At 34.6% G+C, this 72,089-nt stretch overlaps 1 protein-coding gene and 1 long non-coding RNA gene across 2 annotated transcripts; one reads left to right on the forward strand and one right to left on the reverse strand.

The window, feature by feature from the left end:
• Positions 1-12,818: 12,818 nt before the first annotated feature.
• On the forward strand, positions 12,819-23,085 carry LOC120355215 (upstream stimulatory factor 2-like). Its single transcript, XM_039443548.1, has 4 exons — positions 12,819-12,955; positions 14,108-14,220; positions 16,065-16,199; positions 19,926-23,085. Exons 1-4 carry the CDS (start codon positions 12,856-12,858, stop codon positions 20,139-20,141), a joined length of 564 nt encoding a protein of 187 aa, XP_039299482.1. The 5' UTR covers positions 12,819-12,855; the 3' UTR covers positions 20,142-23,085.
• A 9,462-nt stretch (positions 23,086-32,547) lies between these two features.
• LOC120355216 lies at positions 32,548-40,023 on the reverse strand. The gene is made up of 3 exons (XR_005573455.1): positions 39,995-40,023; positions 36,061-36,138; positions 32,548-32,816 (listed from the first exon to the last, which is right to left on the reverse strand). It is a non-coding gene; the product is annotated as an uncharacterized LOC120355216 (long non-coding RNA).
• Between the last annotated feature and the right edge of the window lie 32,066 nt (positions 40,024-72,089).

A 72,089-nucleotide genomic window follows, 5' to 3' on the forward strand; every position in this document is an offset into this window, starting at 1 on the left:
ACCAGATTGCAGTTTTTTTCTCCACGAGGCAGAAGAACACGCTGTACTGTGCACAATTCTTATATTCTGAAACGCAATAATCTATTTCTCACACTAGAGAAAATTGAAATACCCTTACGTCTAGAAAAAAAAATGAACATTAGAAAATTCAGTCCGATCACGCCATCGAGTCCAAAGTTCAATGATTTTAGATTGGCGTATCATGAGAAATAAAAAAATTAAATTAATTCACCTCCTCTCAATAATTCTACCCATTTACAACAGATTAAAGTGAATTGAGAAATTCCCTATCTCTCTCTACATCTAATGCTACTCTCTCTCTCTCTCTCTCTTTCTCTCTCTCTCTCTCTCTCTCTCTACATCTATACTGACAGATTAAAGTGAATCCTTCTCTCTACATCTAATGTTATACTGACAGATTGAAGTGAATTGAGAAATTCCCCATCTCTCTCTACATCTATACTGTCATATTAAAGTGAATTGAGAAATTCCCTATCACTCTCTACATCTATACTGACAGATTAAAGTGAATCCTTCTCTCTACATCTATTGCTATACTGACAGATTAAACTGAATCCATATCTCTACAAAGAGGTCAATGATCTAAGTTCTTTTACATTTTTTATCTGCAATATCGTCTACATCTATTGCTATACTGACAGATTAAAGTGAATTGAGAAATTCCCTATCACTCTACATCCAATGCTATACTGACAGATTAAAGTGAATCCTTATCTCTACAATAATCTAAGTTCTATAATATCCATATTATGCTTGGTTTCCAACTGACAGTCAAGAGTTCAATCAAACTGATTATGAATGTGTAAAAAATTGAGCTCTTTTGCTGTACAAACATCCCAGTCGTTATTGTTAAAGTGTTTTCTCCGACAATATGTAAGTATAATTGGAATGAGCTAGCATATCTAAAAATACTTACATATTCTCAGACCTATTTCACTTGGAGGGAAATAATACTCAACGCCTATAGTTACCGTGAAACTGTCTTAAGAAGATACGATTCCCGCTCACATTCAATTCCCATGAACGAGAATTTAAACTTCTGATGTTATCCTCATTCAAAACCACCGAATATTCTTTCGGCAACTTAATAGTGTGTTTAAAGTCACCTTCACTATCAATATCAATAATTTCAAGGTGAATTTCGCCATTATTGGTAAATGTTACCTTTGTTACTACGAACCAATCATAAGGATAAAATTCAAAACCCCAATCGGCTAGTGGATTTGCTTCTACAGAGAACTCATTGAAACTTCTCTAATCGAAATAGTTAGACATCATGTGTGAACTTGTCGGCTCAAGTGTTTAGACTGAAGTGACGCGTGTGCGCGAGCGCGCGTGCTACACTCCCCCTTGTTGAATGTTTCTCCAGACAAATGACACGTGCGCTATGCTGCTCCCTGTGAGGTGGATGTTTCCCCTTCCCAAATTCTGTAGATAAGAGCGAGTTCATAATAACTCCTACATCGAAAAAACTGTTATATTCAATCATAGACACATGAAAAAATATATAGACTGATTTATCATCTTGAAGCGGCATGTGTTAGCAAGAAAACCGTTAAAGTTCACTATGCTTCAAATTTCTCTCTCTCTCTCACATGCCAAGTGTTATCCTTTCACAAGATTTTATGATTTCGGAGACAATACAACCTCTTTATACTGTGCTAAACCCATTTTGGTAGTGATAATTACGGCTACCTGATTTTCTGGAAGGTTATGTTGCTTACCTTCTATCCAATTCATATTGAAGCTCACACATGCATATCTGGACACAATATCGTAAGCTACCCTATGGATGAATAAATTAAGATAATCTATGAATGCAGCCGAACATTGCAGTCTTATAACAGAGCCCTCTTCCGAATTTTTAATTGCCTCAGCTATTTCATCACGAACGCTTTTCACAGCGACTTCCATCTCGTTTTTCTTAATAAAATCTCCTATATCATTTTTAGTTGCATACTTTTCTGCAATTTGATTAATCAGAATAGCAATAGCATCTTTTGTAATGAATTGTTCAATATCATCCATAATATTAGCTTTTATTGCACTCGCCATTTCAGATAATCGTTTTTCAAACTCTTCCTCTGTTAATGAAGAACTAGTCAATTTCTGCAAAGTAGATTCTAAATATTGCTTATCAATTGGCGATGGGTGTGTTTCATTTACTTTAGAAAAAATTTCTGTACTAAGCTGTTTTAATTTAGTATTGAGGTAGTTTCTGTCCAGCACCTCCAAATTCTTAATTTTATCTGATATGGCTTTTAATTTCTCATCTAGATAACCTTTATCAACTTTATCGTTATTAATACTGTCCAACTGGGATGAAAAGAGTTTGGTTATTTGCGAATCTAAATAAAATTTCACAGCTTCGCTGATTCCTTGTCGATTTATCGATTCAATTATTTTCTGTGTTATCAAGTCAATATCGCACGTAAGATTAGTGTTAGTAGGTGTATCAATCCGACCGAATTGATGCAGAGTCATCGTAACACTAAACAATTAGTTTTGCTTCTTTTAGCTCTTCAATTATAGACGCAATCTCAACATCATGTCCAGTGTTGCCAGAAGCTTTTGAGGAATAGAGTAAATTTAATCTTTCCACTAATTCGTCAAAATTATCGAAGTATTGATAAATTCTATCATGAGAATTATTTTTTGCAAATTTCAATAAACCCCACCCAATCTTTGTACTAATTTTTTTACTGGGAAATAACTTCTGAATCATTTGCAATTTAATTCCCTGATTTTGTTTAACATAGCCTCTTTGATCTAAATGTATGCCTGTAAGTGTTAAGATTTTTTTATACTTATCCAGATCTCTCTGATTATAAAGATTCGAATTCGGTCTTGAACTGAATAATAACTCAAGTAGACCATGTGTTAAATGAAATCTTTCATTATAAATATCTATATAACCGTTATCGAATATTACTTGGTGATTTCCAATATAATACACATCATCTTTAGAATTGTATGAAATTCCATAACTCATTGAATTATTCAATTTTTCCGCATGAAACGTTTTTAGATATTGACCCAACAGTTCATTGTTTTTACTAGAACCAAGTAAACTGTTTTCAAATTTAGTTGAGCTTAAAAGATTGCCTGTTGAACTCCCATAGCTTTTATCATAACTCGACTCCTCATCATCAATCTCCATACTCTCTTCTTCCTCTTTTAATTCTTCCTTTTTTGGTTTTACACCATGATTAGAGTGAAAACTAGATTTGTTTTTTCCCAGTTCAATTATGGGCTCTATCAACGGTGAGAGCGTTTTCCTATTGTATTCCTCCAATCGTTTTTCAAAATTAACTAAGCTTTTATGCTTGTCGCTGATTACTTTTCTCAATTTCTTAATCTTATCGATTAAACCAACATTCTTTCTATTCAGTTTTCTGCTGTGTGTTTTAGACAACATGACTGCACAAAGAATTAATCTCTACTGAACGGTAAGAAACGTATCGAGCGAATCTAGGTACTTGCCGCTATTAATTCCACACTCGCTCATAATAGTTACAAAATTATGAGGTTTACGATTCCAAACTTTATGACAAAGTTTACTGAAATCTTTATAAGAAATATCTCCTCCAACATGATCTCTGTGAATTAATTTGAGACTCATTAAATCTATCTTCAAGATTATAATCATATTTGCATTGTCCCTAGTGAAATGTTTCTGTGTAGCTCCATAACTCTGAATTAAATATGCCGTGTCAATATTATGATGTCGGCCCATAGTAAAATATTCTCTTATTTGAGGTACATGATTAAGTTGTAAATCGTCAAATATAACTAAAGAATATTCTGATATTTTGTTTGGATGAGGTATAGATTCAGAATTGTTGTTTATATGAAATTCAATATCCTTCATTTTTGAAAAGACTTTTCTCAAAAACAAGTACTTATCTTGATACACGCTTTTAGTATGCAAGTATATAGTTTTAAATCTCAACCCATTCTTTGAAAAAATTAAATTAAATAGAGTTTTGGCATATGTGTGAAGTAGTGTGTGAGGTATAACATATTACTGTCTCAGTCCTGAAAGTGAGCGGAGGAGATATATTTTGACACAAATAGTTTTTGATCAACTGGTTTAGTTTTATTGGAATGTCGCCACCTAAAACTCGTGCTACAGCCGGCTCGAAAGATAACAACTCCACAGTACAGTCACCAGCCGGACAGCAGCAGCAGCGTAAGCAGAGCCAGCAGCAGCAACAACTGAATCAACAACAGAGAGCGCTGAGCAGCCGGTCTCACTCGGCATCGTCTTGTTCATCCTTGACTGACAGCGTCCTTCCCGTTGCCATGGAGACTCAGGGTCGTATGCGACAGGCATTGGAGGAACTGTTACTAAGTGATGATTTTCTTGATCGATTTGCGGCGCAACTCGAAGATCGTCTGCGGGAGGGCCTGTGTGCGTCGGTTTGCGCTGCTTTGGGGGGCAGGCTGGAGGCGGCTGAAAAGAAAGTGGACGAGCTCACACGTGATATCGAATTGCTGAACAACCGAATGATGCAGCTGCAGCGCGGCTTCGATAATCGTTTGGATGGCATCGAACAGTACCAGAGAAGAAATAGCATAAGGATATCTGGTATACCTGAGATCGAGAATGAACAGTTGACGAGAACTACAGTCGTATCCCTGATAAATGAAAAACTTTCACTGAATCTGGTGGACGCTGATATCGACCGGTGTCACCGAGTGGGTCGAGCGCCGCCCGCGTCTAGAGCTGATGGTGCACGGCCGCGACCGCGGCAAGTCATCGTTAAAATGGTCAGCTATCAGTGTCGCGAACTGATCATGAAAAATCGGCGAAGCCTCAAGAACACTGGAATTGCAATACATGAGGATTTAACTAGGATGAGACGTCAGTTTCTTAAGAGAATGGGTGATAGAGTGGGATGGAGGCAGGTCTGGTCTAGTGATGGTCGAGTCTTTTGGAAGCAGGATGGACAGATTCACTCACAAACTTTCGATAATCCTATTTATGAAGAAGGTAATTATTAATGGTAAATAGTAAAGCTTTACTTGAAACAATATATTGGAAAAATATTTTTCATGTATTAACTATTGTTTGAACATTTAAATCTGATTCAGCTGTCTCATGGCATTGATTTTTCTGTTTGGTTTTGTTTCGTATAGCATCTCATAAATTATTTTTCTATAATTCTCATTGCTATTTTTCATCTCAGTTTTGATTATATCTTCCTGAGTCGAGTAGAATAGTGGAACATTGATTATAATTTTAAATTTACTCTTATTCAGACTTTCTATTCCTCTTCTCAAATTGGTTTGTGTTCTGAATTTGATAGATAATGGATTATGACAATTGTAGGAGAGCTTTTACATTATTGAGACTTGCTATTTCTTATTATTGATTTTCTCATTGAAGTTTATTATTGTTTTAGTTTTTGCTTTTCATAAGCTCTATCATTATCTTTTCAAGTCAAGGTATATGGAGCTTCCTTCCTAACAAGTAGCCTAATGTTTCTTTATTATTTAAATATTCGATTTCATTTACATTTCAAATTCGTTAATGAATTTATTTTTATTTATATTTATTTCCTCTTAACAAGGAAGATTGTTTTTTTTCATTTTAGCTTTCTTCCTTATCATAATGTAACTTACTGTACTATTCTTTTTCCAATTGATTATTTCCTGCTACTGTTTTCTTGAGGATGACTGATTCTAATGTGTGAAGACGTATATGTAGTTTCATACTAAATTTCGATTACTTGCTCTTTCTGGCACTTCAATTCACATAATATTATCACACAGAAAAGTTTTCCTTATATGCATACACGCTACACTGTAGTCTGTTTGTGCTGATGACTGGATTTCATTAGTTATATCCCCATCAAAGGAATTATCATATTATATTTATTGGGGAGTTCCATCTTGCGTTGGATCTGACTGTGTTTCGAAGGGTTATATTCTACTACGGCTTTCCACACATCGTGGCTTTTCTTCTTATTTTGATATCATAATTAAAAAAATTTTTCTTACGTCTTCACTATAAATAACCATAAAAATATTAACACTTTTTCACTAAACTTTCCATATGTCAGCTTTACATGAAGATGATGAACTTGTGGGATATTATAACACTGTTGAAATAGATGATTTTTTTTCCATTGAACCTCTTGAGCGAAATCATTATGAAGGGGGCTTAAATATTTTTCACACGAATATAAGGAGCATTAACAAGAATTTCGATGAATTAGTGCATTATATTGGTAATGTCAGTATTAAATTTCAGGTTGTTGCATTGTCGGAGACATGGATTTCGGAGGACTCACAGTTTCATTACAGTTTGCAAGGTTATAATGTAATACAAAAAAAAAGTAAATTCTCTAAATGTGATGGGATATGTTTGTTCATTGACGAAAACATTAAAACAGAATTAATTGACTTAGTAATCGAAAAAGCAAACTACATCTGCATTTCATGTTTAATAAATAATGTTAAATATATTATAATTTCAATTTATCGATCACCATCTCTGAATCTAAACGAATTTATTACAAGCTTAGATACTTGCCTGAATCAAATGAAAGATTTACATAATATAATTATAATAGGTGACATAAATCTCAATATCCTCGCAAATAATCATTTCGCTAACGAATACCTAAGTACACTACACATGAATGGTTTTAAATCTTATATTAACAAACCAACCAGAAGTATCAATGGAGCCGTATCCTGCATTGATCACATTTTTTTCAAAGAAGATAATAAAACTAAAAATGTTGTGACAGGTGTAATTTCAAAAACCAATATAACAGACCATTTCAGTATTTCTTTACATTTGAACGAAGTTAATGATAAGGAAACGAAACACGGTGAGCCATGGACTAGAGTCAAAATAGATTTTGATGGTCTTATGAAGGACTTACAGGGAGAAAACTGGGAAGATATATACAGAGCCGATGATATTGATATTATGGTGAATCTTTTAGTTGACAAATTAAACTCTTTAACACAAAATAGAACAAAAACAATTCGCATGAGTAAAGATAAAAGACCTCTTAAAAAATGGATTACACCCGGTTTAGTAAACTGTATACGTGTTAGAGACAAAATGCATAAAATTATTAGAAAGCAACCAAATAATATCCAACTAAATAATAAATATAAGTCATATCGAAATATTCTAAATAATTTGATAAAACAAGCAAAAATCAATTACTTTAACAGAAAATTTGACGAATACAAAAATGATTCCAAGAAAACCTGGGAATGTATAAACGAACTTTTAGATACTAAAAAGAATACCAAAACAATCAATCTGGATGCCGAAGTACTTAATAAATACTTTGCCGATGTAGGAAAAACTTTCGCTGGGAAAATTTCTGATGATATAAATAATATACCTATACCTAAATCCCAAAACAACTCATGTGAGAGAAGTATCTTTCTCCGCCCCACAAACACAATAGAGATACAAAAGATAATTGATAAATTGAAAAACAAAGCAACACCTGGAGCCGATAATTTCTCAGGATCGTATCTAAAACGAATATCAAGTTTTATTACCGAACCCCTGGAATTTATATTCAATAAATGTTTGAGCAATGGATACTTTCCTAGTAAATTTAAAGAAGCAAAAATTATTCCTATACCTAAAACCGGCGATCCAAAAAAACCTGAAAATTACAGACCAATCAGCCTACTAAGTAATTTATCCAAAATTCTAGAAAAGATTCTAAAATTGAGGTTAATGAGTTTTCTTGATAAGGAGAATATAATTAGTGATAACCAATATGGTTTCCAAGCCAAAAAGTCTACTAAAGATGCAGTAATTCACCTTAATAAAATTGTGTGCAACAACTTCAATAAAAATAAAAAAACTTTAGCTGTCTTTATGGACTTATCTAAGGCTTTTGACACTATCCCACACAAATTACTACTAGATAAGCTGAATAAATCTGGAATTAGAGGGTCCGTAAACAATTTATTTGCAAGCTACTTATCAAATAGGAAACAATATCTAACTTTAAATAGCCGAACTGACATTAAATTCACATCCGATTTTGGACTGCCTCAAGGATCAGTTCTATCACCGATTTTATTTCTAATCTATGTTAATGATATGCTCAACCTAAACCTTGGAAATTGTACTACATTGTCATTTGCTGATGATACAACACTCATTTTTAGTGGGAGTAGCTGGGAGGAAACGTTCAGTAACGCGAACAATAATTTAAAAATAGTTCAGAAATGGCTTAAGGATCATGTTCTCACCCTCAATACTGAAAAAACAAAATACATAACCTTTTCACCTAATATTACCGGACAACCACCAATAACTATGAATTTGAATATGAATGCAAACTGTATAAACATGGTAAATGAGGGACAGGAGATAAAAACACTGGAAAGAGTACAAACTATGAAATACTTAGGAATAGTAGTTGACCAGCACCTTAAGTGGAACAAACACATAGAATATTTATGCTCGAAGTTAAAGTATTTGATCCATATCTTCTACAAAATAAATAGAATAAGAAATATAGATATCACTAGGAAAATTTATTTCGCATATGCACATTCATTATTCCAATATATTATAGAGGTGTGGGGTGCTGCTTTCGATTCTCATGTAAAAAAGCTTTTTATCTTACAAAAGCACATGATTAGAGCGGCCCTGGGAAGACCTCGAATTTACTCAAGTAGAGAAATTTTCCTAGAATTAAAGGTTCCAACTCTAAGACAGACTTACATTAAAAGTGTAATTCTGTACTTGAATAAACATAACCATTTATTTACCACTCACACAACTCCCTACAAAATTCGAGCAAATAACACAAATAGATTTAATATACACTTCACAAAACTCACTATATGCAGACATCAACTTCCGTACTATTGTAATTACTTAATCAACAAAATACCAATAGGCTTTGTTTACAGAAATATAACCAAATCATTACTCTCAGATATACAGATTTGGGTTGATAGGAACATTTTCTTTAGGCTGACTTAGACCTGCAAACTAAGTTTTGTTTCAGTTGGACGACCGTTACCATGTCTCTGATTTTGCTTTTTTGTCATATTCATAATGATCGAATAGCTTGGATCTTCATCATCTCTTTTCTTGCCTTTCTCAGTACCGAGAAATCTTTTGTCACTATTTATTTCCATCTAACAATCTTTCACATCTGCATCTATTGCTGATTTTCCCCCTTTTCATTTTTTCTTCTTTCGTTCGCCTTTTCTTTTAATCTATTAAGCGTTAGCCTACATGAAAAGTTATAGTTTTCTTTCTCTTCAATATCTTTCTTCTCTGGCCTTGCTTACTGATAGGATTTTTCTTTCGTATTATTATTATTATCTTTCATATATATAAATAGATATATTATACGTATTATTATTTTATTTTAGGCTACTTCTTGTACTGTTACTCATTCCCCACACACAGATCCGTCTATGTGGGGAAAATATTCACAAATCTGTTTTTAGATATGTTGTCTATGTATCTTGTGCTTTGTATTGTGAAATTGAATAAATTGATGTTTTTATCGTTAAAAACATGGTAATGTTTAATACTGTATCTATCTAATAGCGCTTTAACTTTTGAATTAAAGAATTCTGTTCCCTGATCTGATTGAAACAACTTAACTCCCTCATTTTTAGAAATAATTGGTTCGAGTGCATCAAATACAGATTGACTTGACTTGTCTTTTAATGGTACACAATATGCGAATTTTGAAAAACAATTAATAACAGCTAAGATATACCTATAACCTTTATTAAAACGTGATAAACTTCTCATCTCAATGAGATCGGCTTGAAGCAAGTCTTTTTCACTTTTCAACTCATATTTGCGAGTGGGATAGTTGACACGCGGTACACTATGAAGTTCTAACGCTATCTTAGATCTAATAATATTCATATTTACAACACGAAATCAAAATTAGTGGTGATGGATGATTGTTGCAGGACATACTGAGCAATCAGTTCAGAGCATTGTTGGCACTCTATAATGTCCAAAAGGTAAAGTGTCCACACCGTTCTCTGCAATATATCTCTTATCATCATAAGGACTCAAACAGATTTTTGCACATTCAATCTGATACATGGTGTGATTATAGGACCTCATCATATTAAATTTTTCAATGTGTTCACAACGTTAAATTAGCGATTTCTTATATAAATTAAAATTAAGTTTTCTACATTTCACTCTGGTCTGTACACCCTTTGCTACACATTTATTTACAGGTTCTTCATTCTTGTTACATACTAAATACGAGTAAAGTTTTGATCAAAGCCCTACAAATTTATGGACGGGTTTTGAGGCTGTCTCATCCTTGAACTTTCCTACAACTTTATTTCTCTCCATGGAAAAGCATGGGTGGTAAGGAGGGTAATTACTAGTGTTGAAAAGGTTCAAATTTTCTTTAATCAACTGATACACGTCTTCCACTTTTACATTTAAAAGAAAACTATCGGTATCGGTCATTCAGAGTTCTATGCTATCAAACGGTATAATTTTTTGTAATTTACAATAGAAAAAATCGTACATATGGAATTTACTCAACTCCAGTACGGAAAACCCTGAATAGACAGGCTTGTACATTTTTAGTTCCAACTTACGAGAGAAAACCGCGATCACGTTCGGACTAATTATTTGCCAGCATTCGCATAACGGATTTGAAATGTACTTATCCAACCGTTTTTCATCTGTGATAATTTTAACATAGATATGCTTGCGAACAGATTGAATAGTCTTACCAAAAATCAAACTACAACAGGCCTTAAAGAAGGATATTTCAAATTTATTTTTCGCGTTCTGTCTATTCCGGATATTGAAGTCAATGTAGCTTTTCAGACAGGGAGATTGGGAAAAGCTAATGACGCAATGTACTTTTGATAATTGCAATTCGAGCTGAAGGTAGAGCTTTAAATTGAGGTAGTGAACAATGTACTTTTCACGGTCAAAAAGTGTGTTCATGAGCTTTTTGGTTCCAGTTTGACCATTCTCATTTGTTCGATAGTTTGACAGCAATTTGTGCAGGGGTGTTTGGTGTTATATTATTATTATTATAATAATATTATTATTATATTGTTATATTAATATTATTATTATTAATAATAATAATAATTATTATTATCATTATTATCATTATTATTATATATTGCTACACAATAAAATCAAATGAATTATTATCAATGTATCAATTTTTTTTCTACTCAAGATTGACAATTATTTCTTCTTTTGATATGAAAATTATTATTTTGAGATCACTGATTGATTATATTAATGTACTATTTCTATGTTTTTTTTTAATATAATGTAAAACTTTACTCCTCCAGTCAAACCTTCTTTAGAAGGGTTTGGAGAATTTATATTTCGTTTGGTTTATAATTTTTGAAATTTTCCACTGAAAAGGAATTTTTCTTATCTTCTGTCATTCTTGCTTTTTCTATTATTCTTCATTTGTTTTGTTTGTAAGATTTCTTTTTATAAGTGTATTTTTCATTTTTGTTTGTTATATTTTCTATATTAAACTCCCTTCTTCTGGGGGTACCAGGACGAAGGAAAAAGGAAAGGAAAGGATTATTATTCTTATTATTAAACATATATCAATTATCAAAGCAATATTATTGAGATTGAGTGGAGTCAGGTAGAAAGCAATAATGGAACAGATGTCCTTTTTTTAAGTTCTATCATATGATTTGTTGAATTCGCCGTGCGCTTCGCTGAACGGCGCGATGTTCGGAGGAATTCACGCATCGCTGCGCGGTTCGAGGTTCGGTTTGGCATGTGTGGACGCACCTTTAGGCCTTGCGCTTAAACTTACTGGCAAATTAGCCAGATAGTATTTGAGACACGTCTTCATTGAAAAATTCCTGCACATCAGCCTCTCAATTCACTTACCTTAATATAAATTCGACTCTTGACAATTTACTAAAAATTCGACTCTTGACAACTTCTTACAGGAAACAGTACAGTAATGTATGATGTATGAACTGTGTTTTTGATCGATATGAAATCTAATGAGTTTACGAAAGTTCTACGGAAGATCTCGAGTTTTACGGAATCCTTGAGAAAGGATCCATTGTGAACCAGCAAATACTAAATATTGATTAGAATGCTTTAAAACTCTTCAACACTAAGTAAATCGAAGATTAAGGGTTTGATCACATTAGATGCATATATGTGCAAGTGCAGTGAGATCATGCATGAGCAGAAAACCAAAATATGATAAGAGCCATTGAAGCACGTTGTGATTTTTCTGTAGCTGCTCACACTAAACGTCACCAGCAAGTGCACGCGTTCATTGCTTGTGTTCGTATTGCTCTTTCCAGGATTTGTTTGTCATAGCTGCGCGCTTGGTCATGCACGACAACGCGTGCATTTGCTAATATACTCCTCCAATCTGATCATACTCAAAGCAACCACTGTAGTAGGCAAAATAAAATCCATTTTAATAATACTGTAATTGCAGGAACCATTAAACTTGTTGTTTTATCTGCACTCTTGCAGTCAGATTTTAAACAAAATATGTAACTCTGTTAGATACTTGATACTTTAACATCTTCTTTTCCTCTCTGATCAGTAATTAGAGAAATTTATTTTATATCTTGATATTTCTTCAGCTGAAATTTGTTGTTCGAATGTGAAAACAAACAAAATTATCAAGATTTTTCTTTGGTGCTTATGTATTTTCTGGCTAGTTGTGTTCAACACTCTTGAAATGAATAAAATTATATTTTGACTGGATTTATAGTTTCAAACAGCAACATGTTCAAAGTTTAGTGTTTTATTCTTCTCAGTTGTTTTCAGCAGTTACTTATCGTGTGGTCCACGTTCAAGGAAATGATTCAATGGAATCGGTACCTCAGATTGTATCAACTTCAAGTCCTACTTATTCAAATGCTTCCCAACAAACTAATGTACAAGCATTGTTGTCCAGTCAACTCAATGGTAAGGCTTTCATAGACGAAATTCAAGGATTGCTAGTATTTTAGTATTTAGTATTCAATTAATTAGGTTCATAAAAGGGAACACTAAACTGAAGCCCACTGGGACACGTCAAGAAAATGTTAGAAAAACAGCTCCCTAAGGCAGAAATCGAATGAGAAAATAAACACTCACCACACTGCTCTCCAACATACTATAGAACCCACGGAGCGAGTACAGAGGGTCATCCGTCAGCAGGCTCTTCAGAGCCCCTTGAAACCGCACAGCTGGCAGATCCCTGGCCAACAGAGGCAGCCTGTTATAGAGGCTGATAGACATAGTCCCAGTCCAGGTTCTACTCAGCCTCTGGTAGGGTACATCCAGCCTGAGTCTATCCCTAGTCTCATACGGGTGGGAGCTCTGTCGGGTCACTTGCAACCCACGTCTGCATTTGTTCTGCAAAGAGTATGGAGAATATAGAGGGATAGGAGAAGTCAGTGAGGATCCTCTCTTTAATAAAGAGCGGGCGACAGTGGGCTAATCTACTAGCCCCATAAATAATCCTCAAGGCCCTCTTCTGGAGACGAAGGACTCGGACGACATCTGTGGCTGCACCCCAGAGTGGGAGGCCATACAAAATCACGCTCTGAAAAAAGCCAAAATAACAAAGTTGATAAGATAATAAGGTGGCACACTGTATTTAAGACCTCTCAGCAGGAAAACCACCCTGCTCAACCTGGAGCAGACTGCCTCAATGTGCTCGCCCCATGAAAGCTTGCTGTCATACTGTAAAAAATAAACTTATCACTTTTCTATCTCTGATAATTTATTTATTCATAAAAAGTTGAATAAAAATAAATTGGTTCAATAGTAAATCAAATAGAAGTATTTCAAGAGTAGAGTGAATGCAAATGAATAGAAATTTGAAACTATTTTTATATGAAACTTGTATCGCGTATCACATGAAGAAGAGAAGTTAATAGTAAAGCATGGTGCTGTGATAAAACACTTGGATAAGTTTGTTCTGTACATTTTGATACCAACATTCATATTTCTGATACACATTTGAGGCTACTGTTTATCAACTTTATTCACTACCTACGACCATTAAAATCAGTTAATGCTTCTTTTTTCGACTTTATAGCATGAATTAATGTATTATTTTCTAACTGACAGGTCAGTTCTATGTAATAGGATCTCCTCAAGATGTATTTTCTCCAACAAATCAAAGGCCTCTTTCTCCAAGAGCGACAAGGAATGAGAATGGGATAACCAGGACTACATCAACTGTGAGTGTTAGCTCTTCAATTTTTGTACTTTTACGTTTCTTAATATATTTTATTTACTATTGAGTTTTTGGCTTGATCGTGTTGATCATTCTTATATTCCTCATAGGCATAACAAATCTACATTATATTTTTGTTCTGCAAACGCCTTGGTTGATTGATAGGCCTATGTGATAAATAAAACTCTAGCATTGAAGTCTCAAAGTTCTGTTTGAGATTTATGACTGTCTTAATCAACTCAGCTTAGCAATGTAACTTCATGAGATTTGAGAAAAACGAAAGTAGTTTTGAAGCGCTTTTTTGGAGTTTTTTCTGCTTATTTTCAATTAATTCAAATTCAACACTGACAATTGGAATATCACAACCCATGTGGATTTATCTCTTTTCTGTATAGGGCTACTTTTATAGAAATAGAAAGAAAAATAAAAATCTTAGTACCCTTTTTGAAATATTTAATCACAACATATTTCGGACATTGATGCCATTTTCAAGTGATATAAATTAAATAAATTTACTCCATATCACTTGAAAATGGCATCAATATCCGAAACATGTTGTGATTAAATATTTCAAAAAGGGTACTAAGATTTTTATTTTTCTTTCTATTTCCATGTGGATTTTTATGACGGGCTGTATATCCGATCCATCATTAAATAGATGCAATCTCATAGACCAATCTCATGAGTTACTTTCACGAATCTATCTGGGATCTATTCATTAATATCAAAATTGAATCTATCTATTCCTGTAAAGCATAATTTATTATATCATTGAACATCTTGTAATCGAGTATGCTACAACTACTACGGCTAAAAATACGTTGTTCTTCCACGATGCAATTCTCGAGTGGACTTGTCATTGTAAACTGAATGAAATTGCGCTTATAGGCTACTTAGAAAATATGATTGAACAACATCAGATGTCATTGTAAGATTCCAGATCAAATTTATTTCCAATAAAGTTGCATGAAAAATGGGAGTTACATTTAAAAATCAGGTAGGTTAGGTTATAATATCAGGATTATAAGACTCCCTGCATCGTTCATTAAAACGATGCATTTACCGCGAAGCGTGGCCCAGGCAATCCCCACACCAAGCATAAAATATAGGAGAAAAATAGAAATGAATAATTTTAAATAGGGTAAAAATACAATTTATTCATTTTTATAGTTCTATCTTTAATGCTTGGTGTGTCTGGGGAATACCCGAGTTATCAGCTTCATGGCCTAAAAGTTTTCTGATGATCAATTCGGCCGTTTTTTGAGAAGAATTGATTTGTCTCATACTTATTGATCCTCGTACATTATACAAAACTAGCAGATTGAGATTCAGAAATTTTAAAAAGTGTAATGTTTTACAAGAATGGTCGAAGCTAGTATAGGAGGTCGTAATAATTTGGTTTATTGGTTATACATTTCAAGAGCTATGTTGATACAAAACTTGGGTTTTGCGACGCCGCATGTGGCATGGAGTGGAGCTGAGGACACCTTTTTATTTTACTCAAATGGTCTATCGTAATTTGCCTGCTGAGATAAGAGCTGATATGGATGAATGCAGTGTGGCTGCATTAAAGCGTAAGGTGGAGGGGTGGCTATACAGCCAGGGCTGGGAGACGTCAGAAAGCCTGCTTCAGTCTGTTTATTGGCACAAAGATCGTCTCTATTAATTTGATAGCTTTTCTTATACATAGGTTTTAGGTATAATCCTACATAGTTTTTTTCATTTTTGATATTCCAGTAACATGGTCTGCATTTCAATGTAATCTTTGGTTTTTTATGGAATAAAGAATATTTGATTTGTGAATTAAATTTGTTGTACAAGTTCAAGGTTTTCAATCTATTTTTTCAGAGAGTTGATAAGAGACGAGCAACTCACAATGAAGTGGAAAGGCGGCGTAGGGATAAAATCAATAACTGGATAATGAACCTCAGTAAGATAATTCCTGATTGCGCTCAGGACACTTCTAAGGGCTTCGAAACACAGGTGAGGGCACTAACGTTGATTATTATAAGCTGTATTATACGACAACCAGCTATAAAATTGGGTTGCTTTGAGATAATGACTTGAACCTCGCCAGGTCGCAACCTATAATACGAGTATGTTGAGTATGTTCAGTCAGTTAAGAATTTTGCACAAACTATTTAATTTATATTTTTATTCAATGACTCATTTCTGTTGTAGTCACGGCATTTGTTTCCAAGTAAATATTCAGATATTATTATTATTTATTGAAACAATTACAAATCATATTGTAGTTATGACTGAGAGAGAAAGAAACAGACTGAGCCCGAAACTGCTCTTCTCCTAAATTGTATAAACAGTAACATTTCATAAAGATAAGTTAGTTACATTTCACTTTCAATAATTCTAGTCTAATTTTATTCAAATTAATATAATATTAGACTGTATATAATACATTTATTCATATTATAGGTAATACATATTATTAGTAGTTCAGTGAACACTAGACCTCGCGCAGTTATAAACCACAGCCTCCTCCAATACTGTCCATCAGAGTAAATTCTGTCCTTTCGTGTCGTGTTGACGAGATATCGGTCTGAAAACGAGCAATGGCTGATTGGGTTGACGTATCAACAATACTAATCATCTGTTGTAAGCAAATGTCCTACAAGTCATACTGTCAACTAGTCAGACCGATTGCATGCAATTAACAATACACTCTGTTTGTATATCATGTGATGTTACTTAATCACATGATAACTGTTTGATGAAATAATAAGTTGTTTACTGAGTTATGTTCAATTAATAATGTTTTGAACCAAGCCTTTTCATTGACAGTGTTAACTAGATATACTGAATCAATAAACGTGAGCTTCTTCTATTGCTGTTGGATTTTCCACAACATTATGTAATGGTTGAGGTAGCCTTTGCTCACTCACTCTGAAATTATTTCTTCTAGCTTTATTCAGGCACATTTTGCTAAAATGATTCATCTTACCACATTTATTACAGCTTTTACCAGACGCTGGGCAGCTCCTACCTTCTACATGCTGCATTCCGCAATAGCCGCATACAATCTTCTGATATGAGTTTGTTTTCCTTTTATCATACTTGGAAACTGGGTGCACTTCCTTTCGAGACTTTTCTCCATTTATTGACTTCTCATGTTTTTCACCTATTTCAACACTGCGACAATAATCAATTATTTTCTCCAACAAGGCGTTGTCTCGCAACACACGTTGTTGCATTTCTTTCGACCTTAAGCCCAATGCACAATCATAGCTTTCAATAACTTATTCTCTTGTTCCCCAAATTCGCATCTTGTCACTAGCCCCTTCAAAGTTGCATAGAATGAATTAAATGATTGACCTTCCTTTTGTTGCAAGCTATAAAATTGTATACATTCATGATCTCATTCTTTTTTGGTAAACAATAGCTCTCTAATATTTTTAATATTGATTCTACCGTTTCTGGCTCATCCACATCTTGTAACGATTCATATAAAATCAAAGCTTCATTGCCTAACAAGTTTTTAAATCTTGCAACTTGAATTTGGTTGGATTTTTTATTTGTCTCAGTCGCTATTAAATAATTTATGATATTTTTCCTGAATGATTCGAAATTTTGTGAAACATTTTCCCCGTTGCATAGTAACGGTTCTGGCTTGTTGAAATCCATGTTCGTCTTTTAAGAAAAAATATAATAATACGATAATTACCCAATCTTATTACTCACTCAATCCTGTCGTTATCATTTTCCTTTCTGTTCAATTCCTTGACTGCGCCATGTTTAAATATCTTAATAAATTCTTAGCCATTTGAAGCAACCATCTTTATTTACGTAGATAACAAACTAAACTCAGTAAACAACTTATTATTTTATCAAACAGTTATCATGTGATTAAGTAACATCACATGATATACAAACATCAACCATTGTTGATGGAGGAGAACTAAGGCATTTTTTCAAAATAAGAAATGAAATACAATTTAGCAAGGGTCTATTGTATTATAATTCAAGAATTATTATACCCAAGAATTTGAGAGATTTTATCTTGAATAGGCTCCATGAAACGCACTTAGGAGAAACAAAAATGAACAGCATTGCCTCAAAATTTTATTATTGGCCAGGAATAAGAGCAAACATAAAGAATCTGGCTGAATCCTGCTCGCTTTGCCAAAAATATAGAAGGTCCAATGTAAGAAGTCCAATGTTTTCTCATGAAATACCCGATTTTCCATTTTTAAAATTGGAGTGGATATAGCTGAAGTAAAAGGAATAGCTTATCTCATAGTTGTGGATTATTATTCAAGGTGGCTTGAAATAACAAAAATGAACAGTAAGACAAGTTCGGCTGTTAAATCTATTTTATCCCAGTTATTTGGCAGGTTTGGAATTCCGCAGATTATAATAGCTGATAATAATCCGTTTGGCTCCCAAGAAATGATACAGTTCGCAAAGGAGTGGGATTTTAAAATTATTACAATAAGTCCTCGTTATTCTCAGTCTAACGGCTTAGCTGAAAAGGGGGTGAACATAGCAAAGACTATGATAAGAAAGTGTGCTGAAAGCAAAACCGATTTAAACTTGAGTTTGCTTAACTATCGGAATAGTTGTGTTGCGGGTCTCAATTATTCTCCTGCTCAGTTAATGTTTGGTCGAATGATAAGAACAAAGTTCCCTTATCCTCAAGATAGTTTGAAACTTCATCAACTTCCTCGGGAAGAAATAGCAGTGCAAATGAAGAACCATAAATTTCAACAGAAAGAAACATACGATAAGCAGTCACGGAAACATGTATCTTATTTCAAAGAAAATCAGCCCATTTATATCCAAGATTGGAGAACAAAATTATGGGAGCCTGGAGTAGTTATTAATGAAGCTGATGCCCCACGGTCCTATGTGGTGAAGTCCAATAGTGGAAGAATATTAAGAAGAAATGAGAGGTTTTTAAGAATACGATGAAATCAAAGGAAAGGTTGAAAAAGGAAATGTTTGAGAAAGTAAAAGGGGAAGATGTTTGTATATCATGTGATGTTACTTAATCACATGATAACTGTTTGATAAAATAATAAGTTGTTTACTGAGTTTAGTTTGTTATCTACGTAAATAAAGATGGTTGCTTCAAATGGCTAAGAATTTATTAAGATATTTAAACAGACTCCATTGCTGATTAATCTTCTATAATATAATAAAGGAAAGAATTGTCATGTAGGCTACATGTAGCTACGGAATAGGAAATACACGAATGACGCATCATCACGTCTGAACTACTGAACTGATTAACTTGAAATTTTGCATAAAGATTCTGAATTTACCTAGTATAAACATAGGTTTATTTTTATTACTGTACTATTAATCAATTAATTTTCATTTAATAATCAAAACAATTTAATTCAATTTGTGATTAAAAGTTTATGTAACTATAGAAGCCCAACCAAACAGGGCTTTCTCCAAGTGGCTTCGTAGCTTAGTTGGTAGCGAGTGTGGTTAATGAATCAAAGGTTGCGGGTTCGAGACATATCAAATCCATTTTTTGCTGGACATTTTCAACTCTTATGAAGATAATACACATAATTTTAAACAAATAATAAATTAATTATTCTATATTCTATGTTTCCTGGACATAAGGAGATTGCATTTTACAACACCAAATTTTCCACAGTGCGAAGCACTGGTTACATACTAGCATTAAATAATATCTCTTATATTACAGTATTTAGAAAGTTATTTTTTTGCGGATTTCAGAGTAAGGGTGGCATTCTTGCAAAGGCGTGTGACTACATAACCGAACTGAAGCAGTCGAACACGCGTCTCCACGAGTACATGAAGGAGAACGAACAGCTGATTGCTGAACTGGAAATGGTTTCCAGGCAAATGGACTCGCTGAAACTGGAGAACCACCAACTAAGGGAGCAGCTAGTACAGCATGGCATCATACCCAATTCAGATCCTCTTTCATAGCCTTCATCTCTGTCTACACTGTTTGATTTAGATTGAATAGAAGTACGGTTGGTAGAGAGTGCATATTTTCTCTCCACCATTCCTAGGTGCTCTTACCTACCTGGTGACGCGAAACCCTAAGTCCTAGCGGAGTAATGGTTTAGCTCCTTCAAAATCACGGTTATAGAAGAAGTTGGTAGTAATCATGCGTTTATTTCGACTAAATTTTAGGTCTTCCCGATGTCTTTCCATATTCAATTGTCTGTTTCTCATTAGAATTTCAGTAGATTGGCGAATATGAGTTTGAAACCTTGGTTAGTGGAGGCATAGAGAAAATATAGCATAAGATACCCATGGTATAGGGCGAATTGTTCCAATTTTAAATTTCAACTCTAGCCGATAGTCCTAGTAGTTATTTTTGGAGAAGCTATGTGACCCTGGTAGTCTCTCATACTGTGTCGTTCTTACACTCTTCACACCAACAAAACTTAATAATAGACAGTAATTGGCTTGAGTTAACAAAATATCGGCTTGAAAATTTGAACATAAATTACCTATATCATGGTATATCTTCTTATGTTATCTTTTCTTTATGGTGGTGGTGACTGTACTTAGTTTCCTAGTTTTTTAAGTACACTACCGTCTACTTCTACAAACCGTACGTAGCATGACTAATGCAATGGGTTCTTTCAATTTGTCTTCCACTGCGAAAGAGCAAGTTCTGCAAAACATATTTGTCCGCCTGGGTGATACTTCCAATTAGCTCTTGATCCAATAATGATTCACTCTTCAGTGGAGGAATGAGCTAGAGTTTTGCGTCACCAGGGAAAAGTACCTTAAACGAACCAGTCAGCTAGGAACGAGCCGAATTTCTTTTATCAACTTGATAAGACATTGGTTTTGAACTGATACTTTATTTTGTTTTTGCTTTTTTATGATGCCCTAATATGCTTTTGAATTGTGTGTGTGTAATTAGGTCTATTCAACTCTGAAATGAAGTTTGCACCTGTTTATTGGATTATTAATATGATTGGGGATTATATACACAGGAAAGGCCTTCACATGGTGTTCAGGCTAAATTTGGATAGAAGGAATTTGTTGTCATTTATAAATTGTTTACCCAGCTTCGGGGAGATCAGCATTGCATTTTTACTGTTGGTGTTTCCAAGTTGGACACCAAAGTCGTATAGGCTGCAGTCTAGACAGGGCTATCACTCTGATGAGATACACTTTATGCTGCATCCACACTCTCATCAAGTGCGTATAATTGACACCGAGTGCGAGAGTGTTGATGACTGGATTGCCAGCACTCGCCTTCGCTCCGATTTTTGACGAGACGTGACAAGCGAAGGCGAGTGGTCAGCCGAGCATTCACAAATATATATCCCAGGCACTGGTCACATTGCAGTGTGGGTAGCAAGACCAACGTGCCCAGCGACTTGGCGAGAGTGTGTGGACTAGGCATGGAACTTTAAGCATTGGTTGAATGTTTTTTTTCTCGTGGTTCGAGTCACACATCTCGTGCAAACATTCCTCATTATTCCAGTTTATCCATGGATAGTTTGAGATCTTGTGAGACCGGACTCGCCAAATTTGAAATTTGATTGATTTGAAATACAAAGCACACTTCACTCATAAATACTGACTTCAATAGTGGCCGAAAGTGATTCATTTCACAAGAAGTAACAGTGAAGTAACAAGGGAACTTACTACTTCCTTGCAAATAAGTATCGATATTCCACAGCGACATCTCTGTTGAGATCAACCGAGAAAGTAGAAATCAGAAAATTCACTGCCGCAATGTTCTGCCGCCTCGAGGGTGGTTGCTCAAGCCCAGCTCCGATAAAAAAACATGAGTTCGGGAATCACTCCTCGGTGGTTTAAACTTTACTCAAAATTATGGGCCTATTCATCTCTCATCTTCATCTACCCCATTTCTCACGCAGAAGCCTATGAAATCATCAACATCACCAAAAACATTGAAAAAATCATTCCATGCACATGGAAGTCGATTCTCACATAAATTTAACATCTTTTTGGCATCAAGTCAAATTGAAAATTCACTATCCTTTCATTAAATTCATCCTTTTCTAGTAACGATTTTCTGTAACACTTATAATAAATCTGGTTCTCATTATTGGTATTTCAGTAATGTTCAACATGATTTGTCAGCCCTAATTGTTGGTTAGTATGGTTGGCATAGCTGTTTCTAAGCCACCAGCCTCGTGGGATATAAATCACCACAATCAATTAATGCTAACCTCTCAACATTTTTAACATATTTTTATCTCTAATATTCGGCAAATCCTAGCTGACCACAGTTACATGCTTGCAGTTCTTGCCATTTGGAAGCTGGAGCTTGCCTATTTGAAGTTCATTAATTTGCTCCACGATGGATAAGAACGGTTGATAACTATTACAAATAGTTGATTGGTTTTCAATGAATAATTATTTATCTTTTGATCCAAAAACAATTATGCTGGTTTGCACCGAACGAAATCAATCTAAATCCTCTATCAGTAACATTCAGTTGAAAGATTAAGCTGACTCAAGATGATTGATAACGGTTTTTGCAAACAAGCTTCAAAAAATGTATCACGTCCTAGATTATATAGTGAAACTCGTTGGTCAGATGATTGTATCATTTTAGTAGCCTATATAAAAGTGTTATTATGTTACTATGAAGTGGAATTTATGTTCTAGTGATACCTATCATATTATATCATATTTAGAATGGATATTACGGTTCCTTGTCAGTTTCACATGATTTAATACCAATTATTTGTAATAATTTATAACCGTTTGAATTGAAACTGTTAACCTCATACTCATTGCTTGTTGCATGGCAAGTTTGCAAAGTGATACTATTTTATAATACATTTAAATATCTTGTTGAAGGCAATGACAATAGTGTCTTACATAACATTTGAAATCTTCACCCTAACTCTCTATTTGAAATCTTCAACTAAGCATTTTGAAAGAAAAATTTACAATTTGTGATAAAAATACAATATAAGCCTAGTTCAACTGGTGCAATTAATTATTATTGCTAATAACTTCAAGTAGAATCTAAATTCAAAAAATATAGGCCAGTCATTCTATTACAATAAGAGTTCATGAAAATTATTTTCTCCTTTATACTTATCGTAATTTGTAATTATCACTATGTTTTAGTTCTTAGTAGGTACAGTAATAACACTATTAACTGGAGGTCTCGAAGTTGAATCTAGCCTATTAATTCAACACTTCCATTTTTCACTTGTGCTCACACTTGACTAACTACCATTTACAGAAAATATTTCGTATCTTTCTTCCATTTTTTTATTAATTATCAATTTTTAGCATTTTAATATATTTTTTAGTTTCTATAGATACTACTGTACAGTACCTATAAGTTGGAATATGATAATTACTATTTTACCTGTAAAGTAAGTGTTCAAAAATTTAATTAATTTGCTCCAAATTACAACTATAATATGACTAGTGTGGAATGTCTCGGAATCCATTGAATGAGATATGTAATTTCATCATAAACAGAACGTAACGTTAATAAGTCTTTTCGTATTCCGTCCACGAATTTGTAATTAAAATGCACTGCGTTCACTGCTATTGAAAATTTAGTAAGCTTTCTATTCCCATTGATGTGAAAAATTTCTCGAAACATAGATTATTCTCAAATCTTTTATGATGCACTGCCATTGGTCGTATGTTTCGCCACACCTCCAGACCCTTCTGGAGAGTTCTGCTATGATAGACCGGATGTGTGGAATCTCTTCTCTGTGCTGCTTTACAGTGAGACACTGTCAGCGTTAGGTGAAATTGATGAATTGATGTATTTCATAAGGAATGGTGACTGTTGAAGGTGAACCATACTGTAGAGTACCTGACTCGGTCAGCATCGACTGAATGGGAAGCATTGATGTTATTCATAATGAATGCTGACAGTTGAAAGGGCTAGGAACATTTTTACGCCAGTCCCTGAACCTACAACAACCAATTAATTATGCAAGCCTGTAATTGTGAATAGATTTTTCATTGGGAGTGAGTTCTTTCATGAAAGACTGACTATTTCGCTCTTTCTCTCCCTCTGGCGCTCTCACTCCTCACACACACATACCTACTCAGAGATTTTGTTCTTATTTTAGTCTGAACCTAGTTTGTACAAGAACGGATAATAGATCCTGAATTTACCCGGCTGTCCTGCCAGGCCTTAAGGGTGAGGAACCGCTAAGTTGACACATATTGCAGCGTTGATAATTTAACCCCCCCCCTCAACATTAAAGCTGCTATAAGAATGAATAGAAAACTTTAAATAAAGAGAATTTATCATTATATAATGTTAGAGTCTACTCTACAAATCTTCGAATACAGTAGCATTCAATTTCAAGATGCATTGTTGAGGCAATTTTTCCATTGACTCATCTTTGAGCCATTTTTTTTCTAGCTGTCGACCTTCCTTGGACATATTCTTATTTCTTCCTAGGCCAACCCAAGTTGCTATGTGGACCGTGCTGATGGATGGTACTTTTACATGGTGTCTCTAACGGTTCCTGCAGGATACCAGGCGCCCTCCTGTAGTAATTGGCCTTGCCTGGACATGCGGGGCTCTGTCTGGGTTGACTCCACTTTCCTAGCTATTGAACCTTTGGTTGAACAACTAAAGTTGCCTTGCCTTCAAACCCACGGGATCTGCCCCATCAGGGCAGGTTCCTTAAACTGGAATGGGTGCTTCAGGAAAACAGGAGGTTCCGTTGCACTCTTATGTAGAGATCAACATTGTGAAGGCTTCTACTGATCACGACATGTATGATGTAAGCTCATCATCCCAACTGAAGAGGGAGACCACTTCTCAGTAGACTTCTCAAAGAAGGACAGCCATTCAGGCAAAACTTCTTGGGAGAAGTGAGGCTTTCGACCCTGCAAAGTTTCGGAGGGGCAAAAAGAAAAACCCAAGAGACCAGAGATGGATGAAACTCCATGCACAAATTATTATTTATTTATTATTTTACAAAGGCGACTTTCTAGAATCATTTTAAGCCTAGGTGATGATGATGAGATGAATGATAATACAATGAGGGTGGAGTTATTAATGAATAAAAATTATAGGTTATGCTATCCACTGTGGGTCAGAGGCTGAGTCAAGGGTAGCCAGGCGCCCTAGAGGCAATTTGGCGACCCTTTCCTCAGCGGAAGGACCTTCAAAGAAGGCCAGGAGTGGAACTCATTAGTCACGAGGACCAATCAGTCTGAAGCCAAGCATATCACACTGGATTATGACAAGCAACCAGGTGATGAATGAGATGTTAACATAGGGAATAACTCTTGTAAAGGACACAGGTATTGGTTTCTGGTTTGCCTAACTAACATACTACTCACAACACAATAAGCTTTGGTTGAGCCTTTGGATCCGTCCCTAAAAAAAATAAAAATAACGGCTACTCTCCATTCGAGCAATTTAAATTCTTGAAAGTATATTTTCGTTCAGACAGTTCGCACCCGTCTACAAATCAGCATTAATCTAAATATGGGAAAATAGTGATATTTCTCATCAATTCATCAATATTTTTCTCCAGAATCAAGAATGTATATGAAAAGAATTCAATCGTAACTTAAATAACAAATTTTGAACTGCATTTCAGTTTTTTGCTTTCTTGGCAATTGGCAGCCTTGTATCTGATCGCGACTCGATTCGCGACGCGACATGTCTTGTCTTCGAGTCTTCGTCTAATCCTACGTACGGTATATCAAATAGCGGTATGTTTTGGGTCATTTTTTCTAATTTTATTTAGGAAATAGAAAAAAAATTGTTTTAAATTCTTTGTCAGGGTAATTTTAACTTCAGATCAATGTGAAGTAACTTGAATCTGCTCCTAAAAAAATTTAACATTATTCACTTGTTGACTGTTTAGTAGTTACAGGCGGGAGACAGCCACTCGGACGACGGAGCGCTCGGACGACTTTGTAAACAAACCATTTACCACTCTGTCGACATTGTAAACAAACTATATATAGCTAATCCATGACGTAGGCAGCTCTCAGCGCTCCAGGTGGAATAATTTGCTTTCAAAATATGTAGCTCTATGAATCCCTTGTTCCAAGCTTCATTCTCCAAAAAAGGCGCGCAAATACGAATTTAAAGATTTTAAGATTACAAATTTTAAAAGTTTGTTTCAGATGCGTAATAATTTTATTTTTCGGAAAAGATGTGAAATGATATGAATCTATGGATATAGTTTATACTTGTCCTCTGAATTATAATTTCTGTTTGTTTCAGATGCGTAATAATTTTATTTTTCGGAAAAGATGTGAAATGATATGAATCTATGGATATAGTTTATACTCTTGTCCTCTGAATTATAATTTCTCTGAACGTTGGACAACACATCCATAGGAGTTTATTCATGAAATAAATTTCCACACTTCTATAGAAAATCAAGTGACACGAGTTTTGTGAGAAAATAGAAAAATAGTTTGGATTGATGGATTTTGGAACTGTAATTTGGACATAACGAGTTTAGGAACGGTTTACTATTGAGAAATCAGATCAGGTACCAAGATCATGAGCTGGAAAATATATATTCAGCATAACTTAATACATTTTTATTTTATTTTCAGGAATAAGTCAATGATATATAAAATTGAAATCAGAATAATAGATATTTATTTTTTCCTCCAAAAATAAGTAAAAATGTAGTATGAAAAAAACAATCAGATAGATTTTGTATATTCTCTTGAGTAATATTCAAATACCAAGGCATAAAATTACAATCATCAACATTTGTAAGAAACAAATTTATGAAGAGTCTCATAATAAAAGATGACAGAACAAAAATTATATGCAATAATATAAAAATTCAAAGAAGGAAATACGGTAGTTTGTTTTCAGATGTTTATATTCTTTTATTAAATCAATAAGTCAATGCAGTATGTAAAATTACAATCATAAAAATTTGTAAGAAACATGTAGTGAGATTCTCATAATATAGACGACAAAACAAAAATTGTATACAATAATGATATAAAGAATTAAAAAAAAAAATAGTTTGCTTTCAGAAGTTCAGCATGTCATCATTTTACTTCTAATGAATTCATGCAAAGTAGTGTGAAATTACAATCATCAAAATTTGAAATAAACATTCAGAAGAAGTTTCATTATAAAAATGAATAAAAACAGCAAAACAAAAATACAGTAATAATAATATTTAGAAAATTCAAAAAATGAATAGTTTATTTTCAGGTATGTGGTGTGTATCATGTCACAGTCCTAAAATATTCCCCTAATATCTTTTCAAAATATTTTTCAAATGTTTATCAACTTGGATAAACAACATTATTATAATCCAATTGCAATGTCAGATAAAGAATTCATTTTTTTCATTATTCAACCTGCTAACTTAGGTCAAGTGATCATAATGCACAATGGAACTGAAGCCACAAGTGAAATAGAAAATGTAGTTGGACATATACAGTACGAGCTTTGATTCAGTAAATGTACATGGATATTTTCTTCATGGTATTTTTGAATAGATAATTTTTCTCAAAAGAATATTAATTTTTGAAAAACTTATTCGTTTAAAAAAACTCCATTTCAGTATTTTTATTTATAGTATTTAATATTATTGATTACCTACTTATTCCTTTATCTCACAAAAGTAATAATCAGAATAAAGTTTTAGTCCTACCGTACTGTTTTTGCACATTCTTAAAAAATGATACCCCACTTCATCATAATATAATGTGACGGGGTAATAAATAATATTTAATGATATATAAATAGTATTTAAATCAATAAAAATTATTATTGATATATAGACTAGTAGTATCAATAGAAAACTTTTATGGAGAAACAACCAAAATAAATTCCTGTTGCCATATCTATAATAGAAAACAATCAAAGCAAAAGATTCACGTTTTCAATTATTTTACTGACCTGGGCAATAGTAATTTTAGTGAAACCCTTCATACTCCAATATCGCTATATACATCATCTACTTCTGATCAAAGAAATAATGAGACTATAAAATATTATTCATTGACCGAGCGAAGCGAGGTCCAAGATTCAAGTTGACGGTTTTGCTTTTCTCTTGATGGGTGTTCCGCATTTACAGCGAAACACTGTATTTATACAGCCTGGTTGCACAAAATCCGGTTAAATTTTAACCGTGATTAATTTCACGAGAACCAATCAGAGAAGACCTTTTTGATAGAACGGCTTCTCTGATTGGTTCTCGTGGAATTAATCACAATTAAAACTTAACCGGCTTTCTAGTTTTTCGAAAATTTAATTTAAACGTGGACTATGCCTCATTTTGGAAAGCAAATTTTCCAACTCCAGCTGTTTAAAGTATAGAACTTAACTAAATCCCGAGCTCGGAAACCGGTCCTTAATGCCCTTAGGCATTAAAAACCAATTTGCAAAAATAGACGAAATACAGCTGACTCAATTTGTGTTTTCTTCAGGATAATAATATTATGAGAGTAGAGGAATTTTCTCCATACTCCGATATTACCTACTTGCTTTCTTTGTAAGGGCTACTCGTATTTATATAAAAAATATTGAATGTAATTTATAATCCAGCTGACAGTTGATTTGTTTTTTAATAGAATAACTAGTGACCCCTGGGTTATAGAACTCGCTCATGAAATGTTGTATTGATCTCTGAAATCCGCAATTTGTAATTATACCCTGAGTTAAAGAGAATTATTATGGAAACAGTTAAATATCTCTTTTACAAGTAGTATGATATGACATTAGGTTCCATGGGGATCCTATTCCATTTGAAAAAAAAACTACTTTCTATCGCTTCAAAACTATACTCCGCCATCTTGGATCCAACTTCATTTTTAATACAACTTCTTTTTTCAAATAGGAACGTGGTCATATGATACATGATTTCGATACAGAATTTAAAAAGAAAATTAATGACGAAACCTGCACATATATATGAAAACGTTTCAATGATCTCAACATTAAAGATAATACTAATAATTAATTGACCGAAGTGAGGTCTAAGATTCAAGTCGACGGTTTGGCATTTCTCTTAATGTTTAAATGTTTATATATTGCGCATTTACGGCGAAACGCGGTAATAGATTTTCATGAAATTTGACAGGTATATTTATGTTCCTTTTTAAATTGCGCGTCGACGTATATACAAGGTTTTTGGAAATTTGACATTTCAAGGATAATATAAAAGGAAAAAGGAGCCTCCTTCATACGTCAATATTGAAGTGAAGATCAAACTATAGAATTATTCTTCATAAATCAGCTGTCGAGTTGACTATAAATTGCATGCCATGACGCATGCAATTCAATATCTCTATGTAACTTGGCAAAAAATTAGCATCTGTGTAGACTATAAACTGCATGCCTCATTGAATGCAATTTTTATGCACTATTAAATAGGATGCAAAGAACTTATAACAGCTCGTCTGGGCGCCTAGATGTCTTCTGGTTTTCTCGCGCTAAATTCTGGAAAGCGTTATAAGTTAATTAAATCTTGTGTAAGCATGATCTGATCAAATAAATAGTTAGTGTATCAGTGTGGATGTGCTTATGGTTTGGGAAGTCGTTACAACTGCGCGAGGTCTACTGTTCACAGAACTACTAGTGATACAAAAATGAAATATATGGGTACCTACATTGAATAATCGAGTGTTAGTAAACACTAATAGTAGCTCTACTCACAATTTTAACACTGAACAAAAAAAATTGTCATAGAAAATTTGTCAATATCATAGCAACTGCTATCACAAATTAGTATTATCAATTACGCGTATGTTACAGTCAATAGACAGGCAGACAGACGTTAACATTAATATAGAACTTATAAATGAAATAATTATGTTGAGTATTATTCAGCTGAAATCATGTGTCGGCGCATAAAGGACAGTCAGTGTGATACCAGCCTGCCAAATGGCATCAGCTTTTTTAAATTAATTGAAAAATTACATTAATAGCATCTAATTAATTCCAGCTGGCTAAATGATAAAAAAATCTGGTGTGGTACACTCACACAACTTTCCTTGCTCATATTCGAAACTACGATCAGACTTTTGTATATGTGTATATATAATTGTTTTCAGAGTACTTTTTCCTTCGTGTAAATTGTGAAATTCAATGATTTTTTTAGTCGTCATTTTTTTAAAGTCGTCAAAACAGCTGTTCTACAGATGAAATATCTCGACTATGTGTTCTTTTTATGAACTGCTCTACCTACCTCTATCATGCACGAGAAGGAGGAGGTTACAAAGACCATTTCTCAAGGATGGGGTGGACCCCCCATTAGTTTCCCAGAAAGGAGACTCATGCCAGTTAATAGAGCTGATAAATAACTGTACAGAGTATGAATTTGAAAAAAATCGGTCAAGTTATTTTGAAAAAATCGTGAAAAACATGGTTTTTTAGTAATTATCCGCCATTTTTCTCAAGAATATTACGGAGCTCCTGCAATTTTCCAAGGGAAAAACTCATGTCATTTGATAGGACTTATGAATAGCTACCCATGGCTTGAATTTGAAGAAAATCGTTAGAGCCGTTTTCGAGAAAACCGTGAAAAACCTGGTTTTTGGCCATTATCCGCCATTTTTCTCAAGAATATTACGGAGCTCATGGAATTTTCCCAGACATGAGACTCATGCCAGTCGATAGTGCTTTTGAATATCTATCCATGGTATGAATTTCAAGTAAATCGTTAGAGCAGTTTTCTAGAAAACGGTGAAAAACATGGATTTTTAGTCATTATCCGCCATTTTTCTCAAGAATATTACGGAGCTCCTGAAATTTTCCCAGAAATGAAACTTATGCCAGTTGATAGGGCTTAAAAATAGCTATCCATGGTATAAATTTGAAGAAAATCGTTCGAGCCGTTTTCGAGAAAACCGTGAAAAACATGGTTTTTTAGTCATTTTCCGCCATCTTTCTAAAGAATATTACGGAGCTCCTGAAATTTTCCCAGAAATGAGACTTATGCTAGTTGATAGGGCTTATAAATAGCTATCCATGATATAAATTTGAAGAAAATCGTTAGAGCCATTTTCGAGAAAAACGTGAAAAACATGGTTTTTCAGTAATTATCCGCCATTTTTTCCGCCATCTTGAATTGAATTTCATTGAATTTCTTATTGTCGGGTCCTCATGGTATAGGGACCTTAAGTTTAAAATTTCAAGTCGATCGGTTAATTAGGAATGGAGTTATCGTGTTCACAGACATACACATACACACAAACACATACACACATACACACACACAGACCAATACCCAAAAATCATGTTTTTGGACTCAGGGGACCTTGAAACGTATAGAAAACTTGAAATTGGGGTACCTTAATTTTTTTTGGAAAGCAATACTTTCCTTACCTATGGTAGTAGGGCAAGGAAAGTAAAAATCGAAACAAATTTTTCTTCTTTAGCACTTTCAATGTTATTTGTATATTCTGATAAAGGACGATGGAGTTAGGTCCGCCGCAAAGTAGACCCACGTTAATCCACGAAAAGCAACCCACGCTGTGGAATGTTTTTTAAACCATTGCTATAAAATTATTCATAATCAATCAGCTGACAAGTGATTATTCATTGCATGTATTACACAGATGTCTAGAGAAGCCTATCAATGGTTTACAAAACATCCCACGGCGTGGGTTGCTTTTCGTGGATTAGCGTGGGTCTACTTTGCGGCGGGCCTTATTGAACTCTGCTGTCCAACGAACTTGACCTGTAATAAGGTTCAAAGAATACGTGTTCAACATTTGAAGCTGATTGATCAATTCTCTCTAATGTTATTGTAGAACATACAAACAGATGGACAACGACTTTGGCCTTCAGTAAGTCAAAGGTGAGAACTCGCTAACGCTCGTTCAATAAATCATTGCAATTGTTTATTTATTTTACTACTCAGTGGAACCTGGGCCCTGTTTCATAAAACTTATGTCACGAAATACAGGAGGATCACCATTCCAATTACATGCTCTATACAGCTGATAAAATCAGCCGTTCCTGTATTACAGGACTTCCAAGTTTTTATGAAACAGGGGACAGTGACTTACAAGTCCTGTAATACAGGAGAGTCACCATTCCAATTACATGTTCAATATAGCCGATAAAATCAGCTGTTCCTGTATTACAGGACTTCTAAATTTTTATGAAACGTCTTATTGCAACAAAAAAATTTCTGTCTCATCATAGAAATATGAGAGATACAAAAAGAGAGATTCAGAGTATAATTAACTTTTAAACTTTCTTTTAGAAAACTCAGAACACATTTTGAAAATTCAAATTTCCAATATATTTTTTAAGCTTTCAAATGTATTTTCATTTATGTCAAGGTATTGTTTACAAAAATCAGAATATATTACTTTTGTAAATTATAAATTCACACAGGAGGTGCTAGAATGGAATAGGATAATAATAATCAATAACAAATTCGAATAAATTCAAATTAATTTTATTTATCAGAGATATAATATTATTTGCTACAACTGTATTTCCTTACATCGTAATGCCTGTCTTACAGACAGTAGTTTCATAAACTTGAATACTTGGCTAAGATGAAATACTTGCTTAGAATGCATTTCAGTTCTCTCGAACGCGATTCTTATTGTCCTGTTAGTGTCATCCCTCACTCATCCACCATTACCCTCCATAGCATGGTAACAAAACACCATATCAATTTTATCCACTGTCCTCAGTAACATGATCTGAAAAAATAAATTAATATCAGTACCAGAAATTTAATATAATTTTCTTTTATCTTGGCAGCCACCAACATTTGTGACATTAATTGCATCAAAATTGTATTCCAAGAGCAGTATATCACGACTTATACAAGATGCTAACATTTATTATCATTGAATGCAAAATGGATGCCGGTTCAGTGGTGAATGCCAAGAATGGCTTCTCCAAAACTTGAAAGTAGACTATAAAACTTCAATACTAGGGACATCATGACAAATGCTCTATGTTTAATCTACAAACATCATATAATCACTGATGATGATGTCTGTTGCTATGCTATACTTGTTAAATTGAATAACATTTAGTCAAAATGCTCTTTGTGGGTGGAAATAACTTCATTGTATATAAGAGTACTAAATCTTATTATACTGAAGTTGCCAATCTTTATTATATTAAAGCCACATAGACAAGAAATTCACAGCCAATACGGCTGATTGTCACGGACAAACAACCTCGAAATCGATTAGGGAACGTACTGGAGGCTATGGGAAAACCTCCAAATCACGAAAATTTCACCTCCTGGCCCCCTAGAGACCCCCAAATTTTTTCGACATTTGAAATCAGCATCGCACAGAAAATTCGATAAAAGCTATTTTGTTCAGCCCCCGGAGATAAGCCTATAGCCATAGTTCAATTTCAACTGAATTCAAATGGGGACCCGGGAAATTGAGTTTTCATCGAAAATTTGAAGTTTTCCCAAATACGAAAAATTCCCAGCCAAAACTATGAGATCGCTGTGAAAACTGAATACCAAATCTGTTGCATACTACACTGGAGGCTACGGAAAACCTCCAGTCCTTCCAAATTTTTCCCCCCGGCACCCCTGTACTCGCCCAAATATTTGGGACACATTTAAATTTGTTTCCCACAAAAAATTTATTTCAAGCTTTTTTGTTCAGCTCGCCAAGTTAAGTTAATAGCCATAGCTAAATTTCAACCAAATTCAAATTGAGTTTTCATCGAAAACTGTGTGTGTGAGATCTTTGTAACGTGTCGCGCCTTTCCTGGCATCATTCCAAGTTGTTTACTGACCAGCAGCTGTGATCTAATTATTGAAGAAGAAGAAGAGGAAGGAGGAAGAGAGGAAGGAGGAGGAGAAGAAGACAATTGTGCGGGCGGAGCACGCATCCCAGCCGGAGCGCGAAACGCGGAGCCTGCTACCCAACATTTATAGTCACAAAAGACAATTGGGCGGGCGAAGCCTGCCTCCCAGCCGGAGCGCGAAGCGCGGAGGCTGCTAACCCCCCCTATTGGGGGTGCAGGGGGCGAAGCCCCCTGCCGAGCGCGAGTTTCTAAAGAGTTGCTAAGTGTTCTAAAAGAACACTTCCAACTTCATGAGTGTAAATCTTTTGATCAGACCCTTGTCCGATTCAGCCGCCTTCATTAAACTATTCTACTATGAGATTTGTTGAAGAGTTTTCCTCTCACATAGAGCATTCATTTTATAGTCAGATATAAGACACTACAAATGCCAAAAAAATGTTTCTTATCCATTAGATTTTACAGTAACAAAATTCAGGTAGACCTACTTTATAATGCCTGAATACAGGCGAAGTCATAGAGGTCTTTCTTTAAGCTAAGGTAACTTTTCTCCATTCAATACAGATAAGTGGAATTATAACCATTAAGACAGTCAAATCCTGGAATGTGACAAAAATTAATTGTTGATGAAAACATCTGAAGGCCACTTTTAATACGTCAGAAATAAACCCTCCTCTACTCAGGCATTTATTTATACATCAAGTTAATGAGCACTCCGCTCTTATAGTCCAGTCAAGAAAAGGCTATAAAGGGGAATGTTTGGAAGACAATTTTTGACCCTGCAGTTCTGCTTAGGGTAGTACGGAGGTAAACATATCAAAAGTCCCCACCCCTACCACATGTGCTAAGGGGGTGTGGGTGGTTCAAAGGTACCATTTTTTGGTTTCTCGCATATAAATCTAAAACTATGAATCTTACGTACATAATTGTTATTTACAAAATTTAAGCTTACATAATTTCTTACAATATTCATCTCACAACTTTTTCTATACGGTATCTTCTCTAGTTTTCGATATATCCTCTCTTGAAGGTGTAAAATTTTTGAAAAAACATGTTTGCCTCCAACATATTTCAATTTTTGCTCTTATAACTTTTTAAAAATCGATGGGAAAAATTCATGCTGATTATGAGCTTATAACGCATTGAATTGTCTTCAATTTGATGTATAATTTCACACTTATACGCATTTCCCTATAACTGTTGCAGCAGCATTAGTATTGATTGTGAAATCTCCATTTTTTCAACAATAGACCAATTGACAAAGGAATTTGGAGGGAATGTTTTAGACACAATTTTTGACTTTGCAGCTTTGTTAAGACTAGTTACGAGAAGAACATTAAAATTCCTAACTCATGTGCTAAAGGGATGAGGGTGGTTTGAAAATTGCATTTTAAGCGTTTTGCTCCCACGCTCATATCTTGAGAACAATGTGTTCAACTGACATAACTAACTATTCAAAAATGAAGCTTAATAAATTCTCTACACTTTTTGTTCGCTGGAATTTTGTGATATTCCCAACAGTTACAAGATATTCGCTCTTGAAGGTGTGTAATTGTTAAAATGACAGGTTTTTATCCAATGTTTTGCTCTTTCAGGGCTTATAAATCTCGAACAATGCATCATAAAAACTGATGCTTAAAGAGCATTGAATTCTCTTTGAAATGATTCTTTATTTCACTATTCCAAGTTTTCTTTTCATTGTTATAGCATCTTCAATGTAGGGGGTGAAATTTTCATTGCTGCAACAATTGATCGTTTGAAAATCACATTTGAAGGGGGGTGTCTGTGAAACAATTTTTGACTTTGCAGCTTAATTTGGACCAGTTAGTAGGTGAGCATGCCAAAAGTGTGCATCTTTATCCCCTCTGTTGAAGGTGTGGAACCGCTGAGTTAACACTTGTTGCAGCAATGAAAATTTCACTTTTATAAGTTTACCTCCTTAAATACCCTAAACAGAACTGCGGGGTAAGAAATTGTCTTCCAAACATTTCCCTCTATACCCTTTTTTGAGCATCCATTGCCTGGACTATTATATTAGCTTTAGTATGCTGCTTGATAGGCCATAAATTAATAGTTGATACTGTTACTATTGACTTGACAGTTAGTAGTAACAGTTGATAATAATTGTAAGAAAAGCATAATAATGTCTCCTCAAATATTACTTACAATTGATATGATGGGCAAATGCTTTCCTCAAAACCACAAATATTGAATAAGAAGATAGTCACATCATACAAGGTAGACCTGAAAAAACATTTTAATTTGCATTTTAATTCAGGTTTCCGAAAATTCAACACTCTTGTGAAAAATCATAACTTATTACTCTTGAAAGTTTCAAATTTTTGGAGGGATGAATTTAGAAGATTTCCTCTTCTCTTTGAAATTCAATGGATGGGACAGGAATAATTTTTATCGGTCCGCCAGTTATATTGGACAGGAATTGCAGGAAAATGAAAAATTAGGCGAACCAAAACTTATGATTTCTTGATCATCCTCAATGGATCACAAGGTGAAACACTGATCAAATGAATGTAACCTATAATTGGTATAGAGAAACAAGTTTTAGACTATCTGGAAATACTTCTCAGATCTTATATTATGTTATTTTATCATAGATTGGATTATTTCAAACAGTTGAGGCAAAACAACAAATCTGTGCGGTGGGGGGGCATGACCCTCTTGTTCCAGAAAAAAATAGTTTATTACTCATAAACATAATGAGTTAATAGAGTTAAAACACGAGGAGAAAAATTAATGTTCTTGCAGCTTACTGAAAAATGGTAGGAATCATTTTCTTTAGCTCACTCATGGATTTCCAGAATTAACTAAAATCTCAGTAATCACATTTTTATAAATGAATCTCTAACCGCAGAAAGGAAACATGTCCAACTGATAGCATTGTAATGGCGAGGCGACGTTTTGAATAAATCATTTAGGCCTACTGCAGGTTTAGGTTTTATCAAGTGTTTTGTCTCTTCTGTAAAATTATGAAAACTGGACATGGTGCCTTTCTGCGGTTAGCGATTCAGATAGGTTCACAAATATTATTTAATGGATTGAATTTTATAATATTAAAAAAATTATATTCAAATTATGAATGATTCATTATATGATGATAAACATTGACGATGAAAATTGACAAACTCTGACGATGAAACATTGTTCTAGTATGGACAGAGCACACTTTGAGAGATGAATCCATTGCATTCAGCCTTGAACGAATTGCCGTCTAGCCTATTGAATAAATAATACATGAGAGGTAGTGCTATTGCTGTTGAACATCACTCTTGTTCTACTTTTATTCTTGTTTTATAAATATAGAGGCTGGTTGTAAATTGTAAATATTGTTCTACAAGTCAAGAGTGAAAATAGGCGTGGCATTACGTTCACTGCTCAAGCAGTGTGCTGATTATTAATGAAATTCAAGGTTGTAATCATGCAATTGCTATTTCATGAATTGCTTCACTAATAAGAAACATAAATCATTGTTGATTGCTTTCATTTAGATCCGTTTGTTGTGGGCTGTTGTATTGTTGTTTATTAGAAGTAGATCAGCTGTTGCAGGTGTTTAATGTCATATTTTGCAATGTTAATTTTCTCTGAAATTTTGATTGATATGATTGATCATGAGCTCTATTTGTCTAAAACAAACATAAAAAATTTCGTTACTTTGAAAATTGTATAATTTCCTCCACTATCGTAATATACAGAGTGTCCCACCAAGGTTGTAACAGCCGTTAACCGTAGATTCGTTAACCATCGATATATCTCGAAAACTAAGGTCGATAGGAAAGAAGTTTACTGAACATTCTTTGTCAGAAATGTCGAGTAGAATCTATGGTCAACGGCTGTTACAACCTTGGTGGGACACCCTGTATATTGTCGAATTATTCTAAAACTTGAAGAAAACATACTTTGAGCTTCTTCCTTTGAATAAGAAAACGCACCTTGAGCATGATTGTGTATTATTTTACAATGTTCATCATTTTCATTTCAATTGTAACTTTGAATAGAGGAAATAGGTATGCTTTTAACTTAGTTCTCAATTATTTAATTTGTATTGGTTATACATTTCATTTTCATTGAAGTAAAAAAAGAAGACAACATACACATACTTGTTTCATTTCTCATTATTTTTCATTTATAATTGTATATCATACTCTTGAAATGCTCTAGCAGGTTTTGCTTCACCGTAAGAGTTAGTTAGTTGAATCGGTTTACTCTGGAAAATTTCAAAAAACTCAGACAATCATTTATCTAGGATTGCATCAACTGTAAACAAGTTTGATCCTGGATTAGCAGTGTTACAAACTATTCAAGATGGCGGACAAACGTTTTGAAGTGTCAGAAAGTAGCTTTTTCAATTGGAAAAGGAACCACATTCTATTATAAAATGTTGAAATTATACATCAAACTGAAGAGAATTGAATCCTCTACAACCCAACATTCAGTACTTAGTTTTCGATGCATTCCCATTGTTGTTGGGTAATAAGCGAAGTGAGGTCTAAGATTCAAGTCGACGGTTTGGCATTTCTCTCAATGTTTAAATGTTGCGCATTTAATGCGAAACGCGGTAATAGATTTTCATTGAATTTGACAGGTATGTTCCTTTTTTAATTGCGCGTCGATATATACACAAGATTTTTTGAAATTTTGCATTTCAAGGATAATAATATAAAAGGAAAAAGGAGCCTCCTTCATACGCCAATATTAGATTAAAAATCAGACTATATAATTATTCATCATAAATCAGATGACAAGTGATTACACAGATGTGTGGAGAAGCCAGTCTATTGATGTAATTAAGGTCTATAGTTTCAATCAGGTACTTGTGGATGAGAATACTACGTGAGGTCTACTGTTCACAGAACTACTAGTATAATAGGATTCCAGCTGATTTGTGTTGTAATAAAATAATATATCATTGCAATTGTTTATTTATTTTATTGCTCAGTGAAACTGCTTGTATTCCTCAACTTTCAACATTTATTATTTGATGTTAAGCATGCATTGTAAAATGTCTCATCCTATACTATTAAACGAGCAACTTCTGTTTATATTGTAACGCTCCTTGGGGGATCCTTGTTTTTTGACTTGAATAATGCCCCAGACGGAGACGTCACACAGGTATAAAATCTTACACTGAATCCTCGGTGTTGTAATCTCAAATTTATGAGTATGTGGATGAATTCTACAGAGCACCAGACTGAGAGATTCAATATAAGATTTAATTTAATAGTCCAAATCGCGGGAGGCACAAACTCCTGCACACCCCTTGATCTGTTCAATGACTATCTCTATGAGAATAATACTCTTTGCAAGTATGCGTCGTAGTGTAGCAATTGCTAGACACCATATTCAGAGACCTTAAATTATTACCTGTATTGTGGACAGTGCACAAAATCAAACAGGTCGAGCAAGGAACTTGGTGCATATAATTTGCGGGATTGCGCCACTAATAAATTCCGACGGTCTAGGCTAAGTTTGATATACCAAATGCCCGGAAGATACTTCGCGGACAGAATATTTCCAAGTTTCAGGCTCTATTGTATGATTCTTTACGCTGTAACTGTTTCTGCTCTGTGGTAGGAACTTTTATTCCTAAGTCGATGAAGGGCACAGATAGAAGAAGCTGAGATATTAGCAGGTAAGGACAGAGAACGTATAATCTCGATCTGACCCCACTTAATATTTCCACTTAGATCTGTTCCTTGAACCAGATTTGGATCAATTATTTCAATGATCGTTTTTGATAATAATAATAATATCTTCTATTACTTAGATTCATTTCATTTCATGGTCTCAATAATTTTAAGATGTCACAACATGATTGTATTTTACCGGATCTCGAAAACGGCTCAAACGATTCTCACGAAATTCAGAACATAGTAGGTTTATAATATAAAGATTCGATTGCACTAGGTCTCATCCCTGGGAAAACTCGCTGAAGGACATTAAAAGGATAATTATTATTCATTAATTTTACTTAGCAAACATATAATATTATTTGCTACAACTGTATTTGCTTACTTCGTAATACCTGTCTTACAGACAGTAGTTTCATACACTTGAATACTTGATCAAGATGAAATATACTCACTTGAAATGCATTTCAGTTCTCTCAAAGTCGTCAAAAGAGCTGTTCTACAGATGAAATATCTCGACTATGTGTTCTTTTTATGAACTGCGCTACCTACCTACCTCATGCACGAGAAGGAGGTTACTAAGTCCAATTCCCAAGGATGGGGTGGACCCCCCATTGTTTTCCCAGAAAGGAGACTCATGCCAGTTGATAGAGCTGATAAATAACTATACAGGGTATGAATTTGAGAAAAATCGGTTATTTTTGAGAAAATCGTAAAAAACATGGTTTTTTAGTAATTATCCGCCATTTTTCTCGAGAATATTACGGAGCTCCTGCAATTTTCCCAGGAAAAAACTCATGTCATTTGATAGGGCTAATGAATCCATGGTTTAAATTTGAAGAAAATCGTTAAAGCCGTTTTCGAGAAAACCGTGAAAAACATGGTTTTTTAGTCATTATCCGCCATTTTTCTCAAGAATATTACGGAGCTCATGGAATTTTCCCAGAAATGAGACTCATGCCAGTTGATAGTGCTTATGAATATCCATCAATGGTATGAATTTGAAGAAAATCGTTAGAGCCGTTTTCGAGAAAACGGTGAGAAACATGGATTTTTAGTCATTATCCGCCATTTTTCTCAAGAATATTAGGGAGCTCCTGAAAATTTTCCCAGAAATGAGACTCATGCCAGTTGATAGGGCTTATAAATAGCTATCCATGGTATGAATTTGAAGGAAATCGTTAGAGTCGTTTTCGAGAAAACCGTGAAAAACTTGGATTTTTAGTCATTATCCGCCATTTTTCTCAAGAATATTACGGAGCTCCTGAAATTTTCTCAGAAATGAGACTCATGACAGTTGATAGGGCTTATAAATAGCTATCCATGGTATAAATTTGAAGAAAATCGTTAGAGCCGTTTTCGGGAAAAACGTGAAAAACATGGTTTTTTAGTAACTATCCGCCATTTTTTCCGCCATCTTGAATTGGATTTTATTGAATTTCTTATTGTCGGATCCTCATGGTATAAGGACCTTAAGTTTAAAATTTCAAGTCAATCGGTTAATTAGGAATGGAGTTATCGTGTTCCCCATCCTGGGGAGTACAACACCTTGTCGTTGGTGGAGGGGCTTGCGTGCTCCAACGACCCTGAGTGCTATGCCGGCGGTTGATTGCGGAAGAAGGGATACCCATGCCGGACAGGTCGAAGGATAGGAGCCAGACGAAGAAGTACTCCAAAGAAGACGTCGTTGGGCTAATCCCCCACACGTCCGATTACACTGGATTCAAAGTACATTAAATAGCCTCGGACGGGACCGGAATTTTAGGAAGGATAGGAAATGCAAATATATACGATTTGGAACATGGAATATTCGAACGCTTACAGGAAAAAAGGTTGAGTTGGTAGAGGAGATGAAGAAGTATAAGATAGAGGCACTTGGCTTGAGTGAAACACGAAGGAAGGGAGTGGGACAGAAGGACTTGGATGGAGGGTATGTTATGCGATACTCAGGAATACCAGAGGGAAGAAGAGCTAGTGGTGGAGTGGCTATAGTCATGGATGGAGACACCAACACAAGAGTTGAAAGCTGGGAGGCTGTAAGCCCTAGAATTATCAGAGTGGATCTTGACCTAGAAGAGAAAATAAGCATCATTCAAGTGTATGGCCCAACGGAAGATGCTAGTGTGGCTGAAAAGGATGAGTTTTGGCTACAACTAGATAGAGTGACCATAGAGGCTGAAGAAACAAGAAAACTTGTGGTGATGGGAGATTTCAATGGGAGAGTTGGATCTGATCAACAGGACGGGCATGGAAGTATGGGAAAATATGGATGTGAAACAATAAGAAATAACAATGGACAAAGACTAATTGAATACTCAGCACAGCACAATCTTCTCATTGGAAACACTTGGTTCATACACAAAAGAATTCATAAGATCACATTTGTGGGAGAAGGTAGGGAAGCTGAGAGTATGATTGACTATATTCTGTACCAGGGTGACCTCAGGTATGCTTTCAAAGATGTCAAAGTCATCAGAGGAGCTGAACTAGACACTGACCATAGGTTACTAGTGGCAGATACTGGATTTGCAGAGAGGAAGGTCGAGCGACAGCGAGCATACACAAGAATAAAGCATGAAGAACTAAGGTGTATTGAGAACAGAGAAAGATACAAAACAGAGTTGTCAGACCAGATTGCAAATATGCAGAACAACTGTAATAATGTAGATGGTTTCTGGAATGAGCTGAAAGATGCTATTATAGGTGCTGCAAAGGGAGTGTGTGGCGAAAAAAGGCTGGGAAGGTTCAAGAGAAGGACAAGATGGTGGACAGAGGAGGTTCAGATGAAAGTGAAAGAGAAAAAGAAAGCATACAGAAAGTACATGATGACTAAGAGGCAGGAGGAGTACAGAATGTATGTTGAGAAAAGGAATGAGGCAAAGAGAACTATAAGGTTGGCAAAAACTAATTCATGGGAAGAATTTGGTCAAGATCTGCAACACCAACATGGACATGATAATGGTCGCTCATTTTGGAAAATTGTCAAGTGTTTAAAAGGAAAATATGGAAAGCAGATCAGAACAATAGCTGATGAAGAAGGAAGGTTGGTGTCACAGACAGAAGAGGTACTTGATAGATGGAGAAGATTCTATGAGGATAAGTTTCACAGGGATGATGATCAGAATGAGGATAATGAATATGAGCTCGAACAAATGATGGAAGAGATAGATGGAATAACAAGTGGAATCGTTAGAGAAGAGGTAGAAGAATCCATTAAGAGGTTGAAGGTCGGCAAGGCAGCAGGAGAGGATGGTATTGTGCCAGAATTTATCAAATGGGGAGGAGATATATTGATTGATAGATTGTTGGATTTAATCAATGAAGCATGGCAGCAGGAAAGAGTCCCTGTGCAGTGGAGGAAGAATATTATAATCCCAATTCATAAGAAGGGTTTTACCACTGAGTGTGATAACTATAGAGCTGTAAGCTTATCTCAGGTGGCCATGAAAGTGTACACTGGTATACTTGAGAGGAGGCTGCGGAAAGTGGTGGAAGATGATATAGAAGAAGAACAAGCAGCGTTCAGACCGGGCAGGCAGACCCAAGAGCATATCTCTTCCCTTAGAAGTGTGTGTGCCAAATTTCTTGAGAAGGGAAGGAATGTATACCTGGCCTTTTTGGACCTGAAGGCTGCTTTCGACACAGTCCCAAGAAACCTAATATGGAGGGTATTGCATAGAAAGAGAGTGCCCACTAAGCTTATCAATGCAATTATTAGTGTGAATGAAGGAATGGTGGCAAGAGTGCGCATTGGTGGAGGAGTGTCAGAGGAGTTTGCCATGGAAAAAGGCGTGAAACAGGGTGACAGCCTCAGTCCTCTGCTATTCATTCTAATCATGGATGAAATACACAAAATATGTAAAAGAAGAACACAGAACACGCTGGTGGGTTACTGGAATATGAGGCCGATCGGTGCAAGAGCTCTTCTGTTCGCCGACGACATTGTCTTGTTGTGTGATTCAAAAGAAAAATTGCAACAGGCAACAACTGAATGGGCAGAGGAATTGAAATCAAGGCATATGGTCTTAAATGTCAATAAAAGCAAGGTGATGGCAGTGTCAAAAGGAATGAGAGATAATATGCATATTATGGTGAATGGAGAGGAGATGGAACAGGTGGAGAAATATGAATACCTGGGTACAGTGATTTCGGAGGATGGAAGGATTGATAGGGAGGTGCTGAACAGAGTGAGAAAGGGAGCTGTTGCCTACTATGCAATAAAAGACTGTATATTTGGAAAAAGAGAGCTTGATAAAAAGATAAAGAACCAGGTGTACAGAACAATAATAGAGCCCATCATGCTATATGGAAGCGAAAGTTGGCCAATAAAATCAAGCCACGAAAATAAGATAAGGACTGTGGAGATGAAATGCCACAGAAAGACAGTTGGTAAGACTAGAAGGGATAGAGTAAGAAATACTAGAATAAGGGAAGAAGTGGGAATGAGAGATGTTGGGGAAAGAATAGAAACGAGGCAGCTGGGTTGGTATGGACATGTACAACGGATGAGGGATGAAAGCAAGGCAAAACAGTTTGTAAATGTTAGAGTACAGGGAAGAAGAACGGTGGGGCGCCCGAGGTATTCATACGAGGATCGCATTGAGGAGATAGGGAGAAGAAGAGGGAAGACGGTTCCGGAGATGAGGAGGATGGCGATGGATAGGGATAAATGGAGGAAGTGGACCGAGGCTACCCCAACGCTGTAAGGCATACTGGGGAGAGACAAAGAAGAAGAAGAGTTATCGTGTTCACAGACATACACACATACACACACACATACACACACACACACACACACACACACACACACACACACACACACACACACACACACACACACACACACACACACACAGACCAACACCCAAAAATCATTTTTTTGGACTCAGGGGACCTTGAAACGTATAGAAAACATGAAATTAGGGTACCTTAATTTTTTTTGGAAAGCAATACTTTCCTTACCTATGGTAATAGGGCAAGGAAAGTAAAAATGTAGAGAGACTAAGCTGGTAAGAATGTTATAGGCAGCGCTAGTATCAATCTTCAAAACGTCACGGATCTAGTGTTATGCTATATATAAAATGATGACGTTCTAAGTCGACCGAGTGCCTAGTGATGACGTATAATACCTTTGTTTACAATGTCGTCCGAGTGGTTTGTCGTCCGAGTGGGTACCCACCGTTACAGGCTACTATCCAGTCAGCTTTGAAACGTTTGTAATAAAAAGGATATCTTAGTTTGATTTTTCAAATAATCTTGAATATGTTCATGTATTTTCACTCTAGTATGATGATTTCTCTATCTCACGTTTCAAAATAAAAAACTTGAAGTACAAAATACCTAGTTGAAAACTAACCTAAACTAGGGTCTATTTAGGTTAGCATTTTAGGCTTAGGCTACTGCTTGAACTGAAAAACAACGACTGGTTTCCAAAACCGCCTTTTCAACGTTAAAAACTTGAATCCAAGTAGACCTAAACTTTATTACAACCCCACTTTATTATCCTACATATTAATTTTGTTTATTTTTACGAAGTTTTTTAATTTTTGTTGAACTAATTTTTCAATTAAATAAAACTAAGTTTCTAATTCTCCAATTTGGCAAACATTTAATATATGGTTAAACTTGTTTTGACCTCCTCTATTAATATATAGGTTTGTCTCAATGCTGGATTCCGCGGTTCATACTCTCTACTAAATTTGCTTTCGTCTCAATTATAGTGATTGATAATCATTAGTTATTCTAGATTGGTACTTTTCCATTTCCTGGAATTCATTGTCATGAATGTTTGCTACTCTGAAGATTTGATTTTAATAATTCAGTATTTTTTACCCGGCGGCTGCCAGACAGATTTTGAGGTACCGGTATTAGGCTATATAGGACTCAGTTATTTATAAAAGCTCTTTTTAATTTTTATTAACCTAACTCTAATAATAATTTTTTATACGAGGATCAAAGTTTTGATAAAAATAGATAGAATTCTTTCAATAGGATATCCCATAAAGCTGGTTTTCCACTTATCAGTGGAAATATACAGGTACTGTGGAAATATTAATATGAGATTTAATGGAATCTTTCAAAATCAACAAATTTTCTTTGTTTTTGCCAATTGAATAAAAAACCTTATCAACTATATTATTTAATAATGGTTAATTATTAAATCAATAGCCGACTATTGATTAACATAATAGGCTTTCGAATGTACAATGCAACATAATTATAAAATAACAAATAATGAATAATTTTAAAAAATGGGGCTGTTGCAAATTGGTCTTTAATGGATATTATGATATAAATTATTAGCAATACTGATTTTTATCCATTAATTTAGACTTCTAGACCTAGCTCAAGAAATTACGTTAAGGCTTGGTTACTAGTTTAAAATTGTCCTACTTCTTTACACTATTTACTATTTTCTACATTCAACATGAAAATAAGTTGCAATTTTGTCAAATTGAGATTCAAACTTAATATGAAAAGTAATATTATTTTGTTGAAAATGTAATCTACTCTTTATTTACAGCAACCATCCAAATTTGTTTACATAAAAGCAACTTATTACTTCTAAATCTGCGTTCTGCAGTTTTGGTTCGATTGGATCTGGTTTTACACCAAAGTCTGGAAAACTTGTCATTGGCACAAGTCATTATATTGGGTGTAAGTTAATTACGATTAAAGTTTTCCACTTCATTAGGCCTACTTCTAATTTATTTTATTTTATGACCATTATTTTTTATTACTTTTTGAGATATGAGCGCCTAAAGATTGAATTTTCGGGACAGAACATTTCAAATTCGGTAAGAGATAAATCCATGATACTTGATGTCTGGGTCGTTGACTGGGGGTGCCAGATAGACCGCGTCGTAGTCGTGTACCCAGCCGGGTCATCCGGCAGGAAAAAGCGTCTCTTTGTCCAGTTCGTTGAGCGAGTACAAGGGCCGCTCAAGAAGTTGGGTTTTCAGGGCTTTCTCGAATTTCTTAAGTTCCATTTCCTGAACATCGGTGGGAAGTTTGTTGAAGATCTTCAATGCTGCTATCTGGAAGCTCTTCTGATTGTTTGTCAATCGAGTTCGTGGAATTTCCAGGTTCCCTGCTGACCGTGTATTGTAGTTGTGGACCTCATTTCTCCTTTTCATTTGTTCATTATTCTTCCTCACATGCATCAATGCAACGAAAATATATTGGCTGTTAACAGTCATTATTTGAAGCTTTCTGAACAGCAGCCTGCAATGTTCCAAATAATTGGAGAACGTCATTCTTTGTAGTGTGAATGCATTAGAACTACATTACCCTTCAAGACCTGTAGACTTTCATTGAACCATGAATCATCTCTGAGAATATTTTGTTTCGTATATGTCTTTGGAGCTTTGGTTATAGTTTGGGGAAACATATCATTGAATTTGTTAATGTATGTTAGAATCAATTTGTTAGATCATATCTCAAAAAGTAATGATCGGAAAAAATGTTTTCCTGAGAAAACTTTTTCATTTTGATAGTTTGATGATATACAAATCGAAAAACTTCGAAAGTTTATTTTTAACCTTTGCACAGCCTTAAAACTTTACACAAATCTTCAGCGCATTGTCGGTCTCAATTTTCTTTTCATAAGCCTCATAATATCAAATTATAGACTGCGCCATTGGAAAGTATATAATTTCGGATGACTTGTATTTATATAGTACTTGAAGCTAGACATGTATAAAATGTATTGGCTCAATACAAAAGAATTCAAACATATCGATTGCAATGCAAAAAATAATGTCCAGTATGAGAGGGGGAGTTCTGGTTTCTATTTAAATAATTCACTTTTGCGGAAGTTACATGAGATATTATTGGGTGTTTTATGTTTTAATTCATTGATTTTTTGAGGATTCGAACCACAAACCTATTCGAGTCACATAAATATGCCACTCTTTCATCAAGAAGAATATATATATATATATATATTAATGATTGATACTGTAGCATATTATTTTGAATATCTTTTAATAATTATTACGCCTTTTTTTCTAGATTTTAGGAAGATGAACAGACGAAAGAAACCTATTGTTAACGCATTTTCTTGCTTCATCCGCGACTTCCAATCGGAGCAACGCGCGGCAGGCAGAAATTATACCTTGGAACAATGCTCGAAACTATGTGATCAGCTGTGGAAAGTAAGTATTTGAGAATAGACTACTTCTATTTGTTTCAACTTGAACATTTAAACCGTTTAGTATGACTTTTTCTGATTGTCCAATAATTTTCCTTGCACTTAACATTTGAAAAGTTACATATTTTGTCATAACTTCTATTAAAGATTCAACCCTATGTGTTGTCTTACATCAGCCTGGTATACTCCAAGAACTGATTATATGATTCAAGTTGAGAAACTTACACATATCATGAAGGCCTAACTAATATAATATGATACTAGCATTTGAATAATACTTATTCTCCCCACAATTATTTAAAAAATTCTATATTCTGGGGCATATCAAGTGACTTGGCTGGTTCAGGTCATTCAATTCGCACCTGACTAATTTCAGGGTCTTTGGCGTGGTTTTTAAGGCAGCTGTGACCAAAGGTTTATAACTCTAAAATACGGGACTGGTCCAAAAAAAATATCTTGGTCTGATAAGGGATCTTACCTAAGCCGGGACTTTGAATTATTAAGCCTGAAATCACCCTGTCCTCTACCATATAAAATCAAATGGGTAATTAAAAAGGAGGATTCCAATGTGGCATGTTTGGATGTAGCACGGCTGCATGTAGACCTCCGTTTATTAAATTTAACCGTCGTAGAATCATCGCATCGTTCATTGTTCCTCCTGGTATTGCTACCGTAAGATGCCGTCATTTCATGCCATTTGAATGTGATATACATATAATTACTTGATAAATAACGTCATTCTAAATAAATTGATTCAATCAATTCATTCACGGCCGTACTTACAACAAATGGAAAGCGTTTAAATTTGAGCATAATTCACAGTCAGTAAGTTTTTAGTTTAAGCTACTGATGGGAAATATAATTTGGATTCACGTCGAGGAGGAATATCCAATAAGATTTCTCCGCCTAAAATATTTCAAGTCTATAATATTTAAACATACATACAGAAAATCATTGATGAATAGAATTTTATTTGTCATTGGCTTACAAATCTCTACAATAATGGCTAACAATGCCTCACAAATCTACGATAAGCATTCATTTTTACAATGCATTGTTGGAGAGTTATACGCCCCGAAAGAGCAAACATTGGCTAAAAAGCTGTTATATTAACAATTTTACACTTTCAAGAGCTTAAATCTCGAAAAATGTAGAGGATATCACAAAACCCCACTGAACAACAATTGTAGAGAATATATCAAGCTTCATTTTTGATTCGTTAGTCTAGTCGATTGAAAGCATTTTTCTCAAGAAATAAACGTGTAAGCAAAACATTGAAAAATACAACTTTTAAACCACCCTCATCCCTTTAGCACAAGGGGTAGGGATGGGGAATGTTGATCTGTTCACCCCATATCTGGTCCCAACAAAGCTGTAAAGTCAAAAATTGTGTTCAAAACATTCACTCCAAATTCCTTTGTCAATTGGTCTATTTTTGCTTAACTGAAGATCTCACACTCAACACTGAAGCTGCTGCAACAGTCGTGGGGATGTGCGTAAACTTGTGAAATTATACATCAAATTGAAGAGAATTTGATGCTCTATTAGCTCATGATCAGCATGGATTATAACTCTAATGGTAAATTTTTGACCAACAATCAGAGGATGATATTCTGTGTATCTGACATATGCTGAATAAATTTCGTTTTTATTTTTAACTCCTATTTGTGTTTTCGGTAACTTGGAATTTTTAGATCAAAGCATATCCAAGAACTGCTGAGGAATTCCTGTAGATCATTCAGACTTTTATCTTACCAGAATTTTCTCCAATAGCGTGTCTGGTTTGATGAATTTTTTGTTTTGAGGGTTTGAGCTACTTCCATGCCTGGACCTTGTGATAGAATTTTATACAGAATTTTGTACCAATAGTACAATAGTATCAGTCTAGATCAATAGTCTAAGTGGGGATTCATTTATAAATTTTCTATTATCTATTTATTCATTAGGACAAAATTACTTTCCATTAAAATGTTATTCGAAGAGCAAGAACTGGCGAACCCTTTAATATTCCTCTCCCAAATTTAGATTACAAGTTCTAAATAGCCCAGTCAACGAAGTGTTATAGAGGGAAAGGTTTGGAAGACAATTTTTGACCCCGCAGTCCTGTTTAGGGTGGTGAGGAGGTAAACATATCAAAGGTCCCCACCCCTACCCCCTGTGCTAAGTGGGTGGGGGTGGTTCAAAGGTACCATTTTTTGGTTTCTCGCAAATAACTCGAAAATTATGCATTTTACTGACATGACTATTCTATAATAAATTAAAGCTTACATGATTTCCTACAATATTGATCTCACAACTTTTTCTATATCTCTTTCACTTTTTGAGATATCCGCTCTAAAAGATGTGACATTTTTGAAAAAAAAAACATATTTTCCTAGAGAATCTATCAAGCTTCATTTCTGATTTGTTAGTCATGTCGGTTGAACGCATTTTTCTCAAGATATGAGCGTGTAGGCAAAACATTGAAAAATTCAACTTTTAAACCACCCTCATTTCTTTAACACAAGGGATAGGGTTGGGGACTTTTGAAATGTTCACCCCCTAACTGGTCCCAACAAAGCTGTGAAGTCCAAAATTGTGTTCAAAACATTCCCTCCAAATTCCTTTGTCAATTGTTCTATTGTTGCAAAACTGAAGATTTCACACTCAACACTACAGCTGCTGCAACAGTCGTGGAGAAATTCGTAAACTTGTAAAAGTATTATACATCAAATTGAAGAGAATTTGATGCTCTATAAGCGTATAACCAGCATGGATTTTTCCATCGATATTCAAAAAGTCTAAAGAGAAAAAATAGCGAAAAATTGAAGAATTTTTTTTCAAGAATGTCACACCTTTAAGAACAGATATCTCGAAAAGTAAACGAAGAAAAGTTGTGATATCAATATTGTTGGAAATTATGTAAGCTTTAATTTTGTATAGAATAGTCATGTCCGTAAGATGCATAGTTTTCTAGTTATATATGAGAAACCGAAAAAATTGTAGCTTGAATCATCCCCACCCCCTTAGCACAATGGGTAGGGGTTGGGGGACTTTTAATATGTTTACCTCCTTACTACCCTAAACAGAACTGCGGGGTCAAAAATTGTCTTCCAAACTTTTTCCTAGATACCCTTTTCCGAGTATTACTTGCCTGGGCTATAGATAAATAGTCTCTTTTGAATAATCAAATAATACACATTACAGGGGAATTTGGATAAACATTAAATATACTTGTGTACTAGATGGGGGAAATGTAGTTGAACTAGTAAATTATTATGTCCCAGATTGGCACTCGCACTATGACGCTCCGCTTGTAGACGCTCCAAAAAACAAACCAGCTTGTTCCAAAGTTTGACGCCTCGCTCCGCTACGCTTCGCGACTAGACGCTTTTATTACTTAACATGATTATTGTTCACGACGCTACTCAACGCCCCGCTTCGCTCCGCCTTCAGAGTGTGCTTGTACCCTTATTATGTGTAGCCATTGTATTATTCATATATCCAACCACAGTCAGTTGCCAACGAATTTCGGTTGTCGCGAACTGAGCTTTCTTTAATATAGCCAACCAACTATTTTGTGATATGTTGCAAATCTGGAGTGCGTAAAATACTTGAGGCACGCTAAATTTTTTTGCGCACTGTGATGTATTCCTTCACACAATAGTTCAGGAATAGGAATTTTAGACACGCAATTCAGTGCGTAAATTGCTATTACGTGCTATACGTGTAACTAGGCAAAACAATTGATAGTTCAACACTGTTAAGTTAACAGACATGCTTTGAAGTTGTTCCTTGATGAATTGAAAGCTTTAATCAATAAACTTCTTCTACAAAAATATTAACATGCATTCGTATTTAATTAAAAGTTCACAAAGTCTCTCTAATTAACACTTGTTTTGATGAATTTTAAACTGCATACTTCAAATATTTTCATATAGATAAAAACTGGAAATTCGATCGTATTCTATTGTTTGAATTTCATTTTTCAGGAACTGCCTGATACAGAAAAGGCTTACTATCAATCTCGAGCAAATGCTGAGAAAAATAGATTGAAAGCTGAAAAGTATAATTCGTTAGGCGAACCACTGGAAAGGGTGTTACAGAGGCAGTTAGGCGAAGATTTAAAAATAAGAGAGATGAATGGGGAAATCGAGTATGCCGTCCATGGTATGGAAGACCCCGAAAGTAAGTACAGTATTTGCAATTGATTATCTGTAATTGATTATCTGTTTTCTCTGGCCACCCCTGGCAACGACCTGGCAACGCTGTCAGATTACCGAGAATCACTAATTATATTTACTAGTTCAACTGGGTAGTATTTGCAACTGATCTCAATACTTTTGTTGTGCTGACCAGCTAATTGAGGCTGTGGCATTCTACTAGAAATGGCTGTGAATCCTTTTTGTAATTCAAGGAGATTATACGAAAATTCAAGTCTATTAGAAATGATTCAGTGCTATGAGTGTGTTGGTTTCTACCTTATACATTTCTCAGTTAATTCAATATTTTCATTTTTTTTTTGTTTTCTTAGTATGGTAGGCCAACTTTATTTTTATTTTATATATCTAATGTTTGAATAATTTTCCTGATGAACCCTTCAATAATGGAATATTCCTAGTGGTCCCTTCTTCTTCTGGAAGACACTTTTAGTTGGTGGTGATTGACAATTTAATATCTATTGTACGTTTGTAACTATCTAGTAACTTTGTTCCTTATTTCTGATTCTTGAATTTTCTACTGAAAGTTGTTACGTCACTTATATTATACTACTCCTGATTTAGTATTCAGGATGTAATCAACTTACTCTTAAAAAAGTAATGCATTGTAACGCTTTACAAGTCAAAATAGGGAAAGGTTTTGAATCTGATTTTATGGAATTTTGGAAAAATGAACCTTCCATGTAAGAGAAATGTCTCACTGATTATCTCTAATTTAAAGTTATGGCGATTTGAGTAATATTCTAGATAATCTCAGGAATTATAATATGGTACCTAAGTTTAATTACATTGTAGTATTATTTCTTAGTTTATCCAATCTCTGTGCCGCTGTTTTTTAAGAGTACTTTTAAGAAACCATAACGGAACACCAATATTTCCTTTCGAATGGTCAATAACAATAGACGTCCAAAATGTATTGATTTAATAACGATAGGCGACCGCTGAGGATTGCCACAATTTCTACCTGTCCATCGATTGGTTTTTGGCGGCCCATTCTGGTTTCCTATATGAGCAGATTTTGTTTGTTTACACAAAAATCAATAACTTGTTTTTAGACCGAAGTTTAGACCGAATAGTGCATTGAAATCGCTCTCTTTCCCTGTTGCAGTTATCCTGACCAAAGTTTTCCACTTGATCCACATAAACTATTTCTGCAAAGACGATAGGGGGCAGTTCTACCCTGCAGAAATGGCTATGGCTGAATTTACTATAAGAGACGGTCTAATTCGAGTAGTTCACAGTTTCATCAACTCCGGTAAGTTTTCTTTGCTGTTTTTTTCTTTCAAATTATTCAAGTGTTTATATTCATGGTACAAAATAATTGATTATGCTATTGAATGAATAGCATAATATAATGTATTCCATAATTTACAATTCAATAGAATCGAATTGATAAACACAGTCATGTAGATGAACAGTTTCGTAGGTAAAGTAATTGAGGAATATTATAAGAAGGTGTTTCGTATTTGGACAAGTTTTTTACCCTGTGATTAAATTTTGTGTAGCAGAGAATCAACTCTCTGACAGCTATTTCGGGCTGCGATTCAAGCACCTTCAGTATTATGCCTTACTCCACTCCCTTGCATCTTACTCTCTTTGTTCTTTCTTCGTTTTCCTTTCAGGATGAGACGTTCTTTCTCCATTCAACAATCTTAGTTATGTCTTCCACTTTGTGCAATCTGGAATCTCTAATTTTCATTAATTAGGTTTTTTATCTGAGAAAACCTCTCATGAATCATATTCAGAAAAGTTGGCTCAAGCGGTCACCCTTCCAACGAGAGTAGCAGGCACATGATTCTTAACTTATCTGAGCGATAGCTTATCAGCGCGACCACTGACTCAATTCGCTTCATTTGATCAGAGTTGTTTCTTATTCGAATGAGTCATTATTTTATTGTCATTGAAATGTTACATTTCTATTAGTCCAACAATAAATACAGTATATCTTCCAGGTACTCAAATTAAAAAATAAAATTATTTTGGTTTTCTTGTAACAAAACGAAAATGTAAAGTTTTCATAAATGAATTATATATATATAATATTCATACATTGGAATAACTAGGTACCCTTTTATTCTTTTTTAAAGACAATTCGGATTATGGACTTCTGTAATTCGTAAATAATAAAATTCTAGTTGATTGATACTTATAGGAAATTTGTCTTGTAAAAGCAAATTGAAAGTTTAGGGCGAATACGATACGGTACATTACGAATAGAGTTATCATAGGGTTATTTAGAGTTCATAAATAGGATTACATATATAAATAGTTTGCTATATAATTGCTAATTTGTGCAGGCAAGTTGCCGGTTGGCTATTTTGCGACGGCACGTGAACATTGTGCAGACACTCACAGGACTCCGCTCGACTTGAGGCACAACAACAAACCCCTCGAAAGTCAGAATCCAACTGATTTCTTGAAGTCAATACTTCAGGTAACTATATCAAATGTCATCCATTATCTTGCACATTTGAACATATCTGTATAGGATTTTTGATTCCAAGTAAAATGAATGAAAATAACAATAAAATACATTAATAAAATTTTATTGCCTGGTACTTTTCTCATCAATAGAATAGAATAGGGTAATTAGCTGTAAAGTCGGCTACACTATAGGGCATTGCATGGCTCATTAATAACAATAGCTTATAATGATGATATTGAAAGCTGATCATGACTCTTCTGCCATTAAGTACACTATGAACTTGAGATTCCTAATACATACACTACTTTGCTCTAAATCCTGATAGAAGATTAATACCTCGTATAATCCAACATTATTCAACTGCTACCTGGAGGAAATGATTGGAAAGAGTTTGTCAGGTAAAAGGGGGGTGAAGATTAGAGGGAGAAGGATAGAATGTATCAAGTTTGCAGATGACATGGCTGTGCTGGCTGAAAATGAGCGCGCAATGAATGATATGTTAAAACATATCAATCACTGTTGTGAAGAGTATGGGATGAGAGTGAATGTGAAGAAAACAAAAAGTATGGTGATCAGCAAGACTCCAAAGAAAGCAACAATCAACATAGGATTGCATCACATTGAACAGGTGTCATCATTCAGGTACCTTGGGTTTATGATTAAAGAGGATATGCGATGTGAGTAGTGGTGTTTTGAGAGAGCTGCCTATCCAATAGAAATCGAGGGGTGTGGCCTCCCCCCTCCACCCCCCCAGCCCCAGTCGGCCATTTTGGCCCCGCCCCCAGCCAATAGGAATCAAGGGGCGTGGCCACGCCCCCCTCCACCCCCCCTGCCCTAGTCAGCCATTTTGGCCCCGCCCCCTCCACCCCCCAGCCCTAGTCAGCCATTTTGGCCCTGCCCACAGCCAATAGGAAGCAAGGGGCGTGTTCAAAATGGCGTCCCCCTTCCCTAGTGTAATTTTGTCCCCCACCACCCCAACCAATAGGAAGAGGCGACGGCCATTGTAGCAGGTGTCCATCACCCCAACCAAGAGGTTCCCCTACCCAGGAAGTGCCCCCGACGGCGGCGGCGGCCATCTTTGTTGTAGCAGGTGTTAACTGACATCTGCCCCAGTTAACACCTGCTTAATTTGCATATTAAAAATATCCCCACATTTAAAATCTTTAAACTCTCAAACTACACTACTACTAATCTATTTCCCAGTCATATTTTTTCTTTTTTTTCCTGCATCACTTGGTCGCCTATCACTGAACATTCTTTTCAAAAACAACTCTTGCACCTGATCAGAATTCAAATTATGTTGTACAGCTTCACTCATGTCAAAGATGTACCTCTTTTTTACATATTGTGCAATCAAATAGTATGAAAAGTTGAACAACTGTTCATTTAAATATTTCTGAAAATCTTCACCTTTCATAATCATCTGCATAATGTCATCTTTTAGCTTTTGGTGAGAAGCTGAATTTTTTTCATCAAGTTTCTTTTGCACCTCAGCCAACATAATATTGAATGTTGATTCTAGATCAACTACTTTCAAATTATAATCTTGCCTGTTAATAAAGTTAAGTTTATTTTGTGCAATTAGATTGTCTTTTAATTCTTTCAATTTAGTTTCTAGCAAATCTGTATCAACATGTTTTAAACAATTGTTTTTACTTTGTTGTTCACATAATGTCTTCAATTCGTCTGATTTCTGATCAAACAACGATCTACTAACATACTTTAGCTCAATATCATCACTAATTGATTTAGACAATGTTTTCAATTGTGAATCGAAATACTGTTTTTGTTGTGCTATCTCCTTCAATATATCAGACATTGAATGCAATTTACTTTCAAACACTTTTTTAGTAATTAAATCAGACTGTAGTTTTTGGAATATACTAGTTGATATTGCAAGTAATTTGCTGTCTAAATATTTCCTATCTACTAAATCAGATGATTCAGTTTGCAATTTAGTGAATATATTTGTTGATATTTCAAGCAATTTACTGTCCAAGTATTCTTTGTTAACTAGCGGTGATGATTGATCAGACTGTAGTTTTTGTATTATACTAGTTGAAACTTCCTTTAATTTACTATCCAAGTATTCTCTGTTAACTAGCGACGGCGACGACAATGGATCAGACTGTAGTTTAGTGAATATATTTGATGATATTTCAAGCAATTTACTGTCCAAGTATTCTCTGTTAACTAGCGGTGACAATGGATCAGACTGAAGTTTATTGAATATATTTGATGATATTTCAAGCAATTTACTGTCCAAGTATTCTCTGTTAACTAGCGGTGACAATGGATCAGACTGAAGTTTATTGAATATATTTGATGATAATTCAAGTAGTTTACTGTCTAAATATTCTCTACTTGCTGCCACTAATGATGATGCTGCTGCTGCTGATGATTCACAACCACTGTTTAAAACTAATGGTGCTGTTGTATTAAACACATGATGTGTCCCACCAAATCGATCTATTGTACTACTCACTGCAGTGGTGGCGGCGCTACTGCCCGACATCTCTATTCTTGTCAAGTGTTAAACACATACTAACGACTAAAAGCAACATTGCCACCTAATATAATACCACTTTCTTTCAGTTCTTCAATAATAGAAGCTATTTCAACTGAATGTGATCTATTTCCCGCCTGCTGTGATGAAAGCAGAATATCTAATCTGTCTATCAGTTCATTTGGATTATCCCAGTAGACATACTGTCGACTAGTAGATTCATTTCTTATAAAACCCATACCACTAACAGCCGCTGCCGCATCATCAATCCTAGATCTTTTTCTTTTCCTACTACTACTCGATGGAAATAAAGATTGAATAATTTGTGATTTATAGCCTGTATTTCTCTTTACATAACCGCGTCTATCTAAATGAGCAGCGGTAAGCTGCAATATATTACGATATTTTCTTAAATCACGTTCTGTGTACAGTTTCTGGTCAGGCTGTTTTTTAAATAGAAGTTCACACAAACCAACTGTTAAACAATACTTATTATTATTGTCGATAATTAAATAACCATTGGCAATACTAATATCCTTTACACCCATATAGTATTCATTTACTTTACTATCATAACATATACCATAAGATATACAATTATTCATTTTTTCATTATGAAATTCACGTATATACTCATCAATAAAATCCACTGTTATTGTTGTTTTATTCAAAATATCACTTACATTAGATCTATTCAAACCCTCATCCACATCCATTTCCTTGCCCGTATCTTTCTCCTCCTCCTCCTCCTCCTCTCCTCCTCTCCTCCTCCTCCTCCTCCTCCTCCTCCTCCTCCTCCTCCTCCTCCTCCTCTCCTCCTCATCGTCCTCTGATTCTTCTTTAAGTCTGCTGCTACTAGTGTGTGCATGTTGTACAAGTGTATCTTTCAATTGTTTTAGTGGATTGATAATTGGTTCTAATGATTTTTGTCTAATCGAATCATTTTCCCTAATCATACTAGTTAATGATCTATGTTTATTAATAATTGACTTACGCAAACCTTTTATCCTGTCAATTACTTTACTAGTATGACGATGATGATGATCACGTTGCACTAGTCCTCGTCTTCGTCCTCGCCGCCGCCCTCCTCTTTGTTTTTTTCTTTTTAATTAATTTTACGCATATTGCTAGTAGTAGAACGATAATTAGTTCTTTCACCTACACTGGCTCAACAACAAATGATGAGAATTGACACATGTCAATTGGTGCTGCTGCTATACACACTTGGATCAATATACTTACCAAGACAATTACGATATTTACCAGCATCTGGTTTACACTCAGTGAAAATTGAAATAAAACTATGATTTCCGCCGCCGCTTTGCCATACATGTGAACATAGATTTCTGAATGCAACAAATGTCATATCAGTTCCAACAAAATCCCTAAATATTAGTTTTAAATTGTGCATATCCATTTTAAAAATAATCAGCATATTTGCATTGTCTCTGATATGATGTTTTGAAATTGCGCCATAGCTTTGAATTAAGTACACACAATCTATGCTTTTGTGTCTGCCCATTGTGAAAAAATTACGTATTTGCGGCACACGTGTAACATTCAAATCGTCAAAAATTATCAGTGAATGAGTGTCGATATCATTCGGTTGCGGTATACATTCAATATTGTCAGATTTATAGTAGTTTACACACTTGAGTTTTGAAAAAACAACATCCAATAGTTTATATTTTTCCTGATACAAAGACTTACTGAACAAGTATAGGTTTTTGAATTTTAATCCATTTTTATCGAATATTAAATTCAGCAGTACATTTGTCTTTCCACAATTTGATGCACCGCAAATTAGAATTCTAGCTGAACTTGGCAAAAACTCACCATGCTTTTTTCTATCTAGACAATTTTTGCCCACTTGTTTTGTATCTACAATTAGATTATCAAAGTTAACTATTGCTATTGACTCTTTTGCTGTCGTCATAATAATAACTCTTGCTGCGCGCGCTTGCTGTTTACACATGCGTGTCTACAGTTCAACTATGCTGTTATCATCGCTACATCCGATGTGTGTGTGTGTGTGTGTGTGTGTGTGTGTGTGTGTGTGTGTGTGTGTGTGTGTGTGTGTGTGTGTGTGTGTGTGTGTGTGTATACTACAAGCGGTTTATGAATGAAGAAAACACGCACATACAATGTTCACAGTTATTAAAAATACTAGATACATACAAATTTAGCAGCAGCAGCAGCAGCTAAAACAAGCGTATCTTACAAAGTTGACAATACATAAAAAGTTGAAAATACATACATTAGTTGACAGCTGCATACATAAAGGTGAAAATATACATACAAAGTTGACAGCAGCTGCAGTAAGGTAAGTGGCGACAAATCTAGTGATAATACATAGACAAAGTTGACAGTGTTAATATTATAAAAAATTGTAAATTATTACAAAGCGTGTGTCTTTCACATAATACAGTATAGCACCAGCGTCACACGCATTAATTAAGATTAGCCATTGACATGCAATAATCTAAAATATAAATTAATATCTTTTCTTTCTTCTTATCATCATCTTCATCAACATCGGCTACATTAAAGTCTATTGATTTAATTTGCGAGTAAAGTATGTTTAGTTGCATAGAAAATTGAGCACAAATACAAGTATCTACTACATCAAATACGCTGCTTGCATCTTTTAAATTTTTATATGAACATATACTTAAATGAAACCTACTATCATCATCATCATCATCATCATCATCATCATCATCAACAACAACAACAACATCGCTGAAAAATGTTTTTTTACATAAGCCAACTAGAAAGCATTTTTCAATATCAACACGTTTTACACACATCGCTTTAAGCGTACACAAAAGATCAATTATTCTTTTAATAATACTACACGCATCGTTACCATTCAGCAAATAGAACAACAGTGGCGCATCCATAGCCATTGACATTATGTTTATATCATATCTGAAACAATATGCAAATAAATTTAATGATTTTTGCGCGTTGCACGCAGTTTCTTCTTCTGTTTTACAGACGGAGTAATAATATCACTCTTATCTATCCAGCTAGTTTTATCAAAGCCTAACCATTTAACAAGATATTTATTGTTTGATTTTCGTATTATTCGTTCAACTAAATATGTATTTTGTTCGGACGGTGTTAAGTTTGTTTTCATCAATTGTTCACTATAAAATCTACCTTGTATGATTTCATTGTTAAGATCGCGAATTACATAGGTTGGCGGTTGTGTGGGAAAAACACCGTGAATTATAAACAGTTCTGGCGACCAATTTAATCTAAAACTTTTATCAAAAACCTGACGAAACTTACTTATTCGCACTACGTCGCCTAATGCAAACTTTGGTCGATAAACTGTACGCGGCGATGGCGATTGTTTTGTCTTTTTCAACTGTAACATGATCAAATGCTTTTCATGACGTCGTCTAACACTGGCCGGTGTCATGCCAATCGCTGAATGAATAGTGTTATTATATTGATAAACAATGCCCGGCAAAATGTTTAACCATTTTGCGTACCGTTAGCAGTTAGTCGTTCATACAAACGTGATTTCAGTGTTCGGTTCAATCTTTCAACAAAAGCTGCCTTAATTTCAGAAATACACTGTAATGATTAATGTTCAACCTATCGAATAGTTGTTTAACATCCTTATTGTAAAATTCGCGACCTAAATCGCTTTGCACATTTTTTATACCCTTATTTAACACTAATATTCACGCTAATTTTCGTTCAACTTCTTTTCCTGTTTTAGTTTTTAATGGTTCAGCAAAAGCATAACGTGAAAAACAATTAATTGCAATCAAAACATAACGATAGCCGTTGTTTGCTCTAGCAAATTCTGGCAATTCAATTAAATCAATTTGAATGAGGTCTTTTATTCCTTTCAATATATATTTACGTCTGTTGAATTTTCTTCGCGCTGGACGGTGCAATTCCTGAGCAATTTTCTGTTGCAAATCTGACATATTTGCGGTTTCGTTCTCCCCTACACAAATGTGCGCGTGCGTGTGTGATTGTTTTTGCTAGAGTTCAGTCACACCTGCAGCACTGCTCCGATGTCTTCAACAGGATCTTTCTTCGTCTTCTTCTTCTTCTTCTTCTTCTTTAGACGGATGTTGTTTCTGCCGCCTTCTTCTTCTTCGTGTTCGACACTGAGCTGTGTCGGAGCGGTGCTTGTTGAACTGGTTTCATTAATAGCTTCTTGCTCCTCGCTCTCTCTCTCTCTCTTTCACTCTCACTGCTGCGATCAATCTGACGTAACAGCAGTCCCGCTAGCCGTGTTGCTGCTGCTGCTGCTGCTATCAATATCTTCTCTTCTTCTCTCTTCTATTAAATAATGACCCCACGCTTTCGTATCTATACCGTTTGATTCAATGTATCTTTTTGTGTCAAATGGTGATAATGCAACTTTGGCACACGATATTTGATAAATATCATGTGAATAACTGCGTAATTGTGAAAAGCATTCACGTTGAACTAATCTATCTGTCAGGCATTTCATGTACATGTCATATCTTAGTTTATTGTTTATAATTGTTCTTGCTACGCCTTTAGCTGCGTGCTTGCTAAATTTTTCATAAGAACTATCCTTAATACTACTACTATTATTACTACTACTACTACTACTGTTACTGCCGCTACTAGCACTACTGCTTAGTACATATTCAAAACTGTAAAGTTTTGCACGAAGACCGCAAAAAGCCGTAATAATGCCAGATTTTAATTCATCTTTAAATGTGCCAGGCACACCATGGTTCAATTGACTATAACAACAATGTGTGACAGGATAAGCACTTGTGTCAAAATGTTGAAGATTTTGTTTGATAACTGCATAGATATCGTCCGATTTGATATGATATAGCAACGAGTCTGTATCGCTCATGCATAATTTAACACAGCTTGGATCGAACATTTTCAAGAAAATGTTGTAGTGGAAATTGAACATTGTAAATTTACTCAAATCAAGAATTGAAAAAACAGCATAAATTGGACGATCTAATTTTATTTCTGTTTTACACATTTGTACAGCGACAATGTCTTTGTCAACACAATCCATCGTTTACAGCTTGGTTTTGCAATCAAACTTTCCAATTTTTTCTGACAAGTGATTAGCTTAAAATCTATTCTTTTCCTATTATTCTCCATCAACTTTCCGAACAGACTATTTGAAAGAAATTTAAAGAGGGTACGTTCAAATGAATTTTTTGCTTCCTTTCTCAGTTGCGCATTCAAATCAATAAACGGTTTAAGCCAGTACAACTGATGAAAAGCGATTACTCTATGTACAGCAGTCAATTTCATGCCCAAGCTTAAATAAAGTTTCAAATTTCTATAGTGGAGTACATATCATTTACGATTATAAAGGGTGGCTAAAAGACGTGATGACGCGGTGGCGGAGGCGGCTGTGTCGGGAGACGGGCGGCGCGCGGCCGCTTCTCTGCGCAGAGCAACAGTGTTGTCTGTTTGATATGGAGAGAACAGGTTGTAAGGCGGCTGATCTTTTAATGGTGCCAGGGGGAAGCTGTTATGTAATTCGTGTAAATTAACTGGATAGGACAGGTCTGCTTCAATTATATAGCCAGTCTCGGCTTCATCGTGTATGCTTGTAAAATCGCCTAAAGCCGTAATTTCATCTTGTGATAAAAATCTGAAACTTGATTCAGGTAGCTTGTAGGCAATCATTGTATGTGCGTATAAGCTTGTACAATCAAGATAGAGCAAAAAACTATCTTCAATAGCTGGGTTATAATTTGCACCCATATATTTATTGTTTGCGACTGCATGACGGTGGGGAATAACTGACAGACCACCGCGTAAACCAGATTCTATGAGCAAGTTCATATCAGCATTGCTAATTAATTCTAAACGTACTTTAGTCAAATATAACATTGCATTCAACGAAAAATGTGGTAACGATACAAAGTGTGATACATCCAGTTTGTAAATTGTAAAAAATACAGTCCTAAAATTTTGAAAAATATCTGCCAGCAGTAAGCAATCTGACAAAAGGTAGAGATCATGATATTCACCCAATGAGTTCATGTTAAATTTGCGCCAAACTTTCTGTGCATGCTCGTAATCGTCTACTTGCAATGCTGTATTACTAAGTGTACTGTAAAATGAGTCAATTGCTGGCAATTGCTGTTCTTCAAATTTTTCAGCATCTGTTATGTACTGATACGGGTACACGCCTTTACGTAGTAAAAGTTTTTGTTGATTTTTATCGTTGAATATTTTACACATTACTTTGAAATTAAATTCAAATTCAAATTCAAATTCAAATTCTTTATTGCATGATCAAGAAACATTACAATAATACAAAATCATTCACATGAGGAGAGAGTAGAAATTTCTTATTAGCTAGACGACAATAAAGGTATTAAATTAATAAGTCATTACAAAGGAATATTTGCCATTCTACAAGATACAACAATGCAAATGAAAAAAAATTAATATTTCATGCGACTCATCCAAGAAGGCCAAAGCCTGTGTTTGGATGGGAGTCTGTACTATATAAATAAATGAAATTAATGAAATATGAAAAGAAAGAGTTTGATCAAGAGATAATAGATTTTGTAGACAGTATGTACTGTAAATCCAGGACATTGACGTCTGTTACAAATAAATATATAATAATCAAGAAGTATCGAAATTCTTGGAGTAATAATGGATAGAGCTGTATTAGATGATACCAGAATATAGAGCTTTACTAGAATAGGATTGGAAAATATGAATCTCTGCTGAGCTAGGGATTGATTTTAACTTTCAAAATTCCGTTAAGAATATGAGACTAATTATTAAGTTTAAGTGTTACATTTTAAACTCAGATAAATGAGCTACATCAAGAAAATTATACTAATCATCAGCAGGTAAACAATATTACATTTAGTACTACAAATTGTTGGTGCAATACTTCTAACTTAATCTATATGTACTAATAATAATTAGGTGCATGTTTGTAATGATATGATAGATGTGACCTATATCAAAATAATAGAGAAGATGCTGGCTTTTTAATTTATGCAGGCTTAAAAGAAAAATTTTTCAAGTAATGCTTATAAATATTATTACTAAAATACTATACATTAAAAATATGTAAAGACAACAGGATCGAGATTAAATCATTAATCACTGATAAATAGAGGTGATTATGGAATCAATATGTTCCCTACCGATCTCTCTTAACCACCTTTTAACGTTCCTCTTGTAAATAAGAAGAGTGCAGTCGTCATAATTACGGAGTATAGGAGGAATATTCCTGTACAAGATGTGAGCTATATAGTGCGTGTTGGTTGTTGAATGAGTTCTTATTAATCTTGGGATTTCTATGCCTAAAGAATTAGCTGAGCGTGTAGAACGGTCATGCGTTATTCTTTTGAATATATTATTACTGTGCCCATGCATGTAAAGGAGTAAATTCTTGACGAAAAGTTGTCTTATGTCTAGGACATTAAAATCGTCATATATTTCATTAGTAGGAGTACGAATAGGTTTACTCAAGGCAGTTTTTATTATTTGTTTCTGAGTAATGATTAAAGGGTTGAGAATTGATTTAAAAGCACCTCCATAAGCCAAAATACCCGACGATATTATAGATTGGACGTATGAAAAATAGATATTTCTCAGTTCATCTTTAGATAAAATTTGACGTAGATTGAGGAAAATGTAGATAGATCTTCGTATTTTATTTTTTAATTGTATTATATGTTCCGACCATTTTAATTTGTCATCAACTATTACACCTAAATACTTGTATGAGCTAACTCTCTCAATGGACTCACATTGACATTGCATATTATTTGGGTTTGTACAAGAATGTAATACTATTGAATCTACTGATGGCTCCTGAATTTTTCTTAATGATATCTCTATAAATTTAGATTTTCCTATATTAAGAGTTAAGATATTTTGGTCGAACCATGCCTTGAGTAAGTGGAGATCGCGGGATGCTTTCTGGTACATTTCCTCTTTATTTCTACCATAAACATGCAGAGCCGTGTCATCAGCAAACAGAAATAGATTTCCAGTGAGAGGAAGTTTTGCCAGGTTATTTATATAAATGAGAAACAATAAAGGTCCCAATGTGCTGCCTTGCACCACCCCATAATCTATCGAATTCAATTCACTCTCAACGCCCATTATTTGCACAGCCTGTTTCCTGTCCGTTAAATAGCTTTCAAACCAGCTGTAAGATTTATTTCTAATGCCAATGATCTCCAATTTTCTCATCAGCTTTAATCTATCAACTGTATCGAAGGCTTTAGCTAAGTCGAGGAAAATTATACAGTTATTTAGATTATCATTCAGTGAGCAGTTAACTTCCCTTGTTAAATTAAAGAGAGCATCTGATATATTTTTGTTATTTCTGAATCCAAATTGTCTTTCCGTTAAAATGTTATTATTTTCAATATAGGAACTCAACTGTGACTTTACTATTTTCTCCAAGATTTTTGAAAAAATACTTAAAAGAGATATTGGTCTGTAGTTATTTTTTTGAGATTTGTCACCATTTTTGTGCAAAGGAAAAACTCTAGCTATTTTGAAACTATCAGGAAATATACCTTGTTCAATACTTAAATTATAAATGTGTTTCAGAGGAGTTAAAAAAATTTGTATGTTTTGTTTGAAGAATCTAGTAGGAATATTGTCGTATCCTGGCGCAGACATGCCTCTCAGTTTTGAGGTAAATTGAATAATCTCGATTTCACTAACGGGTTTCATTGTAAAATTCGAATCAAGACGGTAGTTTTCATCATTCAAAACTGGTGGTTTTGTAGAATCTACAGCGCGGGCTAAATTCTCCCCAACACGTGAAAAGTAATCATTAAAATCCTGAGCTACAGCCTTGATTTTCTCTAGTGGAGAAATGGAGCTATCATGAGCTGGCTCGAACTGTTCAAGAGGAAAACCATCTTTCTTATTGCTTCTGCCTGAAATTTCATTTATAATGCACCAGAACTTTTTAGGATCTCCACCACTCTCATTTATTCTATCTTTATAGTATTGATTTTTGCTTATTCTTAATAAATTATTTAGTCTATTCCTATAGTTTTTATAATGAGTTAATAATTCTCTATTGAAAGGTTGTTTTCTGGTTTGTTTATACAATTTATCTCTTTCCCTAATAGATCGAACTAAGCCTTCGGTTATCCAGGGTTTAATTTTTTTGAAACGAGAATTCCTTTGAAGAACTGGTTTTTTTGATTCATCTATGTTACGTTTAATGATAGAATAGAATTTGTCTGTAGCAATGTTGACTTCCTGCTCTATGAGAACGGAATTCCACGTTTCCTCTCTGAATGTAGATAATAAGGTTTCATTATGAATAAAATATTTGGGAGGATCAGATTTACTTTTATTTGTGAAACTGGAAGTAATTTTTATTGCTTCAATGTAATGATCTGTAACTGCTACTTTAAGAATAGCTGATTGTATTATATTAAGGTTTGCATTGTTAATAAATATATGATCTATTAAAGTGCTACTAGTTCTCTGTTCTCTAGTAGGTTTGTCAATGCAATTGACAAATCCATGCTCATAGAGAACATTTAAATATGAGTCAGTTTGTAAATCGTTGTTCAAAATGTTAATGTTAATGTCTCCTACTAATAAATTTGTTCTACCTCTACTCGAATTATCATAATAGTTATTAAGTTCGTCAATGAAATGAGGAATATGAGACTCGTGGTTCCGATAGACAGCCAAGAGACAATAATCTTTTCTATCGTAGTGGAAAGTAATTTCTAAAGCATTAGCTCCTCCTATACTGATGCTTCTACCAACTGCTGATAAGGAATTTTTAATAAAAACAAGCACTCCATCATTTCTATTGGATTTATCTTCAGTCTGAAACGAAGTGTAGCCGTCCAACTGTTTGTTATCGTCCACCTCAAGCCATGTCTCAGATAAAACGATAACATCAATTCCACAGCTTAATGAATTCAGCCCTACTAGCAAATTATCGAAATTCTCATTATAGCTCCTTATATTCTGATGTATTAATCTCAAGCAACTCTCGTCTGAATCACAAAAATCATTAAAAGAATCAAATGTATCAAACTCTTTGCATGTTATTAAATTAAAATTTTCTAATTCTTCTTCATGCCTATTCATTGTCATGAAAAGAATGCTCCGCCCGCTCAACTGTCTCACCTTATCAATAACCTATATGGTTTATATATAAAAGAAGAAACCTACTCTATTTTATTATAAGATGAAATGTATGGTATGTAAATTAAGAACTAATAATCCTCGCTAGAACAATTCAAATCTCAGGTAAAAGCGTGGGTAAGTTCAAGACTTTTTAAACAAGAATATACGATAGAATAGAGATAGAAGTAATCATGCTAATTAACGTGAAAAATAAAACGTTCTCACAGTATTAAATGAGTGGATGCTGTAATGTGGATCACTCAGTCAGGCGTTATCCAACTTATTAGAAACAATAACAATCATAATTACAAAAATAAAGCTAATGAAAAATTAATAAATTGTCCTTTCAAATTAACATTAAAATAAATCTAAATCAAGATACAAATACTGCAAATTGAAATAATATTTGAATTTACTTCTAGTACGCGCAATATTAATTAACATGGAAAATAAAACGTTCTCCTTGTAAATAAAATTCGTGAATTAGTAATGTATCGCTCGATCAAGCGTCGCATAATTAAGCTATGAAACATTTCAAAAAATAAATAAATACATGATTCAATAAAAACATGAAAAATAAAATACATGATTTCAAATCAGAAGTTTTCATAGTAAATTTAGGTTTAAATATAAGACTGGAAATTTACATTTACGTAATTGAATTCATTTCAATTACGTGAAATACGTAATAAATTTTTCAGAACTGTGATGTTAGGTTTAGAAATATCTCTCAACCGAACTGCGCATCCCGATCGAGCGACAAAAAACAGCATCCACACCCCACTCACGATCACGTGAGACAAAAAAAAAAAAAACGTTATAACACTGTCTTAACAAAAAATTGCTGACATTCGTACGCAAGCAAAAAATAAAAAGTTTTTTCATACAGTGTCAAGCGATCGATACAGTTGAATAATAATTCTACATACTGTAAATATTCATGCATACGAATAATGAATATTACGGGATGTTATTTATAAAAAAGTTGACAATAACTGTAAAAATTAATACATTCATTAGTTCATTTTGAAAGACCGTTTATCCAGTAGAGAAAAGAGAGTTTATCTCATGAATTAATTGATAAATCTCAATGGCATGACAGTTTGATTGTAAGTGTTGCAGTAGTAATAGCCTACTGTATTATTCTTATATATATTTTTACTATAAATCACTATAAATTGACAGTAATTTATTGCCATAAATTCACTATGAATGCTCTATTATTTATCAATCATGTTTAGTATTTTTTATATGAAAAGGAGACTATTAAAATAATTTACTAAACTTGGAAAAAATTATAATATTGTATTGAGTTAGTTTCAATTGTTTTAGACTACTTAGTGTAATATTCTATTTATCAATAAATAAGTTGATATATATATATATTATCAATCATGTTTAGTATTTTTTATATTGAAAAGGAGACTATTAAAATAATTTACTAAACTTGGAAAAAAATATTAATATTGTATTGAGTTAGTTTCAATTGTTTTAGACTACTTAGTGTAATATCTATTTATCAAATAAATAAGTTGATATATAAGTAAAATTATCAACAATTGTATTCAAACATAATACATGACACTTAAATATAAATAAAAAGGATAATATAATTGAATAAAATTAAACAATCTTGTTTTAGCTTCAATCGTTCCAGCATTCCACTTGAATTAGAATATAACTAGCTCGTATTCAGACCATACCTGAATGTTGATAATAGTAGAGTTCTCACCCGAGTTCAACCACTTGTTTTCATTCGTTGGTTGTGGCAGCGTGATCGATGTCATGTGGGGACCACACTCTGATTTGCTGATCGTTTGCGTTCTTCTTCACCCACATCTTGCCGTTGCTGAACCAGGCTCTATGGAGTTTTTTCGCTTTCACCAGGTTTTTGCCATAGGAAAGAAGAAATTTGTTCTGCGGTGTCAAGTGTTCGTTAACATACACGTCTCCAGATGGAAATGAAGCGTTGACCTCGGTTGCGTTGAGGCGCTGAATTTTATTCTTCTCAATAGCTGCAGCCATCCACGCATTACGAGTACTTCTCGAAATGTAAGACACGATGATGGAGGGGATTTTGGAATTCTTTGTTGCAGGAATACGATGTGCTATGGATATTTCAGACCTACAGTAAGACAAGTTCAGTCCTTTTGCAACACTTTCAATGATTGAATAAATATCTTCATTCTCAGTAACCGGAAAACCCACTATTTCTAAATTGTTTTTGCGCGAGTATTGCTGCAAATCATTGAGATCTTGTCTTGTTCTCCATAGTTCCTCCGAGAACTTCTGATTCTTCATCTTTAGACCCTCACATTCACCTTTTAGATTTTCAGTATCAGTTTTTAAAAGATTAAATTCACTTCGGATATCGTTCAAAGCAGAAGTATTGAGATTAACCGCACTTTCTAACTCCGACAATTTTTTCGTGTTGACATCAAGTTTAGAGTCCATAGAGTTCACTGTTAGATGGAGGTTTTTTATAGCTTCGAGAATAGGATCTTGCTCTACAGATGTTGCAGTTGCAGCAGGTTTAAAACATTCTTCGCACTGCCATGTATCTTTCTTGTCTTTGAGAGCAAGTAACTTAGCCGGCGTACGAATGCGTGTACATGCTGCATGATAAGTTTTAACGCATTTGGAACACTTTATAATATCAGCAGCGGTAGGCTGAACAGCTAAATTACACTTGAAACACGACATAATTGCTATTTCACCGAAGCACAACTTGTAAAATAATTGAATTTGAGGTTATAGTAATAACAGAAAATCAACTTAAAACAAGCTAGTAAGATAGTCGAGCGGGCTTGTTTTTCACTATCGGAGCGTACTGATAAAGACTACCTTTCCGAACGGCATCTAGAGCCAGACTGAGTATCAATGTATTAGTATCAATGTTTTCTGTATCACTTGCAAGATTGGCAATAAGTGACTGTAGACTTGAGCTTAAGAATTGAAAACTGTCAAGGAAACGTACTCGATCTATTGTAATTGTGAGGAATTTTTCCGATGAGTTTGCAATACAATCAATTTTCTCCTTTCGTCCTGCTAATGCCTTAACAATGAAATGACTATCATATCCGCTAAAATTATGAAAAAAACAGTTTAATAGTTTTGGTGCTTTTGCATTTGAATTACATGACTTGTGCGTTGCACCGAGAAAATGCCCTGTTGTATGAGAATGGTGCCTAATACGAATTTCGTTGGCTTTAAATTCATTGTTGCACAAGAAACATACTGTACTATTGTTAAAAGCTAATAATTGTTCTTCATTTAATTCAATCATGGGCACTTCTTGTTGCATATCAATGGAACAGTTTCGACCTATGGCAATGATCTCATCAAGAAATTGTTCAATAATTTTCTCGCCAACACTTGTAGCTCTATAAACGCGTGGGCCGTAGAATATTTCACCTGATTCGTCTAAAATAATAAACGCATAGCCGCAAGCAACATGTTTTTGTGTTTTCCTTGTAAAGCTATTTCCTATATCAGTTCCGAGCAAATCATCAACATTTTCATCGTCATCGTCATCGAGCTCACCGTTATTTGTTGGTACAATAAAACTTTCAAAATCGGCAAATGCAATGTACTTATTTTTTAGTGTGTATGAAAAATTTTTAAACTTTAACATTTCACCCTGTTTAGGTAGTACTGTTCTTTGTATTGCAAATGTTGAACACAAATCCATATGTTTTTCTAGATTGGTTTTTCCATCGCAATTTGCATGCCGGTTAGTTGTAAATTTGTTAAAACAATATGGACAAATGAACACTTGACCATTATGCAAAGACAAGTGATGACTCAGTAGCCGTGACAATCCGTTATACCCTTGACACGTGTTTATCAGAACATAATGCCATTTTTTCGGCATTGTATCATTTGACAATAGTAGAAGATTGATTTTATGTTCGCGTTGTCTATAAATTGAACAACGGTACGGGAAAAACTTTTTTTTAGCAGCATCATAAGCAATCACTGTTATAGAAATGTTTAAATTTGCACTTCAAATTTTTAATGTCATGCACTGTAGTAGGAAACTTAATACTGGTCAAATTTAGATTATTTTCAAATTGCATCAGATAGTCAACATTCATATTTCTACGTCTGTAATGAAAATAGCTAAGTACACTCCATACAAAACATTTACTATCATTTGTGTTTTTTACATTTATAACGGCTCTTTTTGCTTTTATAAAAGCAGGTGTTTCAATGTATGTACTATTTCCGCCAGCTAAAGGATTGTAACGAGTGATATTCAAATCAAATGAAATGATTCTAACTACAGACCAACCACTGCCGTACCTAATAAATTTATCAAGCGTTGATTCAATTTTCTCTACACCACTAATAAATTGGTCTTGCAAAATATCTAATTGTTCATCAACATTAATTAACAATGACGTATAACTGTAAAACGATGCGTTTGTCATAGTTTCAACGATTTCTTCTTGTTGCGATTGATCGCTGCTGCCGCTATCAACATTTACTTTTTTCAATTGAACAGTTGTAACAAAATACCATTTAATATTTTTGTCAAAATTATCACTTTCTTCAACAATTAATTCAATTACTTTTGGCTTTAAAATTTGCAATAATGTTTGAACAACATCAATGAATATTTTTCTAAAAACAAATCTGTAGCGAACTGCACTCGAATTTATGCTAGTACTTCGTTCAATAGTATAATCCATAGTTTTTTTGATTTTGCTAGTAGTAGTAATAGTAGTAGTATTAGTAATAATAGGTTTTTGCCGTCTTACCGCTTTGAAGAGCTTGTTTCCTGCGGGTCAATGTTTTCAACTTCGTTGTCGATGTTAGTAGCAGTAGCGTTCACGATCCTCGGTTGCGATGAGTTTGTCACGTCTAGCAGAATCAGTGACGATGATGATGATGCTTCAGCTTGCTGACCACTATTGCGACTGGACTGTTGCAATGATGAGTCCGCGCTCACACCAGCCACATCAATTTGGCGGCCTCTGCCCTGAGCGATGACGCGTCGTTGATCGGCAAAATAAATGCCGTGGCCCCGACCGCCACGTTTTGGCGTATCGCACGCTGTGGAAAAGTGCACACGTTTTGCCGGCGGCGATTCGCTGCTGTCAACCACGCACCATTCCTCACTTGCCAT

Source organism: Nilaparvata lugens, chromosome Y (assembly GCF_014356525.2).
Source record: "Nilaparvata lugens isolate BPH chromosome Y, ASM1435652v1, whole genome shotgun sequence".
Taxonomy (NCBI): Eukaryota; Metazoa; Arthropoda; class Insecta; order Hemiptera; family Delphacidae; genus Nilaparvata; species Nilaparvata lugens.

Coding starts and splice junctions, on each gene's coding strand:
- LOC120355215 (XM_039443548.1), top strand. CDS start 12,856: ATGGAATCGGTACCTCAGATTGTATCAACTTCAAGTCCTACTTATTCA. Junction 12,956..14,107: donor GTTGTCCAGTCAACTCAATG/GTAAGGCTTTCA, acceptor TCTAACTGACAG/GTCAGTTCTATGTAATAGGA. Junction 16,200..19,925: donor CTAAGGGCTTCGAAACACAG/GTGAGGGCACTA, acceptor TGCGGATTTCAG/AGTAAGGGTGGCATTCTTGC.